This window comes from Phacochoerus africanus, unplaced genomic scaffold, assembly GCF_016906955.1.
Source record: "Phacochoerus africanus isolate WHEZ1 unplaced genomic scaffold, ROS_Pafr_v1 Scaffold_19, whole genome shotgun sequence".
In the NCBI taxonomy this organism is placed as follows: Eukaryota; Metazoa; Chordata; class Mammalia; order Artiodactyla; family Suidae; genus Phacochoerus; species Phacochoerus africanus.
This window is the reverse complement of record NW_025927386.1, coordinates 67944-128943: the sequence shown is the minus strand read 5'-3', so window position 1 is coordinate 128943 and position 61000 is coordinate 67944. Positions and strand designations below refer to the sequence as shown.

At 39.3% G+C, this 61000-nt stretch overlaps 5 protein-coding genes across 5 annotated transcripts in view; 3 read left to right on the top strand and 2 right to left on the bottom strand.

Annotated features, from left to right (window-relative positions):
- The first annotated feature begins 9030 nt into the window (after nt 1-9030).
- On the top strand, nt 9031-9981 carry LOC125119244 (olfactory receptor 4S2-like). The gene has a single exon (XM_047766091.1). The coding sequence runs from the start codon at nt 9046-9048 to the stop codon at nt 9979-9981; it is 936 nt and encodes a 311-aa protein (XP_047622047.1). The 5' UTR covers nt 9031-9045.
- Nucleotides 9982-14840: 4859 nt separating this feature from the next.
- Nucleotides 14841-15821, bottom strand: LOC125119252 (olfactory receptor 4P4-like). The gene has a single exon (XM_047766096.1). The coding sequence runs from the start codon at nt 15819-15821 to the stop codon at nt 14841-14843; it is 981 nt and encodes a 326-aa protein (XP_047622052.1).
- Nucleotides 15822-33906: 18085 nt separating this feature from the next.
- On the bottom strand, nt 33907-34845 carry LOC125119241 (olfactory receptor 4C46-like). Its single transcript, XM_047766088.1, has one exon. The coding sequence runs from the start codon at nt 34843-34845 to the stop codon at nt 33907-33909; it is 939 nt and encodes a 312-aa protein (XP_047622044.1).
- An 8512-nt stretch (nt 34846-43357) lies between these two features.
- On the top strand, nt 43358-44214 carry LOC125119250 (olfactory receptor 4C12-like). Its single transcript, XM_047766095.1, is given in 2 exon segments — nt 43358-44096; nt 44099-44214. Coding segments are annotated over 2 exon segments (855 nt in total).
- A 6402-nt stretch (nt 44215-50616) lies between these two features.
- Nucleotides 50617-61000, top strand: part of LOC125119249 (olfactory receptor 4C45-like) — a 22093-nt gene continuing 11709 nt past the window's right edge. Inside the window, exon 1 of the mRNA XM_047766094.1 lies at nt 50617-50640. Within this exon, the coding sequence (XP_047622050.1) occupies nt 50617-50640 (24 nt within the window). The remainder of the gene's footprint in view (nt 50641-61000) is intronic.

Sequence of the window (61000 nt, the reverse complement as noted above, 5' to 3'; positions counted from 1 at the left end):
TGATTGGATTCGGAAGAAGTTGGTATATATACACAATGGAATACTACTCAGCCATAAAAAAGAACGACCATAATGCCATTTGCAGCAACATGGATGGAACTAGAGAATCTCATCCTGAGTGAAATGAGCCAGAAAGACAAAGACAAATACCATATGATATCACTTATAACTGGAATCTAATATCCAGCACAAATGAACATCTCCTCAGAAAAGAAAATCATGGACTTGGAGAAGAGACTTGTGGCTGCCTGATGGGAGGGGGAGGAAGTGTGAGGGATCAGGAACTTGGGAAAAAAAAAATACAAGGTTAGGTCCCTGCAGCTTCTGGTCACATTTCCAACGACTGATCAATAAATAACCTTGTTCTAAAAAAAAAAAAATTAGAGCATGTTGATGCTTGCATAGACATATATTAAAACTCACTATACACTTCAAATGAGCAAATTATACAGCATGTCAATTATATCTCAATAAGGCTGTTAAATTAGATCAATACGAAACCTAGTAATCGTTTCTACAAAATAAAAGACCACAGAGCAGCTATCATTAAAAGTTTCTTTCTTTCTTTCTTTTTCTTGGCTGCATGGGGTGTGCAGAAGTTCCCAGGCCAAGGGTTGAAAACTGCACCCCAGCAGAGACCCAAACCTCAGCAGTGTCAACACCATATCCTTAATCCACTGAGCCACCAGGGAACTCCTTTCCAAGAGTGCCTCAGATTACATACCTGGCCTGGGAATTTTGGTATGCCATAGGTGTGGCGAGAAAATAAAAAGCTGACTCAAGCCAAAAACTACTTGAACTGATTAACAAAGTCAGCAAAGTAGCAGGGTATAAGGTTCACATTCAGAAATCAGTCGCATTTCTCTATACTAACAATGAAATATTAGAAAAGGAATACAAGAACACAATACCGTTTAAAATTGCACCTCAAAAAATCAAATACCTGGGCATACACCTGACCAATGAGGTAAAGGACTTAGATGCAGAGAACTATAAAATATTAATCCAGGAAATTAAAGGGGATCCACAGAAATGGAAAGATAGTCCATGTTCATGGATTGGAAAAAGCACATTGTAAAAATGGCCATACTACCCAAAGCAATCTACAGATTCAATGCAATCCCTCACAAAATACCCATGATATTTTTCACAGAACTAGAACAAACAAGCCAACAATGTATAGGGAAACACAAAAGACCCAGAATGGCCAAAGCAATGCTGAAGAAGAAAAACCAAGCAGGGGGCAGAACTCTTCAAGATTTCAATCAATATTACAAAGCCACCGTCACCACGACAGTGTGGTACTGGTATCAAAACAGACAGGCAGACCGATGGAACAGAATAGAGAACCCACACACACACCCTGACACCTACGGTCCATTCATCTTTGACACAGGAGGCAAGAGCATAAAATGGGAAAAAGAAAGTCTATTCAGCAAGCATTGCTGGGAAACCTGGACAGCTGCAGGCAAAGCAATGAAACTAGAACACACCCGCACACCATGCCCAGAAATAAACTCAAAATGGTGGAAAGACGTAAATAGAAGACAAGACACCATCAAACTCCTGGAAGAGAACACAGGCAAAACACTCTCTGACATCAACCTCATGAATACGTTCTCAGGTCAGTCTCCCAAGGCAACAGAAAGAAGAGCAAAAAGAAACCAGTGGGACCTAGTCAAACCGATGGGCTTTTGCACAGCAAAGGAAACCAAAACGACAATAGAATGACACCTGACAGAATGGGAGAAAATAACTTCAAATGATACAGTGGATAAGGGCTTAATCTCTAGGATATACAAGCAATATACAACTCAACAGCAAAAAAGACAACCTCCCAATGGAAAAATGGGCAAAAGCCCTGAATAGACTGTTCTCCAAGGAAGGTATACAGGTGGCCAACAAGCACATGAAGCAATGCTCAACATCCCTGATTATTAGAGACATGCAAATCAAAACTACCATGAGATACCACCTCACACCAGTCAGATTGGCCATCATTCGTAAGTCCACAAGTAACAACAACTGGAGGGGTTGTGGAGAAAAGGGAACCCTCCTCCACTGTTGGTGGGAATGTAAGCTGGTACAGCCACTATGGAGAACAGTATGGAGGTACCTTGGAAAGCTATACGTAGAACTACCGTATGACCCAGCAGTCCCACTCTTGGGCATATCTCCAGACAAAACTCTCCTTCAAAAAGATACATGCACCCACATGTTCATTGCAGCACTGTTCACAATAGCCAAGACAGGGAAACAACCCAAAGGTCCATCAGCAGATGATTGGGGTAGGAAGATGTGGTGTACATATACACAATGGAATACTCCTCAGCCATAAAAATGAACCACATAATGCCATTTGCAGCAATATGGATGGAACTATTTCACTCATTCGCATACTGAGTGAAATAAGTCAGAAAGAGAAAGACCAATATCATGTGATATCACTTATAACTTGAATACAGCAGAAATTAATGTTTCCACAGGAAAGAAAATCATGGACTTGGAGAACAGATTGTGGCTGCCGGGGTGCGGGGGTGGAGCAGTGGGGGGGGGGGAGTGGGAGGGATCGGGAGCTTGGGGTTAATCAATGCAAACTACTGCTCCTGGAATGGATTTACAATGAGATCCTGCTGTGTAGCATTAGTTAAGGACCTAATGTCTAGATACTTACATCGCAACACAACAATGGGAGGAAAAAGTATGTATACATGTATGTGTAAATTCGTCCCCATGCTGTACAGCAGAAAAAAATAAATAAATAAATGGGAAAAAAATAACAAGCTTCCTTCCCCTAAATGGAAAACATGTCAAAGTTTTATTAATAATTAGTACATTGCAGTAACTTTAAATCCTGATTTATCATGATTAAAATTTCCAATGATCAACATTGTATTCTACAATTTAATTTCTGAATCATACAGAAAGTCTCGGAAATTGGGTTAGCGGGAAACAAACAGCATGTAGCTTGAGAAAGGTCACCTGAGTCTAATCTACAAAATAGTTCCATATGAACTACAGCACGGCATCTGATCCAGCAGCCAAGCACAGAGCACAGGGCTACCCATCAGGGACAAAGGTCCTAGGTGTTGCTGCACTTCCATGTGTCTGAGGTGTCTCAGGGTGAGAAAAGCTGAGACCTTGAACCCTTAAATTCTCTGAACCTTTGGACTGGCAGAGTCCTTCCTTTACCCTTGCTCCAAAATAAGTGTTCCCTTGACTGGAGAATGAGCAATGACTTCACCTGAAACAGGATTCTCAAAGGACACATGTTCCCTGCTCAACGTCAGATGCCACAACCTTCATTAGATCCAGACCAATACATAGACTCGAAGTTCAGCAAAACACAGGTAAAGCTCTGAATATGAAAGGAAATAGCCTACACCCCAGTGTATCTGCAGGACTTCATTAAGATGAACTTGAGTGAGCTGGGAAAACACTTTGGAGGAACGGACCTTGAAACGGTTTGATTTATTTGGTGGGAAGAACTTAATTCTGGTAAAGCTACTCTGGATTTGGAAAGGGAACCTGAGGCCCAATATTTTGGCAGCCTCCACAGGTTGCCATTTCCATGGAGCTTGGACAGGATTATGGGTTATAGCAAATTACAGGAAGATGCGTGGGCTTCCTGGGAGAGAGGAGAGGTTGACAAGGGGCCAGTTTTCCAGAGGGACTATGTGTTGAGGAAAGGGGAATGAATACTCAAAACTTCTTGAGAATGATTGACGGCATTGTCTAATCTGTCACCTGAAATAATATCATAATCTTCCAGCCAGAGGGAAGGCTTCTGAAGGCCACATCATAAATTCAGCTTTGGTGCAAGACTGTCTCTGAGTAGGTGTAGCAAGTCAGTGAATCTCTCTTATGATTATTTCCCTATTCTTCAAATATATCATTGGAATATATGTATATGCAGCATCTGAAAAAAAACTCATGTAAATTGTTCTATAAGAAGGGGCCCTACATCACAAATTAGAAAATTAAAATAAAATCATATTTTAAAATGAATTTCAAAGATAAAAGCAACTATAAAAGATTTGAAGGATTCCAGTTCCCCATGATTGTGCCACTTAATTAGCTGGTCTGACCCATGCAACAAACACATGGATGGTTGCATATGGCCATGGACTGCTATAATACCACTTAGGGAGTATTCCCAATGGAAACCTCAGTGCAAGCTCTATTAACTCTATTATAGTAGAACATCAAGCACTTGGCTTGGAGCCCTTCTCCAAGTCCTCCTCTGGCTGTTGCCCTCCACGTCAACCAGTTGGCACAGGAATCTGGACTAATCAACCAAAGTATGCCTTCCAGGTAGAAGAATCCAGGAAAGCTCTCACAGAGTATTTTAATTGGATGTTGCCTGCAACCACCCACTTGGCCCTACTCCTTAGGGCCAGGAGCCGGGATACACCTAAAACCATGCGCAACCAGCAGCTCACTCCTAAGTGGAACAACCCCACTCGGTGAGCCTAACCTCCCATTCTGCCTCAAGTTGCCCAGGATCACTCCATGGGGACATCAGATCCCAGTGAAGAAGGGAATCCCAGTCCCAACCTCCAGAAAAACACCCTGGGGTGTGGTTCCAGTGGATCCCCTAGACTGCTTGTGGAAACCTCTCTCTGACCTGAAGCGTCTCTTCCAAAGAATAACACAAGTGCGACCAGGGAGGTTCAGGCCCCAGCGGTGGGTTTCCACATCAAGGCACACTGGCCAACAGGCCAAAGACTGAGATAGCTTCATGTTTCCATGTATCTGACATCCTTTCTCTTCAAAAGGCTAGAAAAATGGAGACCAACTCTTAGGGCTGAAGCCTGGTAACAAACACACACATCTGAAGGCAGTGGAGGCAAAGTCCTGCTCCTTAGGTGTGGCAATGACACTGCTGGAAATCAGCAGGAAGATGTTACAGAAAATGGACCCTTGCCCCTCAGCGCCCCTTAAGGATGAGGAGAAGGACAGAAAGCAGAGAGGATGTGCCACCAGCAAAGCCCTTTAACAATTCTTGAGAAATGAAAACAGAATCTGCTAATAAAATGCAGGCTCACCTTTTTTGTTGCCTTTGTGCTCACTCCCATTTTCCTTGCCCAAGAGCAGAGTACTGCGTGTGGAGCCCTGGCACCCAGCGCTTTGGACCAGAGTTCCTCCTGCGAAATGGCTCTGCCACACCTCAGCCCAGCAACCTTGTTCTGAAGCCCTGGGTATGACACCGCAATTCAAGAGAGCGAAGGGGCCCTGCAAAAGTGCTGCAGCACTGAGGCCTGGAGCGTGAGCTGCTCAGATGTGTTGGCCTCATGAGAACTCCCCTCCCCACCCCACCCCACCCCACGCTGATGAGAACTCCGCCTCCTCCCCTCCCCAATGAAGAGAACCTGGCCCACTTCCCTCCCCCTCCATGAGAATCCTGCCCACCGCCTGTCTGTCTAGGAGAGCATGTGCTCTAGAGAGCCAGCTGGTGCCTCTCTGTCTTTGATCAAAGAAAAAAGCTTCCAGAGTTCCAGTTGCGACTCAGCAGGAACAAACCTGACTAGTATCCTTGAGGAGGCTGGTTCCATCCCTGGCCTCGCTCAGTGGTTTAGGGATCCCGTGTTGCCTCCAACTGTGGTGTGGGTCACAGATGAGGCTGGGATCCTGAGTTGTTGCAGCTGTGGCACAGACCGGCAGCTGCAGCTCCAATTCCACCCCTAACCCAGGAACTTCCATGTGTGGCAGGGGTGCAGCCTTCAAAAGAACTTTTAATAATAATAATAAAAAGAACAAAGCTTCCCTTTGCTTTTGATCCAAACCTGACTCAAAGAGTTGGTCCCAATAGCACATAGAAGCTTTTAAGTGGTGGTGAAGGGGGGTCAAATCTATCTTTCCCTTTGCTAGCTGTTTAGATTGTTTGGAAAGGGGGTCCAATGAAATCAGGAAAGCAGCTGCAGTGCGCAGCTCATAAATTCCCTCTCAAAGTATGAACCAGTTTCTTTTTGGACATTGTATTAAAAAGGAAGAAGGAGGGGAGCTGAAGGTAGGGAGGAGACAGAAAATAAAACATTAATGAGGGGACAGGAAAGGGTAGGAATGTGAAAGGGACAAGAAAGAATATTAGTGGTCAAGAGTCGACCTTAATGGGGTGCAATCAAAAAGTGGAAAAAAAAAATTAAAAAAATAAGAAAGCCTGCACTATGGTTCATTCCAGGTATGGGCTAGAAGTGAACATTTTCCCACCAGTTTTTCCAGAAATCAGCAGAGACTCTATTAAAGAGAAACACAGTGAACCCCAATAGTACTATGGAAGCCACTCTGTTCCAGTCAAATGGAACTTCTAAAAAAGCAGGACAATTAAAATTCAATAGAGAAATACCTCCAAAAAGAGATCTTTGTAATATATATGCTATATTAAACATCAAGCAAATTATGTGAAATATACATAAATATATACACACATTATTCCAATGCACAAGATAAATAATCATAAAACAATCACATGCCTCTGTTTACTGAAGAGCTTTGGATTAGTGTTATGATTCCAGGTGCAACTATTAATTGGGTTTTAAATTTAGCAAGTTGATAGTTTTTTTACGTGTTTTTTTAAACAAATTGAAAAGTCCCCTGGAAATTAAGTCTCACTGTCAGTTCTCTGAAGTGGTTCTGATTATGGAGGGAGACTTTGGGGGGAAGGCTTTCCCCAGGGTCATTAATCATTCTCTTTAAAGTGACCCAACAAGAAGTCGAGGAAACAGCACCTGTTGCCAATAGTACTGTGAAATGGCAGGTTTCAGCTGGTGAGAGGCAGACTGGGAGCAACAAAGACAAGACTTTGACCAAACTTTGAGGTGTGTGGGTCAGAGATTCACTGAAATTAATAATTTACAAAGCAATTCTTAAGGCATCACTCTTAACTTTATTTTGGAAAAGCGCACCCAAGTTATCACATGAGAGGGAGAAAAATAAAGCAAAACTCGAGCCCTGGGCAATACTGGTGAGATGTTTTTTTCCTTCTATAATTAATATTAAAGGTTTGTGAAAAAAGAGAATTTAATCAAATATTGATATTTTGAATACTTGTAATATAATTGCAAGATACTGTCCTCAGAAATGAGGGGAAAGTATAGTTTTACAGATGATGATAAGATAATGGAGTGCAACCATACAAGACTATGAGAGAGTATATTTTCCCGATTATGGGTAAGAAAATGCCATAATTTCAAAGGAAAGTGAGGTGTTATGAGGTTGATATGCTCAGAAATGGGAGGAAGGTATTCTCTGAGATGGGTCCTGATTCACAGAGAAAGAAGACTTTCTCATGGACATTAGAGAATGGACAATGGAGGCACAGTTGCTAGGCTTGTGTTTAAATGCCCAGTTTCTTCCAGATGAGAACCAAGGAACATAATTCGCAGTTGTCAAAACTGCTACAATTTGAGCCCTCTTAAATGGGAGGGCTCTCTCAGTGGGGAATAGTTGGTTTTTGTTTCTGTTTTTTCAGTTCAGGAGGAAAAACAAGAGGGGAATGAGCATGTAAAACAGGGGAATGTGCTTGAGTGTGAATTTGAATTCTTCTTCTTATTACCATTATTCTTGCTATCATTAGTTTTCCTATATAAGAAAGAGAAGGCACTGATATAATGAGACTGATCCCATATCTAACACACAGGTCTGAGGAAACACAGCCCTGTAGTTTCCCATAAGCTGGATAAGCCAGGCCCAACGTTGCTGTGAAGGGTAGAGGAGAGCCCAGAGTTCAGTAGGGACTCTAAGCCATGAACTTGAACTTGATGGATCTTTGGGCTGTGTCTCGGGTGGACACAATTCCTGATGCTTCCCTAAGACACTGTGCAATTCTACCCCAGCCCAGAACTAAAGGAATCATTAACATCTACAGCTTGGTGTGAAGAGTCACTTCTGAGCTCCTTTAAGCAAAACTATGTCCTCAAAGCCCTTTCCACACGTATGTTGCAGTGACCTCCCTAGAGTGTTTACACTCCCACCAAGTGGAGAAGCATCCCTTAATAAATATGAAAGAGTGGTGAGATTAAGAGCAGAGTGGTTTCTTTCTTTCCACCCCCCCACTTATTTATTTATTTACATTAACAGAAGAATGTTTAAAATAGCAAGGCAAAGCAATTCCTGGGGAATACTCAAACAGTTTGAAGATGAAATTTCCCTTTCATCCTTTGCAGATCAAACAGGTCTTGATGTATCTCCAGGAGTTTCTTTTACTGCTTTCACTTCCTTTGTCTCTGACTCCTTTTTTGCATTTGATGACTATTCTAAGCTGAAAGAATTGATTTGATTGCACAGTAGAAATAGTGTTTAATATTAGAGATGAGAGTCAAATGAAAGCTTTCTTATTTTGCACATGGGATAACAGAAGCCCCAGGAAGCTAAAGGATTTATCCAGAGATAGAGCAACCATATCTCAGAATCAGACTTGTTTAGTTTTAGTTTTCTATCTACTACACCTCACCACTTTTTGACTATAAGGGCTTCAAACTAAATAGGGGATAAAAAATTCATGTACACAGAGCTCAGAGTTTCCAAAGGAGACAAATCTTCAAGGTCGCCCAGATGAAAAACTCTAAATGGAAAAGAACATTTAAAAATTCTATGAGAACAAGATAATTTTTTTTCAAAATATAAATGTTACCATATCCTCCAACTCAAAAGATATCTCAAATTTAGGTTTGGTGCCTTAGACAGATTAGAAAGAAGTAAATTGTTAGAAACAAAGGAAGGAACCTTAAAGAAAGAGGAGGGAGGTAAACTCAGGGTTAGGTGTGTGCCTGAGAGAGTTTACTTTATTTCTCTAGACTCTGTTTCCTCATCACATGTAAATGACTAGACTATCATTCTGAAGTAAGATGATCAGAATATGGACTTTGATTTTTTAGGTGTACAAGCCAACCAGCTGGAAGTACCCATTTTTTTTTCCATTTTTAACTATTCTGCTGATTCATTTCATTTGTTTTGAGTTATACATAAATGTTGGTGGTCTTTGTTATATGTTTCTTTCAGGTAATTTAATGGTCTCTTGGGAATTTGGCCTTCTAGAGTAACTCCATGGAGAAGATAAACAATGTAACTGAATTTGTTTTCTGGGGTCTTTCTCAGAACCTCAAGGTTGAGAAAGTGTGTTTCGTGGTGTTTTCTTTCTTCTACTCTGTCATTCTTCTGGGAAACCTGCTCATCATGCTCACAGTTTATGTGGGCAACCTTTTCAAGTCCCCAATGTATTTCTTTCTCAACTACCTGTCTTTTGTGGACATCTGTTACTCTTCAGTCACAGCTCCTAAGATGATTGTTGACTTACTGGCCAAGACCAAAACAATCTCCTATGTGGGGTGCATGTTGCAGCTCTTTGCAGTACACTTCTTGGGTTGCACTGAGATCTTCATCCTCACGGTAATGGCCTATGATCGTTACGTGGCTATCTGTAAACCCCTACACTATGTGACCATCATGGACCAGGGGAGATGCAATAAAATGTTGCTGGGGACCTGGCTAGGTGGGTTCTTGCACTCCATCGTCCAAGTGGCTCTAGTAGTCCAACTGCCCTTCTGTGGGCCCAATGTGATCGATCACTACTTCTGTGATATTCACCCTCTGCTGAAACTTGCCTGCACAGACACATACGTCGTTGGTGTTGCTGTGATAGCCAACAGTGGTATCATCACTCTGGTGAGCTTTGTTATCTTGCTCTTCTCCTACATCCTCATCCTGGTGTCCCTGAGAAAGCAGTCAGCAGAAGGCAGGCGCAAAGCTCTCTCCACCTGCGGCTCCCACATTGCTGTGGTCATCATCTTTTTTGGTCCCTGTACATTCATGTATATGCGTCCCGAAACTACCTTTTCAGAGGATAAGATGGTGGCTTTGTTTTATACCATCATCACCCCTATGTTAAACCCCCTGATTTATACACTGAGAAATGCAGAAGTAAAAAATGCAATGAAGAAACTGTGGGGCAGGTGGGTTTTCTGGGGAGCAAAAGGTAAATAGTTGGAAGTAACAATACAAGGTGGATGATCTTCAATGGTCTCATCTGCACAGGGAAGACAATAATAACCTCACAGGGATTTTTTTTGGGGGGGGGAGGAGCAACTAAGAATAAAATGTTCTATACAAGTAAGGTATTTTTAAATCACTATTATTTTATTTGTTTGAAAAGTCCATAAGCATGATTTTCTAAAATATCTAGGAAAAAGAAATCTTATTAAACTCAGAAGCTCAGCATGATCATACTCAGCACCAAGATTTTCTCCTTCCCATTGCCCCCTGTTTGCCAATGTCTTTAAAGAATCGAGAGTCCTCTGTGAAGTAAGGCTGTTTTCTAGTATTTAAAACTGTGATTGTGACATATTGCACACTCAAAGGTATATGCTGAATGAAGGAAAGGGTGCATGGAAACTGACAGATCTGAGGTGTTCTGACACAAATCCTCTAAAACGGTGAAAACTAAGTTTCCTGAGGTTGGGATGGGGGAGGGGGTATGTGCAGAATGCCAGCGAGATAAAGAACAGACTTGGAAAACAAAAGATCTGTCTGTCCTTGTCCTCTGGTTTGGAGAAAAAGCTTTTTTCTTTCTCTAGCTCACTTTCTTCATGCAAACAATAAGTAAACTGGAAAAAATTACCTCTAAGATCCCCAGTTTAACTGTAACATCCCATGTATGTGCTTCTGCTAATTGACTCTCATCTTTACTTGTACTCTGTAGCCAGAGATCCTGTCCCTATTAATGTAAGGTGACTCACAGGAAACCCTCAAGAAACTGAATGAAAACAAAATATTTGTAATGAATACATGATTGTGCCTCAATCAAGAGGGTCAACATGATTTGCTGAAATGCATGGTTTGGGAAACCATATTCCCTCCACTGTTTGAGCCAAGCAGCTTTACTGAAAACCGTGAGCCGTTTATCACTGCTTCCTTGACCAGCATGACCTGATTTTCAGCTGTGGAGTCCAGAGACATTTGTTCTGGACAAATAAACATATCTTTCTTATGTGAACTGACACTTCCTGGAGCTATATTCCTCCTTCACTTCACCCAACCTGAGATCACATCACAGATTATCTCTCTGCCACTGCTTCACTGTCTTTTCCACAAATCTTCTTATTCAAATTGCTGCCCATACCTCGGTCTGTGTTTATGGTCATGGAGTGTGTGTGTTTTGCACTCACACATTATATTGAGGACTGTATGTAGTGCCTTAAAAAATGATCTCTAATGATGAAGCATTCACAGAATTAAGAAAGATAAAAAGGAAGCAAGATACCTAGATTCTAAGTCATAATTAAGAGATCCTTGCCCTGGGCCACACGAACCCATGCTTATTGTCCCTCCTTGGACATACATTCACTGCATCTCCATGAACCTCCATTTGCTCAATTTTAAGGTGCTCCATAGGTTGGTGCTTCTCATACTTGTCTGATCATTGAAATCATCTTGAGAGGTTTCTGAATAGATGAAAGCATCTATTCCAAGAATTTCTGATCCAGTAGGCTAGTGTTAGAGGGGCTCCACAAATGTGCATTTTTAAAAGCACCTCTGATAATTTTTATCCAGGCAAGGGTACATCCAAGACCTTAGACTTGGAAACACTGGAGCTAGTTGATGTTCTTAGAGCACAAGGGGTCTATGGATCAATAAGACCCCAAGAGACTTACTTTCAGATATAGAATCCCATCTTTCTGCCATAACACAAAGAGACCTAAAATTGAAGTATATTTAGAAAACTCTGGGATGAATCAATGCTATCCATTTGATGTGTTCTCACAATGCTCTTCCTTTTATGTCTCTGCATGAAAGCCTTGACTACCAAGGGACAGTAGGGATATTGATGGTCTGAAGTCGCTTGGAAAGTAAAAGCTGACAGATTCAGCACTCTCAAAGACAAACAAACAGAACATACGGAATGGTGTTCAAGTTTCTACCATTGAGTTTATGAATGTATTCCTGTTCACAAAAGTTCCTCGGAGTCAATCCCAATCAAAGTAGCTCCGAATGTCTGCCTGGTTCTTTGGAAAGCAATGACCAAGAACTCAACTCTCCCCAGTTTCAGCGGGGGTGAGTCTTGTCAACAACATCATTTTGTTTTATAGATGTATGATCATCCCAACATTGGCTGCCAGTGGTAGAGCTTTTTAATCTCACTGTTAGAAGTAGTAGGCAGATGTGACTTTGATTATAGACTTCCCTGACGAAAATAAATGGTAATCCTTCTCATTTTCTAAATGAGTAAACTAGTTTATTTCATAGTAGAAGACAATAAAAACACATCTTCTAACTAGTGGTTATATTCCTGTCCCCTGGAAGAGCATAAAATATTTAAAACACTTTTCCTGCACTGCTCAATGGACTATGTAAAGATAGCTTTCATGTGCCTCCACATGATAGTATCCCTTCCCTCTTTTGAACATATCCAAGAGATGGAAACATCTATCACCTGTCGGAGCCTCCAGAATTTTCACGACTTTTTTAAAAATAGTAACTGATTGGGAATGCCTCATTTGGACAGTATTCTGACATCCAGTTCTTACCTGGTGTCCTGTTTTGTTTTGTGTCTTGGGGTGTAATGTAACTTCATCTCTTAATACACATCTTTGAAATAGTTCTTATTCCACACTTTGAGTATAAAAAAGCCACAAGGTATGTGCACCACAGAGTAGAGAGAGGCAACACTGTACACCCTCTTATGCACTCAATGAGAGTCAATGATACAGACCAACATCACGTGTACAGATATATAATTTCAATTTCCACAGACCAACCTACCACTTCCATTGTATTTCAAGAAAAATGGAACAGCATGAAGTGTATCTGAGCCTACTCTACAGTTTGGAGTTAAGCCCAGTCAAGCCTGACCTCAGTAGCTGAACCCAAATTGACCCAAAGACACATGAGCAAGAAGTTTCCATGCCTATTGTTTAAGCTGTGAGTTTAGGAATGGCAGTTACACGGCATTATTGAGCTGATTTATCCAAGAATAGATGATCAGATGTAGGAGTGGGAGGCATAGTCTCAAACTGGTAAAACCTCTAGTATATTTAGTGTAAGGTGCTTTGTAAGGAGCAGTATAAAAGGCCAAACAGGAGAGAATGGGCATGAGGGACAGGAATAAAAAAAAATAAAAACTAGTAACAAATAATAAACAAAGCAATAACACACATAATAAAATAATAATTGATAAAATAATAATAATAAAATGAATAATACATAATAAATAATAAAAAAACAAATTCTAAATACCTAAGTAGGCAGCCAGCCTCCCTCGGCTATGGTGCTCGCTTCTTTGGGTGGAGACAAGGGAGCTAGCTCCTTCTGGCCTCCTGAGAGACACTGAAACCTTGGACTCTCATTCCTATAGAATGGTGGCTCTTTACCGGGGTGATTTTATGCCTGTCGGGCACATGGCAAATGTCTAGAGAAACTTGATGTCATGACTGAGAGGGTGCAGGATCCAGGAGGTCAAGTCCAGGAATTCTGTTCCAATCCTACAATGCACAAACTCCTCCTACATTCCTACACCACCCCTACACCAGCTCCCCCCCGCCAAACACACACAACAAAAACTCCTCTGGCCCCAGAGGCTGAGAAACCCTATCTAGAACCAGTTGTCCTCTGCATGATTTACGGGGAAAGAACAAGAAGGAAAGACAGAATTAGGGGCAAGCAGGTTCTGGCTCAATTTTCAGAAGACATTTCTAACACTAAAACTTCAAAACCATGTCCTGGGCAACCTCAGGATGTGGTGAGCTCCCTGTCAATGGAGGCATTCAAGGTGCAGCTATGTCGGGAAGGGACTATGGTGGGAAGAATCCTGGAGTGGGAATTAGGAGACTCAGCTCTGCCATAACTTGAGGGCCCTGGCAAGTCTCCATGATATTATTTTTTCCTCACAAACTAAAGACATTGATCCAAAAAAAAAAAAAGAGCTGGTAAATAACATAACAAAATTACATGTCTAAGATTGAAAAAATAGTTCATTATCCAATTTAAAACTTCTAATTACCACTGATAAGTCACTAAGAATTAATTACCACAACGTCCATAAATACGGTATGAGTAGTATATTTATATTGCATTTTTTAGAAGCACAATGTGTTACTGAAAGAATTAAAGTATAAAACACTTGTGAAATGTTTCACATGGCTTTTTTTAAATTATTGCAGTGGAAGCCTTAAAAATATGGAGGTGTTTAGGACAGCTCTGTGAGAGGGGTCTCAGTTAAGATGGCCACACCTGCTAAATCTTGCAGTCTTCGTAATTTGCCTTGACAAAAGTGCTTTGATGCCCACTATCTCAGTGATTGTTAAGGACAGAATGCTCCAGAATGTTAGTCATAAGTTCCAGAGTGTCAGATCTACTCCCCCCATACAGTCTCAAAAAAGTAAAGTGACAAAAGAATTCCCATTGTGTCTCAGCAGGTTAAGAACCTGACTAGTATCCATGAGGATTTGTGTTTGATCCCTGGACTCGCTCAGTGGGGTAAGGATCCAGCGTTGCTGCAAGCAGTGGAGTAGGTTGAAGTCACATCTCCAATTTGATCCCTAGCCTGGGAACTTCCATATGCCACATGCGCAGCCCTAAAATGAGAAAGAAAGAAAGAAGAAAGAAAGAAAGAAAGAAAGAAAGAAAGAAAGAAAGAAAGAAAGAAAGAAAGAAAGGAAGGAAGGAAGGAAGGAAGGAAGGAAGGAAGGAAGGAAGGAAGGAAGGAAGGAAGGAAGGAAGGAAGGAAGGAAGCAAGCAAGCAAGCATAAAACAAGGAAAGTGAAGTGGCAGAGGGGCCCTCTCCCTTCAAGGCTTGCAACTTTTGCTGGCAGCGCAGAACCTCCCTGTACCGGCTGCATGTGTTCACATTAATGGTTCTGCCGACAGAACAGATCCGGCAAAGGGCACACCCCCCAGAGGCTTCGCTTCCCTTTGGAGAGGTTGTCTCGGCACCACACTTTCCTCATGGCATTCTGCATGTCTGTGTTTCTCAGTGTGTAGATGAGAGGGTTGAACATGGGGGCGATCATGGTGTAAAACAGGGCAAAAATCTTGTCGTTACCGACAGAATCAGCCGTGGGGACATAGGTGAAGATGAGGGGCAAGAAGAACAAGAACACGACGGTGAGGTGGGAGCCACAGGTGGAGAGGGCTTTGCGGCGGCCCTCGGAGGAGCGGGTCCGCAGCGTGGACAGGATGATGACGTAAGAAATGACCAAGGCCACAAAGGTCAAAAGGGACAGCCCCCCTGTGGTGGCAATGATTGCGATCACCCACAGGCTGGTGTCGGCGCAGGCCAGCTTCAGCAAGGGGAACACATCACAGAAATAGTGGTCTATCTGATTGGGGCCACAGAAGGGAAGTCCGAGGACAATCAGCACTTGCAGGATGGAATGGATAAATGCTCCGAGAGCAGAAGCCACGACGAGGACATAGCACACCTGGCTGCTCATGATGACCATGTAGTGAAGAGGTCGGCAGACGGCTGCGTAGCGGTCATAGGCCATGGCCACCAAGATGAAGATCTCAGTGGCCCCAAAGAAGTGGGCAGAAAACATCTGGGCCATGCAGCCGTTGTAGGAGATGATCTTCTGCTGGGCCGATAAGTCAGTGATGAGTTTGGGGGCCACGGTGGAGGTAAAGCAGACGTCCATGAAGGACAAGTAGCTGAGGAAAAAGTACATGGGCTGTTCACTGAGGCGGCTTCCCCGGATGGTGAGGAGAATGAGCAGATTTCCTGAGAGGATTGCAATGTAGCAAAGTGAGAACAGCACCAAGCAGGCAACCTCCGCCTTCTCATCACTAAAAAGACCCAGGAGGATGAATTCTGTGATGTTTTCATGTCCCATGGCTTCTGAGCATTTAATCGTTTCGAAGAGGAAGTTAGTATGCTTGAAACATGCTACTTTTTGAAATTATCTATTTTAAAAGTCATTTAGTTAGTCAACTAATATACGTCAGTTGCCTGTTATATTACAAATCACTATCTTGATGCAAGGCTACAGCAAGATACAAAACTAGTGTCACTACCCACAAGTTACATCTATTAGAGCAGACATATGGTGACAGTCGCAGCACCAATAATCAAATCATTGCAACTGCCTGATAAACTTCAATGCCTCACACTAACTGTGACTAGCAGGGTAAGTATTTAAAAGATGAAACACTCCTTTTGGGGGTCAATTTTGAAGTACACTTGCAGTATTAAACTTTGAGAGTGATTTTTGAGTCTCTGTTATATATGAAAGAGTTCTGGGGCTGTCTGTTCTTCAAGGGCCAGAAGGTCACTCTAATTCTTAGCCCTTCCCAGTGACTACATCTGTGCTAAGTTCCGAAAGTTTTGTCATGGCACTAAAGTTCCATGAGGTCATAATTTTAAATATCTGGGTGACAATTTCCGAAAGTGCCTGAAATATTTTTTCACGAACCTTTTTAAAATGGAGAGAGGAAAAGAGTAACAATAACATCTTTGGTGAAAAAGGCTCCATTGTATGGGCTTCTAGGACACATGGCTTCCTAAAATCACCCTTACTTCCCAGTTCACTTTCCAGTCTAACCCAGGAGATCTCATCATTTTTGTCCTTTGGTCACACTTTCAGGCACTTCCTTTTGTGACAGCACCCTTGGGGGGCAGATGGCATTCAGAGATGCTTTTTCACTCAATCCTTTCCATCACCTTGATTGTCTTTGAATTGAATCTCCTCCTTACCAGGCTCATCATATGCCCATGGGATTGAGTCCTGGAATATATTAGTTGAAAAGGAAATGTTTCTTTGCTGCAAAACATAGCACCACATCTCTTCCTTCCCTTTTGTAACATGACCTAGAATGTATTACAAGAACTCTAACGTCAAGGCTCAGTTTTATAAAATGATAAACCCTACACGTTGATAACATTTGTCAGCCTGTTTGTGAAGGTTATAACAGCAACTAAACACTGCACTTTATTACATCTGACTTTTTTTTAAAAAAAGTCTTTTCCTAAATTAGCCATCACATTTAATAATGAAAACAAAAGTCCTGACAAAATAGTCCATGAAATTGGAGAATGTGATTCCAGAATTCAGAAACTATTAATATCCAAAGTAGTGAGCCTAACTTTTGCAAAGAAAGAACAAAAAGATAGACATACCTTTCAGAACTGAAGCATATTTAAAAGCTAGGTCAGTGAAAGTGTTGTTGGTAAAGAAAATTGCTGGACTTAAACACAGTAAAAAAAAAAAAAAGGATGTTGGGGGAAATAACAATTAAAAAATAAATTAAAAACAAATTTTCTTTTAAAAATAAATAAACAAAAATATATTGGAATTTATTCTATGCTTAATTTGACATTTGAAATTGATGTGAAATAATGACTTTTCAGCAACTGATGTTTAAGATTTTGGATCTCCCTGTGGAGGAATGAAATACCTCACAAGGCACAGAAAAATCATATTCTAGATAGTTGAAAGATGCAAATGCATTGAACAAAACTAGAACAAATATTTGAGAAATAATTAAAAAGGATTTATGGGTGTTCGCTGATGGCCTAGCAGGGTAAGGATCCAGCATTATCACTGTTGTGGCTAGGGTCATTTTGTGAGAATAAAATACAAAGCCTAGGAATACATCTTGATGAGTGACCTAGTATAACCTCCACGGAAAATGCACAAAAGGGTATTTAATGCAGACTTATTCCAGCTGGGAAAATGGAAACGATCTTAATACCTGAAAATAGAATGGAAATAAGGTGCGGTGGGTTATTACAATGGAAAACTATGCAGACATTTTAATGTTGCACACAACTATGGCACACATCACTAAGATATGTTTTGAATGCAAAATACAAAAAGGTCCTCAGAGATAATCACAGTATAATAGCTTGTATGTTAAAAATAACATCCACTGAATACTGTGTAGTTTCTACAAGAACATCTGTGCTTATAAATCAATAGGAAAACATGAGGAAGGAAAGATTTACTTCTCAGAAATAAAGTGATGGCCAAAAGGGATTTTAGTGGTATATATTTTGATGTCTTCAGAAATTGGCACAACATTGTAAATCAACTCTACTTTCACTTAAAATATAAAATAAAATAATTGGTGGCACTGAAAACAAACAAAAAAGACAGCACATTAGAGTATTACTTCCATAATTAGTTAATTTTAAGACTCATTATTTTGTAATATGGTTTAAGAGAAATACAGTACATAATGAATGCTATTAAAGTAAAACATAAACCACAGTCTTTCCCTAGAATTCAGGAAACACACATAACTCATTCCTCATTACTTAGCACTTTATTTCCCCAATTACTCTAGTAAATGTGGACATGGATGTTACTCCCTGAGCACTGTATGCCATAAGTTGTCATAAAAGAGGTAAACATAACAGACTGATACATTTCTATTCCCCTTCCCATCCTCTATAAGGAGATATCTGATATAAGGAAACAGGACACATCTATACATTATGCATTGACATTTATGTCAATATCTTCATCTCCTTTTACATGATATGTTCTCTTCTTCTTTTTATTTTTTTGCACTGCTCCTGTGGCCATGATATATATATATATATAAATATATATATTTATATTTATATTTATATTTTTATATATATTTTTTCATCTTTTAGAGCCACAACCGCATTATATGGAAGTTCCCTGGCTAGGGGTTGAATCAGAGCTACAGCTGCCAGCCTATGCCACAGCCACAGCCACGCAGGATCCAAGACATGTTTGCAACATACACCACAGCTCGTGACAATGCAGGAGCCTTCACCCACTGAGTGAGGCCAGGGGTGGAACCTGCATCATCATGGATACCAGTCTGACCCATGTGGGAACCCCAATACCATTTTCACATCAGCATTAAAAAGTCTATTTATACTTAAAAAAATGTGATAAGATTTAAGTAAATCCCAAGATCTTTTGTTAAATCTAATAGCCAATATTATTGAAGACTCAAATTTATCATTTGCTCTTTTTCCTGCCTCTTTATTTTTCTGAACTAATACTGACTCTTATTATAGTTTTAATGGAAGAAAACAATACATTTGGAACAGAGGATGCTGAATACTTAGGTCGTGCTACGTGCTACACAAAAGCTATCCGATATGTGGTGCATTCAGTGGAAAGGACATTCATATCTACTGCTTTTAATTAACTGAAAACATCAGCTCTTCTTCAAGTTCAATTAAAAAACCTACACTGGAAAGCATCCTAAAAGGAACAGTTAAGAAACTCATGTTTGGAGTTCCCTTGGTGGCGCAGTGGTTAACAAATCCAACTAGGAACCATGAGGTTGCAGATTTGATCCTTGGCCTTGCTCAGTGGGTTAAGGATCCAGTGTTGCTGTGAGCTGTGGTGTAGGTTGCAGGCACGGCTGGGATCCTCCATTGCTGTGGCTCGGGTGTAGGCTGGTGGCTACAGCTCCGATTCGACCCCTAGCCTGGGAACCTCCATATGCCATGGGAGCGGTCTTAGAAAAGGCAAAAAGACAAAAATAAATAAATTAATTAATTAGTTAATTAAAAAAAAGAAACTCTTGTTCACTCTGCCTTAAGACAGAATCTAAAAGGAACAAAAAGTGAAAAACAACCGCAACCACCCAAGTCCTGATTTTCAGCGTTATTTTGATTTCCTCCATCCCCCAGAAAATGTTTCTTAGGAAAAAAAGACTGACTAATCTTTATTTCTGAAATACAATTGGCAATTGTACTTGCAAGGAAGGCAGGTTAACGTGGTAAGTGAGGGTACTTGAGTTACACCAAATGGGTTTCAGCATATGGCCCACTACCTAACTGATGAATATTAGTCATGTTACGTATTCTCTGAGGCTTGTTGGTTGTTTTGCTGTTGTTGTTTTTCCAACTGAAAACAGTGATAATAATAGCACCTACCACATAGGAGTCTCATAAGAATCCAATTAAAAGATCCCTATAAAGCATTTACATACAGATATGTACATCTGATACATTACAAGAACTAACTAAATATTAACTCTTTCATTATTAATTCAAAAAAGGACTCATATCCTATCAATGTTTCCCTATGCGTAAAACAAAGGGAGCTCAGGAATAAATTGTCTTCAATGAGTTTAACATGCCACTGAATATAAATTTCTAGAGAAGTTAGGAACTATTTCAACAATTGGCCACTACTGAAAATCCCTGAGTAACTACCAGGAAATGGGGTACGTAATAGAAGTTCCCATTTCACAAGTGAGAGAACTGAAATCAAGGTAAAAATTCATTTATGAAGACCTCCAGAACCTTACAAAAGATAACCTCCCTTTTATAAGTAGGAATACGTGGATCAAACCCTTCAAGAAAAGAGTTATTTTGTTCATATATTTTACATAGGTCATTTTTAGTTTGCTGCATTTTTTTTCAGTTTGAATAATAAATTATGATCTTTGTTGAAGAAATAGCTATTAGTTATACAATTTGAACTTCTCCAACTGTGGCCACTGACATTTCCTACTATACTACCCAATTTATTTCAAATATCAGGGATTATTGCACATCATGACAGACCTAAGACACATGAGGAAAGGACATATAGATTCTGCTCCTTACCTGCCACTTCCTGATTATGTGATTTAGGGGAAAGCACCTCATATTTGTTGAGTATCTATTTCCTCTTAAGAAAATGAGGAACCATAATTTCCATGGATACGTTCAGCTGCCAAGACCTATTTTTTAACATCAAGAGACTAAGTAATTTATCAATCGTCATTTTTATCATCTTTATTGTGCTTCTTTCTTGTTTTCTTTAACTATTTAATATTTCCAACTTTTATTTTTTATCTTGGCTTTTCTATCCAAAATATGTTGCAAAATGTTCTAAAATTCTCTTTGCCTCCTATCCTAGCATCTAACAGTCCCAGGTTTGAAAACCAGGATTTCCAGAGGGCATTTCCATTGTCATTTCCTGTTAAAACAGACTTAATGTTTTTTGTGAACAATGAAAATGCCAAATTGTAACATGACACAGCCGATAGGCTTAGAAGCCAGCAAAGGTTATAAAAGAGATAGTTACCAAGCAGATACATTTTTCAGAATACATATATATGGAAAAATAATTTCTTTGGAGGAAAAAAGCAGATAAGGATAGGTGATTCTATAGCTGTTCAAAGAGATGACTTTATATAGACACATGCATGCAAAAATTAAGCAGGAAGAAAGAAAAGGTGGTGAATGACAAAGAAAAATAAAGAACTCACATATTTAATAACAGCCAGTTCCAATCAGTATTTGAAGAGATAGCCTTGACTTCTCGAACTCATGACCACAAATGAAATATATATATTTAATTAATTAATATATAAATTATATATTTTAAATCAAAATTCTAAATAAGATCTCTTAGAGGAAAAAGGCAATGAAAAGGTCTCATGGCTTCGTATCTAGCTTTCAAGTTATATTTTTAATAAATATATCTTAAAAGCTAGATTCATGTATGCTCAGAATCAGAATAAGAAGTATATCACAAAACTGCAAGGAAAATGTCAGCTGCATATGGGCCTTTGTTTCTTGTCTTTTTCCCCTTTGATTCAATAATGACCAGCAAGATCTACTTTCCCAAATGCACGGGGTTTGGGGCTTCCTGGAATATCTGGTCTGAAAGCGTGAAGAGCATGATTTAAAGGCACTGGAGGGACCTGGATGTAATCCCTATGGTGCTTCTTGGACAAAGGAGAAAAAAATAACTCTAGTGATTTTAATTTCCTATCACTCTGACTTTTCAAACTTTTAAAAATGCATTCTTTTAGATTGTTTCAAATATATGATGTTAAATATCAAAGGTAGGTTTTATGGTCAGCGGCCAAAAAGTTTTAAAATCAGTCTTATTCCTTTCTACACAGGGAATGAACCCTAATGCATTCATTGTACTTATTAAGTCTTCCTCTGCTTTCATCACTAAAGCTAATTATTTATTGACATTGAAAGTATTCAGCTTTTTTTTGTTCATTTGTTTTGGCTGCACCCGAGGCACAGGCAAGTTCCCAGGCCAGGGGTCGAATCTCAGCCACAGCTGCAAACTGTGCCACACCTGCAGCAACACCTGATCCTTAGCCCACTGTGTGGGTCTGGGGATTGAACCTGGATTGTCTCAGAGACAATACCACCAGATCCTTAGTCTGCTGTGCTACAGAGGGAGCTCCTAGGCTTTTTCTTAATGGAATTAAAGTGAAATTTTAATGTCCCCATTTCCACAAAGCTATCCTCTTTCATTGCTTTTCCTGAAACCAATTCTATACCCAAGTCATCCAATTACATTCACAGTAGATAATTTCACCGGACCATTTGTTTTACCTTCCATAGATAATCCGAGGACTTTTGTTGTTACTCTGTTTTTTTGGTGTTGTTCTTCTAAAATATTGGTGTTCTTTTTTATGTTCTAAATGAATTATTAACTCGATGATATTAAGGTCTACTCTTTCTCAATTTGTATCTGATAATTAAATTGTAATGACGACAAGTGTAATGACAAGTATTGAAAACAGTCATCACAATCTGCTGGTAACTATGGTAACAGTAATAGTAATATTTCCACAGAAGCGCATACGAGGCAATTTGACAAGGATAGATAAGTACTAACTAGTATACTTTGACTGTGGCTAAAGTCCTTTACCAATGCAATGACTGTGAAGAGTAGTATCACACTTGACACAGTGAGAACTTAGTAAGTATTTTTGGATATTCAATTTCAAATAAGGTAGTAAAATAATATGCTGAATATTTCAAAACCATGTTTAAATTAATTGTATAGTTAGAACTCAAGTTGTACATTTGTTTCCAAATTACACAGTCCATTCTAATAGAACTTCAATGGCAACAACAGAATAACTTCCTGAAGTAAACTTCATGGTCTTGATTATCTGATGATGGAAAAGTAACATACAATTGAAAGGATTTATTGCTACATTTTTCTTGAACTACACATAATTATGTTTCACCACCTAAACAAGTTAATTGTTGTGCTTTTGGTATCAAAAATATCACAAGGAGGAATGATTATTTCTGTGTGTGTGATGTTTGGGGTGTGTGTGCATGTGAATGCTAACAGGACAGTGGCTGAAAGAGGCAACATAGCAACAGTATCAAAACCTAATTAGATATAAATCGTGAGTACTCAAAAGAAGGAAAACAATTTTGGGTGAGGTGCCGGAAGTCCGGGATGATTTCATAGATACCACACAAATGTTGAAGCCAGAATGTCTATGTGACTTTGGTCAGTGAAATCATGGGCAAGAGAATCTGTGTAAAATTGGATGGCAGCTGGCTCACAAAGCTTCACTTGGATAAAGCACAGCAGAACAACGTGGAGCCCCAGGCTGAAACTTTTTCTGGGGTCTACACGATGCTGACAGGCAAGAATGTTAATGCAGAATTGTGAGTTTCTGTTGCAAACAAAAATGACTAAAAAAATTATATTCACACATATACAAAACTCTATAATGGATCAGACCAAATGTAGACATACCACCACTCTTAAATTAGCAATTAACATCTTGTAGGCAGATATCCCCTCTGCTTATGTGGAGTTGAATATGTTTTAGAAATGAAGAAATAATGTAACTTGAAACAAATACATTCAAGCCTTAGATTGATCTATGAAGGCTATTAAAAAATACTGGTCAGAGAAGTTCCTGCCGTGGTGCAGTGGGTTAAGGATCCACCAGAGTTTCAGCAGCAGTGCAGTTCAATCCCTGGCCTGGGAACTTCCATATGCCAGGTAGAGGTGAAGAAAAAAAAAAGACTATTCATCAGAGTACAAAAGAAATCTTTAAGGGGCAGAGATAAATATGCTTAGTGAGGGGAAATTAAGAAATTATGTCCTCAAATTCAAAAATGAAATAATTTCTAAAAAATTCTGAATTTGAAAGATTCAATTTCTGAGATATTATAACTCAATAAACATAATTAAGAGTTTTTGCACAGGATATTAGACTCATTAGGAAACTAGCTGTACCTAGAAAAAGAATCACTAGAATGGCCATGATCAAAAAGACGAAGTGTTTGTGAGGGTATGGAGGAAAGGGAACCCTTTTGCTGGTGGGAATGCAAATTAATATAGCAATTGTGGAAAACAGACTGAATATTCCTGAAAAATTAAAAATCAAACTATCACATGATTCAGCAATCCCATTTCTGGGTATATATATCCAAAGGAAATAGAAATGCTCTCTTTATATATTTAAATTTTTTTGTTATCGTTGATTTTCAATGTTCTGTCAATATCTGCTGTACAGAAAAGTGACCGATATATATATATACATATGTATGTGTGTGTGTGTGTGTGTGTATACACATTCTTTTTCTCACATTATCTTCCAGCCTGATCCATCACAAGTGATTGGATATAGTTCCCTGTGCTCTACAGCAGGATCCCATTGCCCATCCACTACAAATGCAAGTTTTCATCTGCTAACCTCAGACCCCCAATCCATCCCACTCCCCCTACCCCGAACAGCAACCACACGTGTGTTCTCTATGGCCATGATCTGTTTCTGTTTTGTAGGTAGATCATTTGTGCCATGTTTTAGACTCCACATGTAAGTGATATCTATATTGTCTGTCTTTCTGTTTCCGACTTACTTCCCTTTGTATGAGAGTCTCTAGTTCCATCCATGTTGCTACCAATGGCGTTGTTTTGTCCTATTTTATGGCTGAGTAGTATTCCATTGTATAGATGTACCACACCTTCTTAATCCATTTTCTCTTGATGAGCATTGAGGTTGTTTCCATGTCTTGGCTACTGTGAATAGTGCTGCTATGAACATGTGGGTGTATGTATCTTATTCAATGAAAATTGTGTCTGGATAGATGCCCAGGAATGGGATTTCTGGGTCATGTGGTAGCTCTAGATTTAGTTTTCTGGGGGACTTCCATACCATTTTCCATAGTGGTTGTACCAATTTACATTCCTACCAACAGTGAAGCTAGGTTCCCTTAACTCCACATCCACTCCAGCATTTGTTGTTTGTTGACTTGATGGCCACTCTAACTGGTGTGAGATGGCACCCCACTGTTGTTTTGATTGCCCTTCTCTAATAATTAGTGATGTTGAGCATTTCTCATGCGCCTGCTGGCCATCTGTATGTCTTTGGAGAAATGCATATTTAGGTCTTCTGCCCATTTTCTAATTATTCATTTGTTTTTTTGTTGTTGTTGAGTTGTTTGTATATTTTGGATATTAAACTTTGTCAGCTGAATAATTGCAAAAATTTTTCTCCGATTCTGTGGGTTGTTTTTCATTGTTTTGTTTCCTTTGCTGTGCAGAAACTTTTGAATTTAGCAAGTCCCACTATTTTGTGTGTGTGTCTTTATTGTAGGAGGTGGGTCAAAAAAGATGTTGCTATGGTTTATGTAAAAGAGCCATTCTGCCTATGTTTTTCTCTAGGAGTTTTAGAGTATCTGCCCTTACATTTAGGTCTTTAATCCATGTTGAGGTTATTTTTATGTATGGTGTTAGAAAATATTCTAATTTCATTGCTTTGCATGTCACTGCCATTTTCCCAGCACGAATTTTGAAGAGATTATCTTTCCTGCACTGTATATTTTTGCCCCCTTTGTCATAGATTACTTGACCGTAGGTGCTTGGGTTTATTTCTGGGCTTTCTCTCCTGTTCCATGGATCTCTATCTCTACTTTTGTGCCAGTACTATACGGTTTTTGATGACTGTAGCTTTGCAGTAAAGTGTGACATTAGGGAGCTTGATTCCTCCCATTCTGTTTTTTCTTTTCAATATTGCTTTGGCTATTTGAGGACTTTTGCATTTCCATACAAATTTCATTTATTTTTAAAATTATTTAAAATTTTTTATAGTTGACTTATAATGTTCTGTCCATTTCTGCTGTATAGCAAAGTGACCCTGTCATACGTACATATACATATATACACATATACCATACTCTTGGATTGGGATAATCAATATAGTCAAAATAACAACTCTACCTAAGACCATCTACAGATTCAATGCAGTCCCTATCAAATTGCCAATGACATTCTTTACAGCAATAGACAAAATATTTTAAAATACATGATGGGGGATAATGTGAGGAAAAATGTATATATATATTATATATTTTTCCATCTATTTGTGTCTTCGATTACTTTCATGAGCATCTTCTAGTTTTCAAAGTACAGGTCTTTTGTCCCTTTGGTAGGTTTATTCCTAGGTATTTTATTCTTTTTGATGCAGTGTAAAATGGGATGGTTTCCTTAATTTCTCTTTCTGATCTTTCAGTGCTAGTATATAGAACTGCAATTGATTACTGCGTCTTAATTTTGTACCAGACGCCAATGTCATATGCTATCACGTTGATGTGGAATCTCAAAAAGGATGCAATGAACTTCTTTGCAGAACAGATATCAACTCACAGACTTTGAAAAACACATGGTTTCCAAAGGAGACAGGTTGGGGGTGGGGCAATAGGCTGGAGGTTTGGGATAGAAATGCTATAGAATTGGGTTGTATGCATGTAAGGATAACTTGATCCTCTTGCTGTAGAGTGGGAAAAAAATAAATTAAAAAAATAAAATAAGGAAAAAATAACCCCCTTTTCACCTTGAAAAAAAAAGAATTGGGTTGTGATGATCATTGTAGAACTATAAATGCAATAAAATTCATTGAGTTAAAAAGTTTTGTATCCTGAGACTTTACCAAATTCCTTGATGAGCTCTCACAGTTTTCTGGTGGTGTCCTTTGGATTTTCTAGGTATAGTACCATGTCATCTGCAAAGAGTGATAGTTTTACTTCTTTTCCAATTTGTAGTCCTTTTATTTCTTTTGCTTCTCTGATTGCCATCGCTAGGACTTTCAAAACCATTTTGAATGACATTGGTAAAAGAAGGACAGCTTTATCTTGTTCCTGATCTTAGTGGAAATGCTTTCAGTTTTTTTCACCATCGAGAATGATGTTAGCTTTGAGTTTGCTATAAATGATTTTTATTATATTGAGGTAGTTCCCCTCTATGCCCACTCTCTGGAGAGTTTTTATCAGGAATGGGTATTAAATGTTGTCAATTTCTTTCCTGAATTTATTGAGATGATCATATGGTTCTTATCTTTCAGTTTGCTGATGTGGTGTGTCACATTGATAGATTTGCAGATAGTGAAGAATCCTTGCATCCCTCGGATAAATCCTACTTGATTATGGTGTATGATCCTTGTAATGTATATTTGCATGTGCTTTGCTAATAACTTGTTGAAGATCTTTGCATCTATGTTCATGAGTGATAGTGGTCTGTAATTTTTTTTTTAGTGTTATTTTATTTATTTATTTATTAGTCAGGATAGTGGTGACTTCACAGCATGAACTTGGATGTGATACTTCCTCTGCAATTTCCTGGAAAAGTTTTAGAAGAAGAGGTGGTAACTCTTCTCTGAATGTTTGGTAGAACTCAGCTGAGAAGCCACCAAGTCCTGGACTTTTGTTTTTTGGAAGTTTTAAAATCACATTTTCAATTTCAGCACTGTGATTCATCTATTCATATTTTCTATTTTTCTCATTCAGTCTTGGTAGGTTGTGCCTTTGCAAGTATCTGTCCATTTAGTCTAGGTTTTCCATTTTATGGTGGCCCCTATGTTAGATCTTTTAAATTATACCCTCAAAAATGCTGAGGTAAAATAACCTGTTTAATAATATTCCTTTGCTTTAGACTCTGCCTTGGTATAAATTCTGTCATGAATTTTCTGGTTCATTAAATCTTCTTGGTTATATGGTAAAAAGTGATGTGATTCATGAAACACCTAATAGGCCGAGATTGAATTAGATAGTTTCCATCCTGTAGGAGTCCGGGTCCAGCCAGAAGAAAAACTATAATTTGAATAGAATAAGATCCCATACAGTTATTAATTATATTGGTGTCACAAGTGAAAAGAAAATATTTACATATTAAATGACATACTCTGCCACTGAATTTGAATGATTATTTTGTTGGACATGTTATAAGCATATTAAAGCTTTACTTGTTCATACCAATAACTCTGTTCCAGTCTATTTTTAATTGCTTAAGTGCCTGGTTTTTCTTGTTCTTGCTAATGAACATCTCTATACAAAAAAGACCCGGACTATGGTAAAGGCAAAGATTAGTTTTAGACTTTGTTAAAGTGTAAAAGATGTTAGTTACAGTTACTAGAGTCACTAAAGATGTAACTAAAGTAATCCATGAAAGAATAGAATTACAGTGTTTAACTTCATAATGGGAAAAGTAGAATGAAGAAAACAAAACTCTTGAGAAATATAAACCTATGCCATCCAAAAGAATTCAAGAAATATGAAAAAAAGGACTAATAACAAGGGGTTACAAAGCGAATCCACAAAATCCCATAATACCATAGAAGAAGCAAAGCAAATCTAGCTAATTAACATATTCTTCTACTTACATGGTTACTTTTTTTGCTGTGTGTTGTGTGAACACCTGAAATCTACTCTCTTAGCAAATGTATAGTATTCAATGCATTAAATCTCTAGATTTATAATATTTGATGCATTAAATCTCTAGATTTATTTATCCTGCATGACTTTGTACCTTTTGACTAACATATCTTCATTTTTCCTACTTCCCCACTTCTGGTCACAATATTTCTGATCTCTGATTCTACTTACTTTACTTTTTAAGATTCCACATAGAAGTGAGATCATGCAGTTGTTTCCTTTCGGTGTCTGGCTTATTGCAGTCAGCTAGCATAATGTTTTGCTCTTTCATCCATGTTGTTGCAAAGCAGGATCTCCTCTTGTTAAAGGCAGAATAACATTCCGTTGTGTATATATGTACTATCATTTCTTTATCCACTCATCTGATGATGGACACGTAGGATGTGTTTTCCTCTTGACTACTGTGTATAATATTGCAATGAACATGAGAATGTAGAGATCTCTTCACAGCACTGATTTTTGTCCTTTAGGTAGATATGTAGATGAGATAATATTGGATCATATGGTAGTTCTAATTTTAGTTGTGTAAAGCGTCTCCATACTTTTTCTCATAATGGCTTGACATATTTGCCTTCCCACCAACAGTGCCTATGGGTTCCAATTTCTAGACATTCTGGACAATATTAATTTATTTTTAATTTTTATAATGGCCCTCCTAACAGGTGTGAGGTGATATTCATTGTGGTTTTGATTTGCATTTCCCTGATAATTAATATTGTTGAGCACCTTTTCACATGCCTCTTAGCCATTTTGATGTATTCCTTCAAAAAATATCTATCCATTCCTTTACCCAATTGAAAACTGGGTTATTTACTTTTTATTGCTATTGTGTTGTATGATTTTCTTATATATTTTGGCTTTTAACCCATCATCAGATCTAAAGGTTGCAAACATTTGCTCCCATTATTTTGCTTGCCTTTTCACATTTTGGTTGTTTCTTTTAAATTTTTATTCCCACATCTGTGGCATATGGACATTCCTGGGCCAGGGATTGAGCCTCCACAACAGCAGTGACCCAAGCTGCTTCAGTGACAATGCTGGGTCCTTAACTCACTGCACCATAAGGGAAATCCTGATTGTTTCCTTAATGTGCAGATTTTTTTGTTTGATAAGCAAGTAGTCTCACTTGTTTAGTTTTACATTTGTTGCCTGAGCTTTTGTTGTCATAGTCAAGAATCATTATGCAGACCAATGTCAATAAGCTTTTACTCTATGTTTTCTTCTGGCATCGTTACAGTTTCAGGTTTTACATTTAAGTCTTGTTCCTTTTTGTGTTGATTTTTGTACATAGTAGAAAATACAGGTCCAGTTTCATTCTTTTTCATGTGAATATAACTTTACCTATCACTATTTACTGAAAAGTCTATTTATTCCCCATTGAGGTGTCTTGGCACCATTGTCAAATATTAGGTAACTGTATAGGCAAGGGTTTATTTATGGGATCTCAATTCTGTTCCATTGTTTTGGGTGTCTATTTTATGCCAGTACCATCCTTTTTGGATTACTATAGCTTTGAAATAGAATTTGAAATTTGGAAGTGAGGTGTTTCCTGGTTTGTTCTTCTTTCTCAGTATTGCTTTGGCAACTCAGGGTCTCTGGTGGTTCCATATGTATTTTAGGACAGTATATTCTAATTCTGTGAAAAATGTCCTGGAATTTTGATATGAATTTCATTGTATCTTAGATGGTTTTGGGTAGTATGGATTTTTTAACAGTATTAATTCTCATGATCTAATAAATATTTTTCTTGGAAAATTTATTTTCCATTTATTTATTATCCATTTATTTATGTCATTTTCAATTTCTTTCTTTAGTGTCTTACAGTTTTTAGTGTAGAGGCCTTTCAGCTCACTGGTAAATTTCTTCCTAAGTATTTAATTCTTTTTGGTATTCTCATAAAAAGGGGTATTTTTTCTGATCTCCTTTTCATATAGTTTGCTGTAAAGAGATACAATTTTTGTATTTTGATATTTATTCTACATCTTTACTGGATTCATTTATTCATTTTTAGAGTTTTTTGTGTTTTAAATATATAGAATCATATCATCTGCAGAATTTCTATTTGGATGCCTATTAATTCTTTTTATTTCTGATTGGTTTTGCTAGTAATTTTTTTTTCTTTTTTACAGCCATACCTGCAGCATATGGTAGTTCTTGGGTCAGAGGTTAAAATGGAGCTGCAGCTGTGGCCTACATCACAGCCACAGCAACACCAGACCTGAACCGCATCTGTGACCTAGGCTGCCACTTGTGGAAATGCTGGATCCTTAACACACAGAGTCAGGCCAGAGATAGCACATGCATCCTCACAGAGACAATGTGGAGTCCTTAACTGGCTGAGCCACAGTGGGAACTCCTAGTACTTCTAATACTATGTTGAATAGAAGTGATGAGAATGGGCATCCTTACTTTTCACTGGGTCTTAGAGGAAAAGTGTCAGTTTTCTCTCATTATCATATTAACTGTGGGATTTTCATTAATAGTTTTCACTGTCTTAAGGAAACTTCCTTCAAAATCTTATTTTGTTGAGGTTTTATCATGAAGGGTTGTTGTGCCTAAATGCTTCTCCTGTATCTACTGATAGGATTACATGGGTTTTTTTTAATATTTCATTCTGTGAAGTGGTTTACCACATTGACTGATTCACATATTTTACAGAAATCTTGCATCCCAGGGATTAATCCTCCTTGGTCATGGTGTATAATCTCTTGGATGTGCTAAATTTAGTTTGCTTGTGTTCTACTGAGGTATATTTCTTATTCATGATGCTTGACTGGTAAAACTTCTTGAGCCTTTGATGTCAAAATGTATTCATTTTATTCTCATATTTTAATTCTAATTTGGATGATATAAAACTGAAAGTTGTTTTGGAGAAATTAAGGCCATTTACCCATTAACTCTCAATTTGTAGATTTGCAGACAAAAATTCTGATACGGGGTTGATTTTTTTCATAGCCTATTGTTATTTTGTGAATTTGGCATCCTAGTGAATTCATAGTAATATAGCAATTGACATTTTTAGGAGCTCTATTTTGGGATCAAAGTTTTTTTTGTTTTATTCCTTAAACATGTGTAAATGGCTATGATCTTTTGAGAGGCCACTGAAATCCACCCATGGATGACTGAATTCATTCATTTCCCTTTGTACTTTGATGTCTACCATTTTTTTGGCTTTAATTGCCATCTTTTTTTTTCTTTTTCTTTTTTCCATCTCTTGTCTTTTCAGGGCCACACCCATGGCATATGGAGGTTCCCAGGATAGGGGTCCAATTAGAGCTGTAGCTGCTGGCCTATGCCAGAGCCACAGCAACTCAGGATCTGAGCCACATCTGCGACCTACACCACAGCTCATGGCAATGCCAGATCCTTAACCCAATGAGCAAGGCCAGGGATCAAACCTGAAACCTCATGGTTCCTTCTCAGATTGGCTAACTTCTGAGCCATGATGGGAACTCCTAATTGCCATCTATATGCTCGAGATTTCTACATTTCTCTTATATCTTTCGGAGTATCAGAAACACATATTTCAATTATACATTTCTGTTTCAATTCCATTTCTAGGACACCCTTCCAGCCTCATGTCTCTTCACTTTGCCATCTTACTCCTTTTCGTCTAATGTGTCCCATTATTGGTGCCTTTTCATCCAGAAATCTTTCCCTGATGTGCATCTCTCCAACATGATTTCATAGTTCCCTGTGCTTCATTGTTTTTTCATTTATAACACTGTGCTGTAATATTCTACTCCCTCCTGGGAGTTTTTCAATGGTTCCTAAGCTCTTTGAAGGCAGAATCCAGATCTCTTTTTATTCACCACTGAAGCCCCAGCAACATGTCTGATACATTCCTTGTGCTCAGAAATATTTAATTTTCTCAATAATGAATTAATGACAAAAGGGAAAAAAGGGAATGTATTTATCCTGAAATTGTTTGTATGTAGACAGATATGTGTATTTTTATTTTTTATTTATTTTTATTAAAAATTTTTTTTTCTTTTTGCCATTTCTTGGGCCACTCCCGCGGCATATGGAGGTTCCCAGGCTAGGGGTCTAATCGGAGCTGTAGCTGCCAGCCTACACCAGAGCCACAGCAACGCAGGATCCAAGCTGCATCTGCGACCTACACCACAGCTCACAGCAATGCCAGATCCTTAACCCACTGAGCAAGACCAGGGACCGAACCTGCAAACTCATGGTTCCTAGTTGGATTCGTTAACCACTGCGCCACGACAGGAACTCCAGATATGCGTATTTTTAAAAACAGCTTTTAATAATGAAATGTTTCTAAAAAGTAATCACATTGAGAAAATATAATAGAAACAGCTCATATTAATAAGATTATGAAATCTTGCTGAGGACAGGGAGCATATCAAGCTAAACTACTTGCTCATATGCTGAGAATTGTAATTTCCATTTCTGTTACCTCATCCTCAGTGTAAGCAGTAACAAAAACAAACTATAGTTCCCCAAGAGGTATAGCCAAAATTGTCCCTAGAGTTGAATCAGGCAAAAGTAGGACATAATTCCCTGGCCTTCAGCACTACATTTTTGCATTTTTTAATATTACTGAAGTCATTCATTTTCCTTTGTACTTTGACTCATTCATTTAATATTGATCATGCACCTGCTATTTTGCTACCTTGTAGAAATGATTGTTATGTTGCAGGCAAGTAGTTTATATTTAAATCCCTTTCTGATATCAAAATATTCTTTTATTTGAATCATTACTCTTTCTGATGTGTTGCCTACATAGCATGGGTGATATGAGCAATACATAATGGTCCTGAAGCCTACAAGGTAATGTGGAGATGGTGTATATAAGCTTCACCTTCATTATCTAACCCTCAGAGATAAGTAGGGCCAATGCTTTTATAGCCCAAAAATAGTTACTTACTCTAATGTTACAGGCACTCACACAAGCACAGTTATTACAGAAAAATCATTCGATTTTCAATGATAGATAATAAGTGAATATGTACATTGTGTTCAGCACAGGCCTGTCTCAATAAATGATAACTAGTATAGTTATCTGATTTTGCTATCATCATTGCTTGACAGTTGAGGGCATGAGGTAGGAAATCAGTCAGTTTCATGGCTCTCCAGTGTATCTTTTTTGATATCATCCCCTTGATATCAGATTTCTCACTTGAAAAATGACAATAGTAACTGTATACTTCCTTGGATTATTACAGAGAATGCTGCCCAATAATGGAAAATTTAATTATTCAATTTGGTATTAGAAGGCCAGCTTATGAATCCATGTATCTGCTTGACTCTGGTAAGATTCTTCTAAAATTCTTCCATTGTGGTAGAATTTTCTAAATATGAAAAGAGTGGCCCCACATTATGTTATTCTCTATTTTCTTGCACCTATTTCTGCTCCACTCAATGCAGGGGATATGATTCATAACAGTTAGTTGATTTCTTTATCCCATAAATATTCCTTGCTGAGACAGTCTTTTGACCATAGCCTCAGGTAAATCAATGCTGGGCCCAAGTCATATTTATTTGTCACCTAAGATAGCTGTCCTGCCACACAATTTCCTAATAGCATTTTTCATCTGGGCATTTCTCAAGGTATAGATTAAGGGATTTAACATGGGAGTGATCATAGTGTAGAATAAAGCAACTGCTTTGTCAATTGATAGCGTACCTGCAGGTCTCAGGTACACAAATATACAAGGCACAAAGAATAAGACAACCACTGTGATGTGGGAGATGCAGGTGGAGAGGGCTTTGTGCCTCGCCTCCAAGCTGTAGGTCCTTAGGGAGCCCAGAATGACCACATAGGAGACCAGCAGGAGAAGGAAGTTTAAAAGACAGATGAGGCCACTGTTGGCAGCAACAAAGAGCCCCAGAGTGTGGGTATCAGTGCAGGCAAGATCCAGCAAAGGGTTCAGATCACACATAAAGTGATCTATGATGTTAGGACCACAGAAGGGTAATCTGGAGATGAAGAGGATCTGTATGGTTGCATGAAGAAAGCCTCCCACCCACGACACTCCCACCAGCAGGCCACACACTCGCCGATTCATGATAGTCATGTAGTGCAAAGGCTTGCAGATGGCCACATAGCGGTCATAGGCCATCACAGTAAGCAGGATGACCTCAGCACCTCCAAAGAAATGTTCCCCAAAGATTTGGGTCATACACTCCTCAAATAGGATGGTATTCTTTCCATGGAGTGAATCTATAATCATTTTGGGGGTACTGACAGAGGAATAGCAGGCATCAATGAAGGAGAGATGGGCCAGGAAAAAGTACATGGGGGACCCCAGGGATGGGCTGGCAGTGATGGTGATCACGATGAGCACATTTCCTACCACAGTGATAATATAGATGACAGAAAACACAGCAGATATGAGTTTCTGCATCTCTGGATTCTGTGTGAGCCCCAGGAGAACAAACTCTGTCACATTGTTCCTATTCTCCATGTATTTCATATGATGGTTAATTGCATTACCTGAAAAGAAAACCATTTTTATGAATGCCACCTTGACTTTGGTACACTTCCCATTATACCATATAATAAATCTCTAAATTCTATTAAGTCTTGGATTCTTTTTCTTTGTTTGTTTGTTTTTTAGGGCTGTACCTGTGGCATATGGAAGTTCCCAGGCTAGGGGTAATATTGGATCTGCAGCTGCCAGCCTATGCCACAGCAACACCAGATCCACACTGTGTCTGTGACCTAAATCACAGCTCACAGCAACACCAGATCCTTAACCCACTGAGCAGGGCCAGGGATCAAACCTGCATCCTCAAGATTCCCTTCCACTCTGCCACAACAGGAACTCCCAAATCTTGAATTCTTTTAGTGTGTGTTTGTGTGTGTGTTTGTGTGTGTTGGAAATAAAGATTGTGAGTTCATAAAGATTATTTAAATTATCTCCCAGGTAAAGTCTTTTTTTTTTCTTTCAGATTTTTTCCATGATACCTTTTTTTTTTTTTTTTTAATTTTCCCACTGTACAGCAAGGGGGTCAGGTTATCCTTACATGTATACATTACAATTACATTTTTCCCCCAGCCTTTCTTCTGTTGCAACATGAGTATCTAGACAAAGTTCTCAGTGCTATTCAGCAGGATCTCCTTGCAAATCTATTCTAAGTTGTGTCTGATAAGCCCAAGCTCCCGATCCCTCCCACTCCCTCCCCCTCCCATCAGGCAGCCACAAGTCTCTTCTCCAAGTCCATGATTTTCTTTTCTAAGGAGATGTTCATTTGTGCTGGATATTAGTCTTTTTTAACACTATAGATATGAGTAACTTTTCTAAACACACACACAGGAGGCCATCTGTGTACACTTCATCATCCCGAAGGACTGAGTCTACATAGTACATAGCACACATATTGGCACCCAACTCTGAAAAGCAGGTAGAAGTTGGGCATAAAAATCTATCATTGCAAAGCTGCAGAATTTTTGCTTTAGTATCTAGGAAATGAGGAACCATGGAAGGTTATTGAGAATATGAGTGAAAGGATGGATAAGAACTTGAATAAGAGGAATCTTGGATGTTATTCTACTAAAGACCTTTGTGAGTCTTGGATGAAATGCCTGAAATCCAGTAAAGGGGTAGAAAGCAAACCCCAGGACCCCAGGAGTAGACTACCTATAATAGTTGAATGATGAGGTATCTAATGGCAGAATATGGTGTCTGATATCAGAGAGGTGGGTCTTATCATTGGCTTTATTTCTATGAGCCTCAAAACTTTCAACTGTCAAATTAAGGTTAATATTAATTATAAATGATTTTTCAGCAGTTGGAGAGAGGATGAAATACTCTATCACTATACCTGAAAAGTATTGAAAAATGAGCCCTGTGTATGGTAAGGAACAATCTTTAGCAAGGGTCAGCACTATTGAAAAACTTACCTTAGTTGTCTTAGATGGTCTTGATGTTTTGGGGTATACAAAACCAATTACTTTTTTAAACTGGCTGCTTCTTGTCATAAGTCATTCTAAATATAAAATATATGTCAGACTTGGGAAGAGCTTATTCATATAGTTCACTATCAAATAAAAAATTATTAAGAAATCATATACACTGAATATGTGCCATGTTTTTGGCATGTCAAGTATACATCAATAAACTTGTTTCAAAAAGGAAGAGTTCTTATAAGCCTAAGGTTCTTCCCACCTTTCCTAAAGCTTACAAAAGTTCTTCACAGAAACTCTGTTGGAAACATCATTCAGGATCATTTTTGCATTTAGAATGGGTTCTCTTGAAAGGCTGTGAAGAAGTGATCTTAAATAAATGGGTCTGGTTCTGTGGGGCAAGAGGCAGATAGTGTAGAGGTCAAAAAGTTCACTCTGTCCATGATGAAGCTGGTTCTGGAGAAGCAAATGGCAATCAAACTCATTTTCATCTTGCTCTTGTCGAGAAGACATTTAAAAAGATTTCCATAAGCTTCAGGGACCTTGTCTCATGGCTGCTGCTTTCTCTCCTAGGAATTAATCATCAGCTTTGATAGAAGGGTTTGTTTTAGGAGCAAGTATCTGCAGAGACGTGTTGAGAAACACCCATTCTTGAATGGGAAGAGGATCATCTCTACACTTGTAACCTAACCTAACCAAGAGCCCCTTTCTCTATCTAAGCCTGGACCGTTAAGAAAACTGAATGTTATGCGCACAGCAAGGTGGCAAAATTGCAGTGTATGGAAATGATAGGGATGGAGGTGATTGTAGAAATCCCACAAAAAGGACTCTATATAGAGAGGAGTGCCTAGGGGACTTTGGGAGATCACTGTAAGTTACAAACTGCTCAAGAAGGCCATCAGAACAAGGCAGGCTTGCTTGACTTGTGGAGGCATGAGATGTACCTCAGGTCATTGGGTGAGGTCTGCATTCAGATTCAGACCAAGGGCAGGAGTTTGAGGACTGCCTTTCTGCTGATTTAAATGAGCACCATGACCAGATACAAAGGAGGAGTTACTACCCAAAGAAAGAGAAAGAGGCAGCATTTTTCCAATCCCTAATTCCTTTGGGTGAAAAACACTGTAGCCCACCAAATCCTTGGGGCAGAGCCCCCTTGCCTGCCTGCTTGCATCTCTCATGATCATCCTATCTTAATAAATCTATTTCTTGCCTATTACTTTGTCTCTTGCTGAATTCCTTCTATGTGGAGGCATGAAGAACCTGAACCTCAGTAGTCCAGATGCAGGGTGTGCAGGGTGAGCGACTCTAATTTAAAACTGTGGGGTTAAGTCCCAATCTCAGTTTAGGATGGGTTCAAGTCCCATCACGTGTGTTCAAGTCCCAATCTGGGTTTAGGCTGGATTCAAGTCCTGGCACATGGGTTCAAGTCCCAACCTGGGTTCTGGCTAGGTTCAGGGCATTAGCGCTGTCAGTTTCAAATGGTGATGTAGTTTCCTGATTGAATTGTATCACAAATAGAGCTTCTATTTTACCTCAAATATTAAACTTTTTCTGGATGCCCACTAATGACTGCTCGAAAGCTCGATCAGCAATGGCATAAAATTAATGGCAGCCATTTTGAAGTACTTGACTCAAAAGTTGTTTTTCCCAAGCTGCCAGTCCATCTATTGCTTATGGAATGGGTGGTCAATGGGGACCTGCTCTATAGCACAGGGAAATCTACTCAATATTCTGTGATAGTTTATATGAGAATGGATATGTGTATATGTATAACTGAATCACTTTGCTGTGTAGCAGAAGTTAATACCACATTGTAAACCAACAATATGTATACATGTATGTGTAACTGTGTCTCCAGGCTCTACAGTAGAATACATATATAAAAATAAATGATTAAAAAAGTCAATAAAATCTAAAAAAATTTAAAAAGTTTTTTTTCATATTTCTTAGAAGGGAATGCAAATGTTCAGGAACCCAGATTACAGTTACTTTTGGGATTCATGAACTGATCATTGTGGAATTCTGGGCAGCATTAAAAAAATGTGGAGAGATATCTGAAGCCATATGAAGAAATGGAAATCAGACATTCCATGTCCCTGTGACCTGGTAGTGTTAATTATTTTCATTGTAGCTCTGCATGAGGGTATGTAGTATGCAGTTTCAATTTGTATCTCTGTGATCACTAATGATGTTGAACATATTTTTTATCTTCTTATTGGCCTTTTGTGTATCTTCTTTTGTGATGTTATTGTTTGAGTTCTTTGCACAGTTTAAAAATATGGGCTGTTTTTTTTTTATATTTCTGAGTTGTAAGTATTCTATATATTCCAGACACTGGTTCTTAACCATATATTTAAATGGCACATGTGTAAAATGTTCTCCAAGTCTCTGATTCTGTGGCTTGCATTTTCATTTTTTTAAAGATTTTTATTTTTTTCTATCACAGTTGATTTACAATGTTCTGTCAATTTCTGCTGTTGGCATTTTCATTTTTAAACATAGTTTCACCTGATGAGCCAAGGTTTGACCAATTTTAACTTTTCATTTTTCTTAGGGTTCATGCTTATTGTGTCATATCTGAAAAATACTGGTCTGCCTCAAGGTCAAAATAGAATTTTTTTTTTGTCTTTTTGCCTTTTCTAGGGCTGCTCCTGTGGCATATGGAGGTTCCCAGGCTAGGGGTCTAATCAGAGCTGTAGCTGCTGGCCTACACCAGAGCCACAGCAATGCAGGATCCAAGCCATGTCTGCAACATACACCACAGCTCATGGCAATGCCAGATCCTTAACCCACTGAGCAAGGCCAGGCTTTGAACTCGCCTCCTCATGGATATTAGCACCTAAGGACTTTGTGTTTCAAATTCAACATGGAAGTTTCTTTTCCTTTGACTTGAATTTCCAAGGCATTGGAACTTTGAAAATACTTGCCGAATCATTTAAATAACCTTGTGCCACCATGATACTCTCTGCTTCCTGTAGCTCTATCCAGTCAGTGGAGACTTGAGGAATACACTTGATAAGACTTTAAATGTAATGGTTATTTCTTATTCCTGAATACATTGGAAATTCTCCTTAGCTACAGATGTCACCATGGTGAGTTACCTAGAATTGCTGACTTTTGGCCCAGTTTTCACCTTTTCATTTTCTTCCAGGGTTTTATAGTTAAAATCATTAAAGCATAACTTTCTGGTATTTGATGGGAGATACTTTGAGATGTTTTAGGATATTTTGCAGAAATATTTGTTCTCCTTACTCTATATGGATTTATCTATGGCTAATCAGGAATTGGTTTAGGCTTTACAGATTCCTCTGTAAATTTCCAGGTTAACATGGGAGAGAGAAGAAGGAGAGCATTTGGATTCTATTTTTCAAAGGAAGAATTCAGCTCAAAAACTGAGATCCCAAAAAGGAATGGATTAAAATATAACATTAAAAAAAAAGAGTGGGAATTTCTGCTGTGGCTCATCAGTAATGAACCTGACTAATATCCATGAAGATGCATGTTTGATTCCTGGCCACACTCAGAGGGTTAAGGATCTGGCATTGCGGTAAGCTATGGTGTAGGTCACAGACATGGCTCCAATCTGGGGCTGCTGGGGCTGTGGTGTAGGCCCAGTTCTGAGTTGACCCCAGCCTGGAATCTTCCATATGCCATGTTTGTGGCCCTAGCAAAGCAAAAAAAAAAAAAAGAAAGAAAGAAAAAGAAAAAGAAAGAAAGAAAGAAAAACCCTCCGCTGTGGTTTGGTATCTTTACTCAACTCCAGGCTCAAGGACTATTTTATTCTGATTCTATTCAGACCTTCGTGGATCTTGGTCTAACAAGACAAGATCTTATTTCTGCTGCAGTCAGTGCGGTCTCAGCAATATGGCTGCATGTCTGCATCCCTGACCTCAGACAGTCCTTTTCCTGAGAGTTCAGATAGATATTTCTGAATGTAGGACATAAAAGTTAATTCTCTTTTTCCCCTTATATACACTGGTCTTAAGGCATCTGAAGGGAGATAAGATGTGATGGTGGGAAAATAAAATCAGTTTTGGCCAGTAGAAGATTTGGACTCTTGTGTACTACTGACCAGTTTCTACTACTGATCAATTTCCTCCTTGGACCCCAGTTCCCCTATCTTTAAAGAGCATTTGAGGCCATCAAATACAAAGTGCTAGATTTTTTTGTGTATAAAATTCTAGTTCTTGTCCAATAGACCCTTGAACGCATCAACATTTGATAAGTTACAAATGTTACATTCCACTTCATTCCAGTGCATTGTTTACAACAAATTTACATTCCATTTCATAGGTTAGCAGAAGAACTGCCATGGATTATGCATGGTCATTTGTGGTGGTTTTTCCAAACTCTGGCATTGCTGATTTCTAGAAGTAAACTGGATGTACACTGGAGAGACAATAAGTTCAAAGAGCTAGAAACAGACAATGATTTTGAATATAGTCTCCTCCATTTATCTTGTCTTTTTTATTGTCATGTCTAGGGAAAGTCAGTTAACTTCTAGTCACTGATGCCCTTTCCTTTAAAATATAGATAATATTGTGACAACCTCATAGGATTGCTTTTCAAATTCTGGCATTGTTGATTCCCAGAAGGAAACTGTGTTTCTACTGGCAAGGCACAGAGCACCAAAGAACTAGACACAGGCATCCTGAATTTGAATGTAGTCTTCTCTATTAGTTTATCATTATGACTTTGGGCAAGACATTTATCTTCTTGTGAGCACAATTTCCTTTCCTTTAAAGTATAGGCAAGAGTGTACAACCTCATAGGATTGTTTTGGAGACTACATGAAGTAATGCATGTAAAGTACTTGGTATAGTGCCCAGTAGAGTGCAAAATGCAACCACAATGAACATGTATCATAGCAACTACATGGTGTAAAAAATTCATCTCTGCACTCCATAGAAATGAGAAAAAGCAGATTTATACTAAAAGTTTGCATTTCACAGTGTTTGAGTATATGGAATATGGACAGCAACAAAGGTTTCTTGGCTTAGGGAGAAGTTTGTCTGCTGAAGTTCTTGCCTCCCAATTGCAGTCTGAATGCCTTTTTGTGGAATATCAAGATTATCTTGCTGCTGTTCTCTTGGGTGCTGTTGGTTAAGGATCTAGCATTGTCACTGCAGTGGCTTGTATCACTGCTGGAGCATGGGTCTGAGGCTGCAGCCATGCCCCCACCCCCCAAAAAAAGGATTATTTTGTTATATCATAACTTTTGTCCATTTGTCCTTTTTTTTGGAGAAGTATGGATATTAGAGGATTTAAATGGTAACAGGAACTCTCCTGGTCTTTGGACTAAGATGAAAAAGAAAATAATCCCATGCTTGGGTCTATCAATTAACAAAGGCCATCAAAGTCATTGATTTTGACATAGACCAAGTTGTTTTGTTTGGGTGTTCATTTTTGTGTTGTGTGGGACGAAAGGAGCCAGTGAAAACTGTGCAAGAGAACTGTTTTAAAAATATATTCTAACCGCTTCAAGGTTTGCAAGAATCTGAAGTAATAAGTGAAATCATGAGGATGAATAAATCAAGTTTGGGATTTTTGTCTGATTTTCGGTTGTTGATTCTCCCAGGGGTCATCTTCTCTAGAGGAGGACTGGCACTTAGAAGAGCACTCAACTTTCTTCTTCAGTGTTATTGTTCCTGGAAGGATTCTTTGATGCAATGGACTGTCCAGAAAGGGGACCCCTCTCCTGGGGCTTGGAACCCTAAAGCTAGCTTCTCAGTGAATCCCTTGTGGGATCACCCAGAAGAGGTTTCCTTTCCATGTTCCTTATTATTGACTACACATAACAGACAGAATTCATTTTACACTTCACTGCCTTGTGGTTTTCAGAATGCATAAGCAGAAAGAGAGTAATGGAATCTTAGGTTTAGGAAAAAGTGAAAATTAATACTGACAATATTTAGTTTAATATTTTACCTTAAAGTTTGAATACTACGTGTATTTCCTCATCAGGTAAATGGAAATAGACTTTGCATTGCACTGACCTATTTGATTATCCAGGCTTGACTTATTGGCTGTCAGTATAAATTGTATAAGTTAAAATCAGACATCAATAAACTTTGGTAGACTAAAGATGGAATTTAGGATGATTATAAGGGATCCAGGGGGCAATCAGGGCAGCCTCACCCTCTGCCCTGATCTTCTCAAGCCCTTGTTACCCAGTCAAGCCCTCACTCTGTGTCCATTAGGTGACTTGATAACAACAAGTTCATCAGTACATTAGAACAGCTAACTGAATTATATCCAGACAATATTTTTTGGATCTCACAATGTGCTAATGTCCACTTCCCTATGTTTGTTTTCCCATACCTATCCCAATCACTTTAAAAATTCATTATTTCAACTTGAGGAGTCTAAGACAAAACATGGAAATTATATTTCCTGACCATAAAATTAGTAATATAAACTGTAGATTTTGAAAATATTAAAAAAATAAAGTTTACACATAATCTCTCATTCGGGAGTAAAAGTCTAAGTATAATAATTTATTTCTGCATCACCTCTTTGTCAATAGACAAAACCTATATTAAATTTTATAAGAAATTTTTAAAATTTGAGTTTTATTCTTAAATGGCACATATAAAACCTAGCATCTTTAATTACAAATTGAGTATCATTCACTAATTTTTACCTATATTATTTTTCTATGCTTATAAAATTCAAACTATTTTATCTTTCTTTTCAAGTTACTTCACACATACATTTTAAAGTCTTGTTCGTCTCCAAAATTATTACTTCTAATCACTACATTAGTCCATTATATTGATAGTCAAGGGAGTTTTGGTGATTACAAAGACAGAAGGAGATGTAGTTCCTTTCTTCTGGTTTTCATATGTCTTATAAAAATAATTTTGAGTCCAGAATTAAAAAAAAAAACTAAGAGAGTTAACTCAGAGAAATTTTGAGGTAGCTCTTCCTAGACAGTTTTGACAAGAGAAGGAATCATCTGAGAAATTATAAGAGTACTGTTAAAAGACAGAGTTTTGAAGTATTTCATCCTTTTGTGGTTCATTTTTCCTTTCTTTTATTTTTTTTAGGTAAAGCATTCTTTCAACCATACCACAAAAATGGAGAAAAAAAGGAATGTGACCCAATTCATTTTAATCCGTTGTACCCAGAATCCTCAAATGCAAAACGTAGTGTTTGTGGTGTTTTTGGTTGTATACATGATAACTCTTTCAGGCAACCTGCTCATTGTGGTTACTCTTACCACCAGCCAGGCTCTGAACTCCCCCATGTACTTCTTACTGACCCACCTTTCCTTGATAGACACAATTTATTCTTCTTCCTCAGCTCCTAAGCTGATTGTGGACGCCCTTAACGAGAAGAAAAGTATCTCCTTTATTGGGTGCATGGCTCAAGTCTATGCTGAACACATTTTCGGTGCTACTGAGATTATCCTACTGATGGTGATGGCCTATGACCGCTATGTGGCCATCTGCAGACCTCTGCACTACACGACCATCATGAACCACAGGCTGTGTATTGTCCTGCTGGGAGGGGCCTGGACTGGAGGATTTCTCCATGCAACCATTCAGATTCTTTTTATTGTTGGGCTGCTCTTCTGTGGTCCCAATGTCAGAGATCCCTTCATGTGTGACTTGTACCCTTTACTGAAATTTGTCTGCATGGACACTCACACCCTTGGTCTCTTTGTTGAAGCCAACAGTAGGTTCATCTGTCTGCTTAATTTTTTCCTCATGTTGATTTCCTTTTTGGTCATCTTACATTCCCTAAAGAACTATAGCTTGGGGGCAGAGCACAAAGACCTTGCCACTTGTGTCTCTCTCATCACAGTAGTTGTCTTACTTTTGTGCCCTGGATCTTTGTGTATTTGTGCCCAGTGACCACTCTGCCCATTGATGAAGCTGTTGCTGTCTTTCATACAATTAGGCACACAGTTGCTCATAGTAGTCTCTCATGATCCTTGGATTTATGCAGTGTCACTTGTAAGTTCTTTATCATTTCTAATTTTTTTGATTTGAAACCTCTTGCTTTTTTTTTCTTGATGAGTCTGGCTAAAGGTTTATCAATTTTGTTGATCTTTTCCAAGAACCAACTTATAGTTTCATTGACCTTCTCAATTGTTTTATTTGTCTCTAAGTCATTACTTTCTGCTGTAATCTTTATATGAGCCCGTTCCTTCTATTAATTGCAGATCCCAAATTCCTGTTAGGTTTGCTGAGGGAGGAAAACACAAGGCCAAGTTGGTAAAGCAAGAGAGATTTATTAAGGCATCAGAAAGGGACAGGCTGAGCTCTAGAGGGCACCAGCTCTGACTGTGAGGAGGTGCTGGTCTTCTAAAGGATCTGTGGTTGGAGTTCATGGAGGGAACTTGTGGCAGGAACAATGAAGAAGGAGGAGGGGAAGGTCAAGTGAGGGGTAGGGGGTCAAGTCCCATGATAGAGGTGAGTTAATCCTTATAGGTGGTTAATCTATGTAGCATTTGTTTTCCACAGGCCATTGTTTCTTGTTGCCCAACTTGAGCCCCACATTCAAGGAAAGGGTGTTCACAGCAAGTCTCCAGGATGAACAGCCACATGTGGGGGTGGGGGTCTGTGTCTCCATCCTCTTGGGAACCTATCACTTCCCAAGAAACCTTTTTGGGAAGGAGAAAAGGAGCATCTGGGATGTTGTGACACCTCTGCCAGCATCTGGGTAGGTCCCGCCGCATGCACTCTGAGGCCACCTGGACCTTGTCCATCTGGGAAACCTTTAGTGCCTGTTTGGGAATTTCCCTTTTGGGAGATCCCATCTGTAAGGCACCTCTTGGACTAAGGTCCCAGGCTTAGTGGGACTTGGAAGCCAATTTGGACCAAGATTCAGGGCTTGATGGGCCCCATCGACCTTGTCCATCTGGGGAAACTGGTTCCCATTTGGAAATTTTTCTTTTGGGAGACCTCATTTGTAATTCTGTGAGTCTCTCTTGGCTGGCTAGGATTTCGGTTTTATTTCAGTTTTGTGCTCAAGTATTTAATTCCATCTGATGGTACCCTAGAAAAGAGATTGCGGTCTGGACTGCGTGGTGAAGTAGGATGCTGATCTGATGCCATTCCTCAATTTGGCTGCCTCAATATAATTTTGTTGGGATAGAGATGAAAGTGTTACCTGAGAGCATTTTCTCTGAGGAAAAGGGACAAGACTCCTCCTGGCTGGTTTCGGTTTTCTCAGGTGACTGAGAAATGTAATGCACGGGGGTGGAGGCTGAGTCCTCATGCCATGCAGTGGTCCCATAGGGAAACCCACTCATTCATTAAACCTTCTTAACCAGGGACAAGAATGAGAACTGGCCATTTAGTGATCTGAGCATGGGTGGTGTCCTAGCTGCCACTGGGAGAGCCGAGACATGTAAGAGAGAGCTAAAGCAAGTCTGGGCTAAAATCTAGAGGAATTAAGCTCTCAAGCAGCACACTGGCCCACCACACAATGGCATTAGTAAACTTCATCTCTGACAAATTCAACTTTGAAATGAGAAATGGAGTCTCAAAACAAAAATGAGGAGCACCAGAAAGCCAGGCTCCAATGAATTGCCTCAGCCAGGTTTCTATACATACCAAACATATGCTTGTAAGTATCTGAGTATGAAAGGGAATGTTTTTGCCCTAAAAATAGTCGAAGTGGGCTCTTTTATTTCATATGCAGTTATTAGAGAAAGCTGGCTTGGAAAAGCTTTTCTGAATCCGTGACATTGGTGGGATATCCCTTCTTTGCTATGACTGACATCCCCACCACTTGGGGTACTTGAGGACCAGCTCACCAGCCAGTGGACCAGACCCAGTGGCTGCAGCTGGGACCCTTTGGTCCCTGGTCACCTTCTGACACAGACAACTGGCCAGAGTGACTCAACAGGGTAAGAGACATGAGACTTCGTTGATCATCCTTCCCTTCCCTTCTTCTCTCAAGCTGGACTCTTTCCCTTCCTTTGAAACCTTTGAAGACCCCACATATTTCTGTGTCCCCTGTTTATTAGTACTCAGACCTGAGCAAGGAATAGTCGAGAAACAATAGTATAGCCTTGGGGCCAGGATCCTGCTTCCCCCTCAAGGGATACACAGAATGACATGGGCATCTTGTACACCTAAGGGAAAAGTTATATTCCTCATGCTTCTTTTAGAAATGAATGCTTTCAAACTGAACAGCCTAGAGTCCTTCCTTGTCCTTCTCTCAGGCTTAATTGCACCCTAAACACAATCCCTGATAAGCTAAAGATGAGGCACCCTGAGCACAACTGCCTGTGGGCTAAAGATGATTAGCACTTGATGTTTTTCAGGGATTTTCCTGGTTTGTTCTAATCTCTGATCAATGTGCCCTTTCCCCCAAGTGCTGCTGTTCTAGGAAATAACCCAGAAGACCACCATCACGATCATGCCGAGATCTCTTGACACCAGCGTTGATGACAAAGATTCCCCTAAAGAGAGAAGAATGCATGTTTTCCCCAATCCTGACTCCTATCTGAAAGCCTGTATTTTTTCCTGCCTTTCTGTATAAAATGCCCCAAAAATGGAGTGCAGTCTTTGAGGCATTAGCCTGCTGTGGCCTCCTCTCCCTGGCAAAGCAACAAAAGCTATTATTTTTCTCCGTTAGCCCCAATTCTGTCTCTGCATTTCTATTTGGCATTGATGGAGAGAAGCTATGTTTAGGACACAAAAATGGTCATCTACCCCTTGTAGGCTTTCACCCTGCAGCTGCTGACACATCAGTGGTGGGGCTGGACCACATCTGCACCTTCTTTCCATCCAGGGCCTGTTGGGAACAGGCTGCTGCGAACAGTGTCTTTCATTTCTGGGGTGAACACCCAGGCATGGGGTCACTGGGTCTTGTTCTCTCTGTGAGAAGCAGCTGTGGCAGGGCGGAGAGGGGCTGAGCTCCCAGGTCACATCCTCGAGGTCCCTGCCAGTCTGCCATGTGGTCGCTGTTTTACATTAGCTGTTCTGATGGCTGTGTAGTGGCACCTCATGTGGCTTTGAGCTGATTCCCCTCAAGGCTGATGATGTGAGCTTATGAGCCAGCTGTGCTCCCTGTTTGGGGAGTGTCCAGGTGTGTCCTTTGCTGACATCCTAATTGGAATATTCGTTTTTTATGGTTAACTCACTGGAGTTCCTTCTATATTCTGGAACTCAGCATTTCCAATATTCTCTCCCAGTCTGTAGTGATCCTTTCATCTGTTTAACAGTCTTTGGCAGAACAAATGTTTTTCATTCGATGAGGCCATTTTATTTGGGAAAACATTGTACTGCATTGTCTTCCAATCTGCAAACATGGTGTCTCTGTGTTTATTTGGACCTCTGATCTCTTTTACCAACATTTTGTAATTTTTGGCCTGCAGTCCTACCCACATTGCATTATGTTCATGCCTAAGTACCTTACCTTCTGAGGTGTGACTAGCTGCTGTGGTGTCATCCTTTGGTTTCCATGTAGACGTTGTGGCACAGAGGAGCCCGTGGCCTGGCACATGAGCTTGCCAAGCCCACTGTCCGTCTACCTGTGTTTTTGCTGCTATCCTGAGATTTTCTAGACAGCTATGTCCTCTGAAAATGGGACATTTGATTTCTTCCCTCCCAGAGCTTTGAATGAGAGCTTTGCTGGGTGGAGTATTCTTGGTTCAAGGTTCCTCCTCTTCATCACCTCAAATATGTTTTGCCACTCCCTTCTGGCTGGTAGAATTTCTGATGAAAGACCAGCTGTTATCCTTATGGGGGTTCCCTTATATGTGACGTGTTGCTTTTCCCTTGTGGCTTTCAATATTTTGTCTTTGAACGTAATTTTTGTCTGTTTGATTAGTATGTGTCTTGCTGCAATTCTTCTTGGGTTTATTTTGTAGAATTCTGTTGATGTTGTTTTGTTGATTTTGTATGGAATTGTCTGTGTTTCTTACACTTGAGTGAGTGTTTCCTTTCCCATATTTGGGAAATTTTTGGTTATAATCTCTTCAAATATTTCCTCTGGCACTTTCTCTCTTCTCCTTCTGCAACCCCTATGTTGCAAATGTTGGTACATTTAATGTTGTCCCAGAGGTCTCTTATGGTCTCCTCAGTTTTTTCATGCTTTTTTCTTTATTCTTTTCTGTAGCAGTGATTTCCACCACTCTGTCTTCCATTTCACTTATTCATTCCCCTGCCTCCATTAACCTGCCATTGATCCCTTCCTGTTTATTATTCATTTGGCTATGGTGCTATTCATCTTGCTCTTTAAATCTTCTAGCTCTTTGGTAAACATTTCTTTAAGTTCTCCATCTGGGTCTCCATTCTTTTTCCAAGATCTTGGATCATCTTTACTCTCAACACTCTGAATCCCTTTTCAGGTAAATTGCATATCTCCTCCTCATTTAGAAGTTTTTGTGTGTTTTTCTCTTGTTCCTTTGTCTGAAAGATGCTTCTTTGTCATCTCACGTCTACCTTTCTGCTTATCCTCCCCTTTACAGTTGGTATGGAGAGCCCTGGAGTTCTGAGGGGTGGTAATGTCTCATGTGTACCCAGAGCATGTGTTGGGAGTCATGGTATCATACTCCTTCTCCTGTAGCTGGGTGGCTGCAAAGGATATGGGTCTGTGAGGTAGGTGGCAGTGATTCACCACTGGAAGGATTGCTTCTGTAGCTTGCAGTGGTGGCAGTGTCTACTACAGCCCCTCCTGAGAGCCGGTAGCTTTGAGGGCTCATTTTCATAGCTTGCTATGTCAGCAGTTTCTCCTGCTGCCCCCTCCCTTTGCCAGGAAGGCTCCACTGCTCTCAGTAGGTATAGGAGTAGGTGCCACTGTTCTGCTAGCACTCGCCTTGCTTGGCCACTCTAGGGATCTCTCTCTCAAGCCTCAGGGCTCAGGGACTTCTCCTTAATTATGGCTCACAGGCTTTCTCTGTAGCTGAAGGAATGTGTGTTTCTAGTGGTCCCTTCCCCTGCCTTAGTGCTGGGTGGAGTGCTCTTTGTAGCCGCTATGGGTTGGGAGGTGTGTTAATGGGCCTTTCCCAGCTGCCTTGGTGTGAAATGAGTGCCACTAATATGGGCCTTTGCAGGGCCACTGGCAGGGGCCCTGCAACTTGTGCTCTTCTCCAGTCAGGCAGCCCACACCTCGGGCATGGAGCAGACACTGGCAGCCCTCTCACAGGAGTGGGCATTGTCACTGGCAGATCTCTGGTGCTGATTGGGCAATGCTGGTGCAAGTGTCTGAAGAGTCTCTGGGTAGAGCCAAGACACCTATGTTTGCCTTGCTTGAGAAGATTACTGGTCTCACAGGGAATGGGCACTGCCACTGGCATCTCTTCTGGGGCTGACTGGGCACCACTAGCATGAGCCTCTGCAGATCCCTGTGTTTTCCCTGATCAGCAGGGAGTGGGCACAGGCTAGCCAGCCCTCCTTTCACGAATGGGCTCTTCTGCAGTTGGTCTTGCCTCTGCTTAGATGCTCTCCACTGTGGTCGCCCTACACTCTAGTCCCCCCAGGCCATTTCCTCATCGCCAATCCTCTTTTTATCCCCATGTTGCCAGCCCCAGCTCCCTCTTTGGGTCTGGTCTCTAAGGCCAACATTTTAGTTTCCAACACTTGCTGGCACCCACGTACAGTTGCCCATTGCCCGTAGCACTGACCGTTTGTGGAGAACCGTTTCCTTTTGAACTGCCTCACACCATCTCTCTAGAGTTCCTTCTCTGATTTTGGCTGATCTTCTTGCTGCTGGGGGAACTTGATAGGGTGTAGGAACTATTCCTCTTTCCAGCTCCCTCTTGGGAGAGCAGGTCCCATCTCCTTTCCTTTTACTTATTTTTTCTCTTGTTCTTTTTCTTTCCTCTTTCTCTTATCCTGTCTGGTTGTGTAACATCTTTCTTGTTCTATCATAATTTTGAGTTCTTTTGTCAGTTTTTCTCAAATTTTCTGTGCCAATAGTTCCACATGTAGTTGTATTTTCAATCTATTTGTGGGAGTAGGTGAGCCCTATTTCCTGCTACTCCACCATTGTAGACCCTTCTCCCTCTAAAATATTCTTTTTTTGCTCTCATTTTCCTTGCACTATTTTCCACAAGAGCCAAATATGACAACAACCTAAATGTTCATCATAGGATAAATGGATAAAGATGTGAGATATACCTGAAATTGAATATTATTAGGCCATAGAAAAGAAGGAAACCCTACCTTCTGGGACAACATGGAACTTGAAGCCTAAGTGAAATAAGTCAGATGCAAAAGACAAAGTGTATGTTTTTATTTATATGCAGCATCTGAAAAAGCCAACCTCAGAAACAGCAGTTTCCAGGGGTTGAGGGGTGGAAAGGGAGATATTAGTTCAAGGATACAAACCCCCACCTATAAAATGGATAAGTTCTTGGGGTCTCATGCGCAGCATGGGGACTATTGTTAACAAAAAGGTATTATATATTTGAAGGCTGTTAAGAGAGTTAGATCTTAAATGTTATCACCACACACACAGACACAATGTCATTAATGGGGTGGGGGGATTAATTAAACTTATTTGATGCTCATTTTCTAATATGTACCTCTATCAAATCATCACATTATATACCTTATAGTTACATATGTTAGATGTTAATAATATCTCAATAAAGTTAATAAAAAAAGAGAAAGCAAGTCAAATTTATCTAAATGACTAGGTAAATATTTGATTAGATACTGTCATATTTTCCTCAAAATGCTTGGCTAAGAGTCCATGCTAAACAAATATGATCAGGTGCCACACTTTTATCCCATTACCCTTCCAACCCCCCCCCCCTTTTAAATCACAGCAGATTGTACCCAGGATGATGCCTGACTGGGGGAGTTGGTTACTCTGTAGATTGGCCAATGACCTAAGTTTAGTCTATTCAGCTCAAGGACAAACCAGATTTATTGGGGATTTCCTCTCTGAAATTCTGAATAGGGACCTAAGAGGCTGATGGGAAGTGGGAGAATATTGTAAAAGACTTGTGGAGAAAGAATTTGCATCTTGACAAAACAGAGCTATATGAAAGCAGAATTTTTTTTTGTATTTTTGCCATTTCTTGGGCTGTTCCCATGGCATATGGATGTTCCCAGGCTAGGGGTTGAATTGGAGCTGCAGTCGCTGGCCTATGCCAGAGCCACAGCAACATGGGATTCGAGCCATGTCTGCAACCTACACCACAGCTCACGTCATGCCAGATTCCTAACACAATGAGCAAGGCCAGGGATCGAACTGGTGACTTCATGGTTCCTAGTTGGATTTGTTAACCAATGAGCCACGACAGGAACTCCTGAAAGCAGACCTTTTAAGTGAACAGAGAACATGAAGGACAAAGAGTACAAAATGTAAACCAAGGAGTTCCTCTTCAGGCTCACTGTTAATGAACCCAAACCCAACTAGTATCCATGAGGATGTGGGTTTGATCCCTGGCCCTATTCAGTGGTTTAATGATCCTGCATTGCCATGAGTGGTGCAGGTCACAGATATGACTCAGAACTGGCCTTGTGCAACAGCTGCTAGCTGATTCGACTCCTAGCCTAGGAACTTTCATATGGCACAGGTGTGGAGCTAAAACATCATCAACAACAACAACAAATGAAAAAACCCCAAATCATGCGTTAATCCATAGTGATAAAAAGAACCAGACAGGAAATACCAGTTGGTGAAAGACTTCCACATGTTCTTTGAAACATAGAGAAGAGTGATAAGTAACTGATTTAACAGATAGAGGAAGTTACAAATGTTTGAGAATGGAGATAAATAGGATAGGATAGGATAGGGGATAATAGCAAGTAGTTCACCTGCAAAACTCCTGAGATGCTAAGAGCTTAGAGCATCAAGCTCCATAGAATGTAGGAGGGAAAGGCACCTTGAGTCACATGAAGACTATTTTCTCTCTCTCTAGCCCACTTTCTCCATAGTCGGGCAACACCTCTACACCATCTCACAAAAGACTGGAGGTTTGTTTGCTTGCTTGTTTGTTTATTTATTTATTTTTTAGGGCTACACGCATGGCATATGGAGGTTCCCAGGCTAGTGGTCAAATCCAAGCCTCAACTGCTGGCCTATGCCACAGTCATAGCAATGCAGGACCCAAGCCTCATCTGTGACCTCTTTCACAGCTCATGGCAATGCCAGATCCTTAATCCACTGAGCGAGGCCTGGGATCGTATGCGCAGCCTCATGGTTACTAGTTGGATTTGCTTCCCCTGTGCCACAATGGGAACTCCTATTTATTTTTAATTGAACTAAAGAGTTTCAGGTATCACTGGAGAGAGCAGTGATGAAATGTACATTAGCAGGTACTAAGATGAAGTGAAAATCTACACAGTGAATGCAAGATCCCTTTTCTCTCACTGCTCCCAGGATGTCACCAGCCAGCACAGGTCATGATCCCACCATTTCTCAAGTGCACATAGCCCAAGTAAGGGGGTGGATTTTTTTGTGTGTGTGTGGGGTGAGAGGGGAAAATATAAGATCTGCATTATACTGCCTAACTACCCAAAACTTATGCCTACAAATATGTATACTTGGAAATTCCAAATAACTTTCTTATTTCTTCTACTTTAAATATGAAATGAAGAGTTCCTGTTTTCACGTAAGATGGCAAAACTAGTGAATGGGAAGATGAGCAGTAGAAACTCATCTTCAAATGAAAGCAAAGGGGGACTGGATTGCTGGATCACAAATTGGGTACAGTGACTTTTTAATTTTTCTCTGTAATTAAGCTCTGATCCCAAACCTGAAAATTAAAGCTTGTAGTTAACAAGACTCATTTTTTTCCTACAACTTTTTAAGGTTAGTGGTCACCTATTAATATCTGATTATTCATCTTTTGCTACCTATATAAAGATCCTCACCTCATCCTTCCTGCCAAGCAACCAGTGTATTCCTTCCAATCACCTGTTGTGCAGTTCTCTGCAGATTTCTAGTGAATATTCATCTCCTAGGTGATGTTTATCATGAAAAAAATGGTAAACAGCAGTTAGTTGTCTTATTTCCTGCATATCATAGTAAAATTACAATTGGTATTTTAGAGAAAATGAATGAGGCACTGGGTTTGATCAGGCTCATTTAGTTCTTGAAAACAAAGAATATATCTTTTTAAAATCAGGTTAATATTAAGGGCCCTGGTGCTTTTGGATAAGGTAGAATGTCATTAGTAGTTAAGGGTTCTTTTTCTTTTTTTTTGTCTTTTCTAGGGCTGCACCCATGGCATATGGAAGTTCCCAGGCTAGGGGTTCAATCAGAGCTGTAGCCACCGGCCTATGACACAGCCACAGCCATGTAGGATCCAAGCTGCATCTGCAACCTACACCACAGCTCACAGCAATGCCAGATCCTTAATCCACTGAGCAAGGCCAGGGATCAAACCACAACCTCATGGTTCCCAGTTGGATTCGTTAACCACTGAGCCACAACAGGAACTCAAGTTCAGGGTTCTGGACCCGACTCCAAATGTAATTGTTATCCTATGAGTGTAGGTATGATTCATCTTTTTCTATTAATTTACATTTTTTTAATTTATAGGGCTGATTGTTCTTTTCTCTCTTTCAAGAACGAGGAAGCTACTTAGGACAACTAGGGCCTTGCAAGAATATTTGTGAGTTCATGCTTCTCACTCTTCTTCATGAAAGTGTGTCTATTTTAGATTTCAGAGTCCCACTCTTGCTGTATCAGACCACTGACTTCAAAATAAACCCTGTGAGGGTGTACATTCAGACTTCTTTACAATTCTCTTATCTGTGGTATAGACTCCTAGGAAGGAATTTGATTATACATGTCTGTCTGCAAGAGATGTGGTGACAGTGACATGGGAGTTCTACATCCACAGCCTGTCCAGAAGACATATTATATAGAGTGCATCTGGGGAGGTACCCAGATTGGATCCGGGATACAACCCTTTTCATATTTTCCTTGTCTTGAAATAGAAGTCTTCAACTGAAACCCTACAAACTGGAATCTTTTACTATGCAAACCTTGCAAAAACAGAAATCAAACTGTAGCAGCTGTGATCAGTGATATAAACTGCTTGAGATAGATTAGCCATGAAAAATATACAATCTGATTTTTAATTTACAATCTGATGTAGGAGTTCCCACTGTGGATCAGTGGTTTAAGAACCTGACATAGTGTCCGTGAGGATGTGGGTTTGACCCCCAACTTTGCTCAGTGGGTTAAGTATCTGGCATTGCCATGAGCTGTGGTGCATGTTGCAGACATGGCTAACATCCCACGTTGCTGTGGTGGTGGCATAGGCCTGCAGCTGCAGCTCTGATTCAACCTCTAACTTGGAAACTTCCATATTCTGCAGGTGCAGCCTGAAAAAAAAAATAATAAAAAGGTGATTATATATGTCATTGGATTTCATTGTGGAATTCACAGGTTTCTGGCCCCGCACTGAGAAATAAATGATGTTTTTCTCAGATGAAAAAAAAAATGTAAGCTTCTTGGGACAATAAAGTTAATATAAATTTATTAAAATTGATATAATTTAGTAATATTTAAACAGAAATAGAAGTTCCAAATAAGAAAAAAAATACTCATATCAAGTTTTCTATATGGTTAAAATACAAATAAGGCAACAAACTGGAGTTCCCATCATGGCTCAGTGGTTAACGAACCCAAATAGCATCCATGGGATGCGTAGCTGGTGTTGCTGTGAACTGTGCTATAGGTCGCAGACACAGCTCAGATCCTGCATTGCTATGGCTGTGGTGTCAGCCAGAGGCTACAGCTTCAATTCAACCCCCTAGTCTGGGAACTTCCAAATAAAAAGACAAAGAGGCAATAAAAAAGAAAAGATTCTTAATGATCATGTAACTAGAGACCATACTGTTGATGAATACTGACAAAAGATGATGTCAATCTCCATGGTGTAAATATAATTTTCATATATTTATAATTATATAAATATAATTTTTAAATGCCTCAGTCTTTCTCAAATTACTCTCCTTTCTGAATTACATTAAAATTCACTGAAAACCATTCACATCTCTGATATAACTATTTATGTTTCAAAGCCTAAAAACACTCCTCCTCATTATTACATACTTTCTGTAATTGACTATTATTTTTGAATTCCCTACCATCAACTACATGTACCTAGCTCACCTGAATATGCTTTCATTCAGACCATCTATGTCATAATCATAATAGCCCACTATTATAAACAAATTATTGAAATGAGTATGACTCAACAGACAAGGAAATATTTCCTCCCAAATATAAAGGGTCATTTTAAGAGCAGAAAGGATTTTTTTTACAGATAGATTATTAATATGAGTATAACCCCAACAGTCAGAACCTCCCTAAGGAAAAAATACTCCTACAAAAGGGTGAATTTTCTCATTCTGTTCTGTCACTGTTCTAGAAGAATCTAGGTAAACATATGATAAGAATTTCCAATATAACCCCAAGAAAAGAAGAGAGGTTTCTTAGATTAAATATATTGTCCTTTAAAATATGAAGATGCTATGCTTACTTGAACCTGGTGCTTTTTCCTGAGTCAGGAAGAACAAACAAGTTGAAGGTCCACAATGAGACACAAGACCACCATTTCTAGTAAATAAACTCTTTGGAAGGAACACCTGTCAAGCCGTGGTTATAAGCAAATAGAAGTATAATTATAAACACAAGTCAACACACAGGGCAGTGGAAACAGGAGATCAAACCACAGGGATATCCGGCAGACCAGAGAGGCAGAGACCCAGCAGTGACCATCGAAGACAAGGTGTCTCACATGACTGTAAGACCGTCTCTTCTACATAAACTTGACTCAACACTAGTGTGTGTGTTCACATGGCTTATATTCCTAAAGAAATTAATATTCACACCACACGTTAGGATTATATTAACTCCATAAGAAAAAGATCTTATTTGGTATGGACTTCCTTTCAGTCAATCCAAACTATGAGGAAAACTGAAACTTCTATTCATCTCCTGTCATCTGAAACCAACTTCTTGGTCCACAACTTCCTCATGGCATTTTTCACTTATGCCTTCCTTAGTGTACAAATCAAAGGGTTGATCAAAAGTGTTCAAAGTTAGGAGGTTGCAGACATAGCTTGGATCCCACATTGCTGGGCTGTGGTGAAGGCCAGCAGCTACAGCTCTGATTCAACCCCTAGCCTAGGAACATCAATATGCCATGGGTGCGACCTACACAGCTCACAGCAACGCTGGATCCTGAACCCACTGGAACAAGGCCAGGGATTGAATGGGTGTCTTCACAGATGCTAGTTGGGTTGATTAACAGCTGAGCCATGATGGGAACTCCTTCTTTTCCATTGTTAAAAAGCACATTTCTTTGACCTGGCTTCCTCCACATACTACCTTCAGATCTCTTGGCCTTCCTTAAGAAATGAAAAAAACGAAAAAAAGAGAGAGAAATTGCATGCTACAAATTATTGTTTGCTATGATAAAGATAATGCTGGAGAACGAAACAGTCATGATTTCTGTCCTCAGTGAGTATTAGTTTACAGAACTTTAAGATTCTGAGCAATGAAAATAAAATGCATGGTTTCTAGCACATTTTTTCTATTTGAAATTGTTCTACTCATTGGTTATGTGAATCAGGATTTACAGGTGTCTGAGTTTTAGCCACAAGTGCTGATGTGCCCTTTGTACACAGAACACCCACTCACATCTTTATGAAACTCCACTCCTTTAAGTATGATATCACTACTATTCATGGTTTCACTTATGATTTTTCCACAAGCTTCTTGAGACCACTCTGGGATTCTTTCTGTTAGTTTAACCCTACCCAGAAGAGTGGCTCAATTCTCTATTCTCTCTGTTTTCCTGGATGACCTTCCTCAATTTCCAAATAATTTAAACTCTCATTTACAAGCAAAGATTCCCAAATCTAGTTTTAGAGTCCTGACATCCATTTCAAACTGTGAAAAAACCCAAATGAGTATTTTCACACATATATCCTGTGGCTACCTCAATTTCAACCTGTCCTCATGGTCTCACTATTCATTCTCAGCTCCTCAAACACAGATACCATTACTCAGACATTCGAATCAACTTTTGTTATAATCACTTATGAATCCTTGTTTCCACTTAGGAGCATATAAAATAATGTGTGGCAAGAGGATAAACCATGAAATGAAACAATCATGAATATCATTCTCAGGATGGAACTTCCCAAATACATAACCTTGCAAGCTGCTTGACTTCTGTGCATTTCAGTTTTCTCTCACATGAAACATCACTGTTCATTGTTATCTGGTGCAATATTTATGGGAAACACAAAATGTAACTTATGTACAGTGACAAACATACAGGCTGTTGCTAAATATATGGTAAGTAAAATTATGTCAATGAAACACCTTCATCAATAAGTGTACATTTACTAACATAAGTTAGAAAAACAGTTGGATATCCATTTGAAAAAAAATATGAGCTATCAATTCAGTTTGCAAAAAGAGGTTTATAGTTAATCAAGGTACTACTTGCTCTAAGTCTGTAGATCCACGTTTGGGGATGTGTGAAGCTCACAGCAGAGAAATTAATTCCAAAGCACCACCTTACACTCCCTGGATTATACTTGCAAGTAAATTACAAGAGCTATAAAAGTTTGTCTTCTAATACACAGGACAACTTAGGACACTGGGTGGCAGTGATCTCCCTACTCTTCTATCAATGACATTTTTCTCTTCTTTCTATTCTCCACCATCTATTTGTATTTCTTTTTCTATTTCCCCAGTACCTTTGGGCAGCAAGGTACTAACAACTCCAACCTTTGTTTCCATCTTGCTACTGAGTATGAAGAGGATCAGTTGCTATACCCATATGTTAAATAGACAAAAGAAATAAAAGGCATCCAAATAGGAAGAGAAGAGATAAAACTGTCATGTATGCAGATGACATGATATTATACATATGAAACCCTAAGGACTCAACCCAAAAACTACTTGAACTGATTCATAAATTCAGCAATGTAGCAGGATATGAGATTAACATTCAGAAATCAGTCACATTTCTGTATACCGACAATGAAATATTAGAAAAGGAATACAAAAATACAGTATCAAAATTGCACCTAAAAAAATCAAATACCTCAGAATACACCTGACCAAGGAGGTAAAGGACTTATATGCCGAGAAGTATAAAACATTAATCCTGGAAATTAAAGAAGATGTAAAGAAATTGAAAGATATTCCATGTTCATGGATTGGAAAATTCAATATTGTAAAAATGGCCATATTACCCAAAGCAATCTACAGATTCAATGCAATCCCTATCAAAATACCCACGACATTATTCACAGAACTAGAACAAATAATCCAACAATGTATAGGGAACCACAAAAGACCCAGAATTGTCAAGGCAATCCTGAAGAACAAAATCCAAGCAGCAAGCATAACTCTCCCAGACCTCAAGTAATATTACAAAGCCACAGTCATCAAAACAGTGTGGTACTGGTATCAAAACAGACAGACAGACCAATGGAACAGAATAGAGAACCCACACATATACCCTGACACCTACGGTCCATTCATCTTTGACAAAGGAGGCAAGAGCATAAAATGAGAAAAAGAAAGTTTATTCAGCAAGCATTGCTGCGAAACATGGGCAGCTGCATGCAAAGCAATAGAAATAGAACACACCCTCACACCATGCACCAAAATACACTCAAAATGGTGGAAAGACTTTAATAGAAGACAAGACACCATCAAACTCCTGGAAGAGAACATAGGCAAAACACTCTCTGACATCAACCTCATGAATATGTTCTCAGGTCAGTCTCCCAAGGCAACGGAAAGAAGAGTCAAAAGAAACCAGCAGGGACCTAGTCAAACAGACCAGCTTTTGCACAGCAAAGGAAACCAAAACGACAACAAAACGACACCTTACAGAATGGGAGAAAAGAGTTGCAAACGATGCAACAGACAAGGGCTTCATCTCTAGGATACACAAGCAGCTTATACAATGCAACAGCAAAAAAGCCAACCTCCCAAAGGAAAAATGGGCAAAGGCCCTGAATACACTGTTTGCCAAGGAAGATACACTGATGGCCAACAAGTACATAAAAAAATGCTCAACATCACTGATTATTAGAGAAATGCAAATCAAAACTACCCTGAGATACCACCTCACACCAGTCAGAATGGCCATCATTCGTAAGTCCACAAATAACAAGTTCTGGAGGGGTTGTGGAGAAAAGGGAACCCTCCTGCACTGTTGGTGGGAATGTAAGCTGGTACACCCACTATGGAGAACACTTTGGAGATACCTTATTTTTTTTAATTTTTTATTTTTTATTTTTTTTAAATTATTTATTATTATTTTTTTCCCACTGTACAGCAAGGGGGTCAGGTTATCCTTACATGTATACATTACAATTACATTTTTCCCCCAGCCCTTTCTTCTGTTGCAACATGAGCATCTAGACAAAGTTCTCAATGCTATTCAGCAGGATCTCCTTGTAAATCTATTCTAAGTTGTGTCTGATAAGCCCAAGCTCCCGATCCCTCCCACTCCCTCCCCCACCCACCAGGCAGCCACAAGTCTCTTTTCCAGGTCCATGATTTTCTTTTCTGAGGAGATGTTCATTTGTGCTGGATATTAGATTCCAGTTATAAGTGACATCATATGGTATTTGTCTTTGTCTTTCTGGCTCATTTCACTCAGTATGAGATTCTCTAGTTCCATCCATGTTGCTGCAAATGGCATGATGTCATTCTTTTTTATGGCTGAGTAGTATTCCATTGTGTATATATACCACTTCTTCTGAATCCAATCATCTGTCAATGGACATTTGGGTTGTTTCCATGTCTTGGCTATTGTGAATAGTGCTGCAATGAACATGCGGGTGCATGTGTCTCTTTTAAGTAGAGTTTTGTCCGGATAGATGCCCAAGAGTGGGATTGTGGGGTCATATGGAAGTTCTATGTATAGATTTCTAAGGTATGGTACTACCATATGACCCCGCAATCCCACTCTTAGGCATATATCCAGACAAAAATTTCCTTAAAAAAAAACACATGCACTTGCATATTCATTGCAACACTATACACAATAGCTAGGACATGGAAACAACCCAAATGTCCATCAACATATTAGGAAGATTAGGCAGATGTAGTATATTTACACAATGGAACTCTACTCAGACATAAAAAAAAAAACAACATAATGCCATTTGCAGCAACATGGATGGAACTAGAGACTACCATACTGAGTGAAATGAGTCAGAAAGACAAAGACAAAGGCCATATGATATCACTTGTAACTGGAATCTAACATACATCACAAAGGAACCTTCCCATAGAAAAGAAAATCCTGGACTTAGAGAATAGACTTGTGGCGGCCCAGGAGGTAAGGGAGGGAGTGAGAGGGATTGGGAGCCTGGGGTTAATGGATGCAAACCATTGCTCTCGGCATGGATCTACAATGAGATCCTGCTGTGTAGCATTGAGAACTGCATTGAGATACTTATTTCACAACAAAACAAAGTGAGGGAAAAAATGTATGCATGTAAGTGTATCTTGGTCCCCATGCTGTACAGTGGAAAAAAAATAAAATTGACTTGATTATATCTGGATAATTACAAGAAACTTTAGAGTATTATATTCTTTAGGATAGCAATATCTTACATCATCATGTCTTAAAATATGGAATTTTTAAGATTTTATGGATTTTAAGATTCCATCCTGGAATGCAGAAAAGAACATTTTTTTCAGAGTTCCGTGAGCGGGCTGTGTAGACTTAAAAAAAATGCACAACATGAAAGCTGGAATTAAGTTTTATTTGGGGCAAAATTAGGACTTAAGCCTAGGAG

What these genes read in the sequence shown, in the direction of transcription:
- LOC125119244 (XM_047766091.1), top strand. Translation starts at nt 9,046, where the DNA reads ATGGAGAAGATAAACAATGTAACTGAATTTGTTTTCTGGGGTCTTTCT.
- LOC125119252 (XM_047766096.1), bottom strand. Translation starts at nt 15,821, where the DNA reads ATGGGACATGAAAACATCACAGAATTCATCCTCCTGGGTCTTTTTAGT.
- LOC125119241 (XM_047766088.1), bottom strand. Translation starts at nt 34,845, where the DNA reads ATGAAATACATGGAGAATAGGAACAATGTGACAGAGTTTGTTCTCCTG.